This window comes from Triticum urartu, chromosome 3 (genome assembly GCF_003073215.2).
Source record: "Triticum urartu cultivar G1812 chromosome 3, Tu2.1, whole genome shotgun sequence".
NCBI lineage: Eukaryota > Viridiplantae > Streptophyta > Magnoliopsida > Poales > Poaceae > Triticum > Triticum urartu.
This window is the reverse complement of record NC_053024.1, coordinates 650,180,048-650,251,403: the sequence shown is the minus strand read 5'-3', so window position 1 is coordinate 650,251,403 and position 71,356 is coordinate 650,180,048. Positions and strand designations below refer to the sequence as shown.

The following is a 71,356-nucleotide window of genomic DNA, read 5'->3' as shown; positions in this document are numbered from 1 at the left end:
AACTCGGAGGTGCCATACGTTCGGTACTTGATCGGTTGGATCGCGAAGACGTTCGACTACATCAACCGCGTTAACCTAACGCTTCCTCTTTCGATCTACGAGGGTACGTGGACACACTCTCCCCTTCTCGTTGCTATGCATCTCCTAGATAGATCTTTCGTGATCGTAGGAAATTTTTTGAAATTGCATGCTACGTTCCCCAACAGACAAGTACGCTGCGGCCGACTCCTTGATGCGAGTGTCGTTCCGACTCGATGCTGCCGGCAAAGCAATCCAAGATCAGCCGATTGACTGACCGCCGGATGGCTGAAGATGGCGGCTCCGGCTCCTCGAGGCAGCGCTAGAGCGACCATGGCAAGCGGAAACACGAGCAACCAGACATCCGCTACGGCAGCCGGCAAGTCGCAGCCGTGGAGGAGGAGTGACCGGCTGCCGTGGGCGGTACCCGACACCAGCGAGCCAGCGAGAAGATGCCATGGCGGCCCAAGTTCAGTTTCGAGGAGATGCTCGACGCTCGTGCAAGTACCACAATAGTGTGAGGCCGGTCATTCATTCCACACACACACGAGGGAGAGAGCAGAGCCTAGAGCCCACTTCTTCCTCCTTTGATACAACTCCAGGAGCAACCTTGTACACCATGAGTTCATCATTGAGATCCTTGCAGGAGTAGGGGTGTTACCTCCACACGAGGGCCCTGAACCTGGGTACATTGCTGTGTTAGTCAGTGCTTGTGCCTAATCCCGCACCCGTACACTGTCTGCGCTCATCGGTCCCTAACCACATGAGATAAGCCATCCCATGGCATCTGCCATGCAAATACCAGGACAAGTAGATGGAATTGATGCCCAGTTGCTCGATCCTCCAACTAAACGGACCGACGGCTCCACCGGGGATGCTCCCTCCCCGTGTCAAGGAGGAGCGCCACTCATCGCCGCCCCTGCTCAATGTGATCACGGCGAAGGTGTGCGGTCACATTCTCCACTACCTCTACAGCGGCAGGGCGGCGGCACCTGTTCGTCATCCTGGAGCGCCATGCCGGCACAGGAGTATGCCGACAGTGAGAAGCGCTGTTGGGACAGGCGCAACGTGGCGCGTCGGTCCAAGTTCATGGACTCCGACGTCCCGTCGCCACACATCGCGGCGGAGTTGGACCTGGCATATGCCTAGACCCTAGACCGCTCTGAGGAAACGTCGGAGACGACCAAGTGCCACCTCCGCCGCCTCGACGGAGAGATGGCCAAGTATGGCGAGGAGTGGTCTCTCAGCGAGATCGCCGCTGCCAATGATGCCTCCTCCAAGAACTGCCGCCCTATCCCCCAGCCAACGTCCTTGGTGGCCGCGGCCGCACTGCACACGTCGCAGGAGGAAGCGGAGAGGATCATCCGCGGGTGTCGGGCGGCTGCCAGGAAGCCCTGTCGTGACGCGGTCCTCTTATGCCACCCGAAGCCCGACGACGGCGACTCAGACGCCGGATCCGGCGACGATGGCGGAGGAGGAGCCGCCAGCCATCCCGACATGGCCTACGAGGTCACCGTCAAGTATAGGGTAGTTTAGGAGTTTTATTTTAAGGTTTTTAGTTCACTAGAGGATATATCATCTGGTTTTATGTAAAAGTTATCCTAGTTTACATGAACTTCGTTCGGGTTATATCAAAATCCGCCCGGTCTGCACGAATTTCGTCCGGTTAGTCGGAATAGTGTATGCAGGCAGAGTTTGATGGCGGCCTCCGGCATTAGTGTTCACGGACTGGTCCCCCTTATCCGCAGAGGAATGCGGGGGGGGGGGGGGAATTTGCAGGTCACCGTTGGAGATGCCCTTACAACCATATAATGGAGAATGGTGATTAGCACCCTCGATATGGTTTTAGTCGGTAAGTGTAATCCTGTTCCAAAGTTGATTAATGTTATATCCCGGTGCGGGCTGAGGGCGGCTACCCCCTGCCGCGGCGGTCGGCTGGTGGGGTGGCAGTGCAGTGGTGGATCATGTTGGTGGTGGCGTTGGTGGCGGTGTGGGCTTCGGTAGGACCTCGCGTGCGGCGGCCGTTGGCTACGAGGGTGGTGGCGCTACTGTTGTAGGGCGGCTCGGGGCTACCCCTCGGGGTCCCGACGTGGATGTGGACTGCCACAATGTGGCGGTGGCTCACGACGATGGTCTGGGTCGGTTCACGGCGGCGGCTGGACATCTCTGGCGTCGGCCTGTCAGTGAGCGGCATGTGTCGACCTTCGATCCCTCTCATCATCATCCGGGCACTACCTTCATCAAAGGGTTGGCCCTCTCCCAACTGCGTTCCATCGCTCGTCTCGAGCCCGGCAGCGGGACCGGACTCCTCTCGTGGCTGGCAGCAGGACCGACCTCATCTCACGCCCGGCAGCAAGACCAATCTCGTCTCGCGCCCGGTGCAGCAGTACGGGTCGATGGTGGCCAGTTTTGGCCGGCCTATTGGTCTCGGTGTTGGGGGCCGCCGAGGGATGCGAAAGGCGGGACATTTCCACTCGTCTCTTTAGGTGGGGTAGCGGTGGGTGTCAGGTGAGGTGGTATCAAGGTCTTGGATGCCAGGGTGGCGACCCTGGTGGTGGTGGCGCGGTGCTCATGGTCAGAGCCCATGGCTTGGTGCAACCCGGTGACCAGGGCCGTGTGGGCAGCATGGTAGCCGCGGTGTGGCGCTCGGTGGTGGTGAGTGTTGGCCGGGATGAAAACCTGTTCTACCTCCGAACGGATCGGCGGCGGTGAAGCTCGTTCCCTTCCTGAAGGCGTCGTCGCGGCCATCATTGCCCGTCATGTTGCTCCAGGGGAAACTCTGACCCTTGGGTCGGGCGGTGGCGGCACTCCGGTGTCATATCCTGTCTGAAGGCACCGCCTTGGAGCCCACGGTTCGGTGTATGCGGCTTCATCTCTCTGTGGTGACGTCTTCACGCCTGATGACCCCGGTTGCTCTTGTGGTGCTTGGGTTGTGTTGCTGCGCTCAACACCTATATATCCTGTCTTGGATATGTACGTGTAATGTGGTGGCACGCGATTGTACAGGGTTGTAGATGTTCATTGCTTAATATATAAAGCGGGACGAAATCTTTTTTGATAAATGAATTTGAAGCAACGGCGTGCGTCCGTGGCATCAGAACCTATCATCTTTTGTTGGGCTGAGATACTTACTCCGCTGTATTTCATAATTGAGTGGGCTGTTGTAACCTTGTAATATTTGTACTAAGTTTAAGCTTCTATACTATTATTAAAAGAGCAAACATAAACTTTTCTAAAGCCACATAACAAACTGTACACGGGATAATCAGGACCTTCTGATTAAATTAACTTAAACATATCCTACCGTCCATATTATGTCAATGGTCAGCGAAATAAATCAATGTCTCAGATTAAATGTTCTGCCAAGCAGACGCTATCGTCTGCCAATTCTCCGCGCTCCGCATCCCTCGATCCCGCGGCCCACCTGCCTGATTTATGGAACAAAATTAGTGCGTGATCTCCCTCGCTCGCATGATTCCCTTAATTATGAAAACAACCAAAGATTTTTCTTGTTTCTCTCCACTTCTGTCTCCCAAAAATAACTGCTCCCTCCCCTCGCCCGCTCACCTCTCCCCACGGCCGCGTCGTGTCCACCGCCGCCCCCACGCGACGCAGGCGGGGATCTCCTCCCAAGTTCCCCTCTTCTCCCTCTTCACCATCCCACACGATAAGCGGGCAGCAGAGGACGAAAATGGCGACCACCATCTCTCTTCTCTCCCTCTCCCCGCTCCGACTCACCCACCGCTGCCTCCTCTCCCTCACCCCCGGCAAGCCTCACGTTTCCATACGCTTGCCTCGAAGGACGCAGCCGCCTCAACCGTCTTCGGGCCCGGAGTGGGCGTGAGGAGTAGGCTGCTCTTGGTGCTCGACCGGGCGCTCATGGACGAGGAGCAAGACTGCCGCGAGTGCGCCCAGGTGCAGCACAAGGGCATCGAGGCGGACATCCTGCTGCTTTCTCCACCCCCTCGCCGTCGCCTCTCCGGAACTTCCTCTGGCCTGGGGACATCCTACTGCTGTCTCCACCCCGTCCAGTCTTCGTCCGGCCTTCTTATCTCCTCCCTCTCTTTGAGGTATGCATGAGCAGCTAGATGGGTTGTTTCTTCTCATCCACTGCGGCCTCAATTCTCTTTCTTTTTAAACCAAATCGATCAATTCGAGTAGGGTAGGGATGGGGCCTTCACACGATTTCTATGTTAGATCCGCCCCTGGGTGTATTGTCCATGGTAGGATCATGCATGTTGTTGTGTTCCTTGATTCCATCTTCTGGATGATATGTGTATGATTGGTTCGCTGTCTTATCTTGCGTGGTTGCAAATTTCAGGGATCTTTTACAATGGATGATGCATGATAGCTTGGTGCTTTTTATTATGGTAATACTAATAATTACTACTATGCATCTGAATACCCTCATGCGTACAATTGTTGTATGTTTCATGAAAATATCAACTATTGATTTCCTCCTGATTAGCAACTCCATTGATGTGTTATATGTATCATCATCAATTCGTCATTTTGATAGATAGATTATAACACCGCTGCTCTTTGTAGATTTTGAATGAAGGAGAGAAGTTGAACCATTGGGAAGAGAAAAGCGGCCGCTAGGCCACCCCCTAGGAAGTGGATGGACAAACTCGATACGTTCTTTTCCTGCCCATTCTGCAATCATGGGAGCAGCGCTGAATGCCGGATGATAGTACCATCTTCACGTATTTTTACTATTAGTTGGTTGATACTAGACGGTTATCTATCCATTCAAAATTGTGACTGGCCTTCATTTTTCTTCAGTGATACGAAGAACCTGATTAGTGAGGCTAATTGTCAAATCTGCCAGGAAAGCTTCAGCACCACTGCAAAGAAGTTCAACCTACCACATTATTTTTTTGTTAATGTATTTTAATTAAGCTATCTTATCTTAAGTGAATTATTCTGCCGAGGGTCAAGAACTATCCTGGGCAATGTTAAATATATATAGCAATGCATATTTGCCCTATTCCGCATGGAGTAAAATTTAGCATAGCATTACAGTTATATTGGAACCTTCTGAATTTCGTAGAAACACAAGCTGCTAGCATAGTGGTGTGTAGGGGGAGGCCTGGAGCAGACATGTGATTGTTTTGCCGGGGCAGATATTAGGCACATCTGCAGGCAGCAGACTGTAGGCAAGGGCACATGGCAGTGTAGCGACATGGCCGGTGGCTTGCTGCTGTTGCGAGTGGGCTACCTAGAAGATGAACATGAAGAATATGGTGCCAGCAATGGCAAAGGGGAAGGCAGGGAGTGGTAAAGTGAAAGGTTAGTTTGAGGCTCCTTTTGAATTTCTATATTTGTGTACGCTAGCAGAGGAAAATGATAGTGTGCCACTCTGAAACGATAGTGTGATATTAGTGGTCTTTTCATGCTGTAAATTGCAGATTTGACAAGACACTTCGGCTTAATTTTTTTATTGTTATCTTAGTACTATTTTCATGTTGTAAATTTCAGATTTGACAAGGCACTTTGGCTTAATATTTTTTATGGTTGTATTTCAGAGAAATATTGAGGTGTGAAGTTAGTATACGAGATATAGATGCTCCACAACATGTGTATTGTTGCGTAACTCTTGGCTCTCTACATCAGCCTTCAATCACATGAAGGTACACCCCGGTGCTGGGTATGTACATAAACTAAGTGCAAACGTGTAATCTATATGTATTCTTTTCAATGCTAATTTGATATTTGGCTTTACAAACTAACCTTGCAATTTAGTTAGAAACGATAAAGTTATTCAGAAATCCCTTGAAACATTCTCCAGCAAAATCAAATGAAGGGCATTGAAGTTCCTTTTTAATACGAGCCTCAAACTTATTGTATTCTGAAATCTGAATATGTTCCCATTGTTGCATCATTTAGCTATTCTTTATTACCTCATCTAGTAATGTTTCTTTTGTGCTTTCACTGAATTAAGAAAATAGTTTTTATAGCTTATCTATGTACTACTTATTAAAGTTTGATGGATTATGGTTGGAATGTGATGCTTATCTGCTCATTTTATTTTTTACAGTTTGTGATCACATCAGATTTGAGGTGTATTTATAACAATCACATAAATGGAAGGTTGCAGGATGATTTTGGAAATGTCAATGGCGTCAACAAAGACATCGGACAAGAGGTAAACACTTATCTATGTTTACCCTCTACTAGTAGATTATACTGTTGAAATTGATTTTGCGACACAAATATGGTGAGTAGAATCTCACCTTATATTTGTTGATTACATGTGTTGCACACTGGTCTATATGTATCGGCTCCCCTATCCATCTGGGCAGGGTATGCTCTTCTAATTATTATGATGATTTCCACATGTAGTAATGCTACTCTCAATGTTTTTTGCGTAACAATCTGACTATTTTGTATTGAAAACTTCGTAGTGGTTCTTCCAGTTAAGTTGAGCTTAAGACGTGGTGATTCTGGTTTGAAATTTCCTAAATGCATTTTCCAATCCAAAATTTCTTTTTCCAGATATGGACTCTTTTGCTAAGAAATAGGCCAATCTGCATTCAAATTTAAATAAAATATATGGCCTTCTGTTGATAGATGGAATTACACACTGATGGATTGTGGTTTTTATTTTACTTATAGAAATAGCGAAACTGAATATTCTGTTTGCAACACAGCTATCATATATTCTAATTCAGACACAAGTGATGATACAGCAATGCTCTTCGCCAAATTCTAATTCAGGCGAGCATAGCTTAGCTTGGGACCATGCCCGTGCAACAGTTATTGTCATCTTCATGCCCCATATAAGTTGCTTCTGTCATGCATAGAAGATAAAGACGCCATCAACAGCAACGACACACATAGTGAGGTCATTGCCTGACAGGATTTTGCTTTGAGCTGCTTGGAGACATCCAGCGTCGTTGTATTCCTGCTTTATTGCCCTGTTTTTACACTGAAAATCTGAACATATGTAGTTGATTTCCAATATTCGATCGTACTGCAATATTTTTTGACTTGGTTATTTGTACATAGTACAAGCTTGAATATTGAAAAAAAAATGTGCATTACTTTGTATGTGCATTTGCACACATGCATATGATAATTCATGTCAGATTTGTTATGTGCTCTGTTTGCCACCAAAGTTAAGTGCACCTCCTTATTTTCAGATTACGATTTGAAGTCTTGTTTGAATAGCCCTATTTGTATTTGGTGGATTGTATCTATATACCATGTTAACAATAGATGTAACCTCATTTATTTTCACAGTAATATTAAATGCCTCTTCAGTATATCAAAACGATTTTTCTCTATGAGGAGCCTGCAGTTTGTGATGTTGAAATTTTTCTTTGGGCAAATACACTACATAAAAAGCATTCTATGATGAGCACCCTGCAAAGGCAGATATGTACTTGGCATAGTATTTGTTCAGTGTAAAACTCTATGAAGTGCACTTGGCATACACCTAGCATGGTGTTTACTGAATGTATTTATTGGTTTTTGAAAGGAATCTTAAGATTCTTATGTTCAACTATAATTTATCTCCGAAAGCTCATTCTAGAATACTTATATATAGATTCCCATTTATGAACATTTTTTTAAAAATTATACTAGGACATGGATTTTAAATTTTGGGTACTTTGAGCATATTCACATTTATATTTGATGAGGGACATGTGCGTGCACGTGCATGGTTACTAGTACACTACAAGAGGAGTAGATTTTCTGATGATGCTCTGCTTCCTGTAGCCGTAGTGTTACCGCCGAATCCTTGACAAATGGTAAAACATTGACTAAAAAAAAGCAAGATGCATAGTACATTTTTCTAGTGGCTACGCAGGATTTCCTGGGCGATGCATTTGGCGGTCGACCGAGTTTTTGACGTGACTTTGTAACTACGAGAAAATGCTATTTCTTGTCTCCGTTTTAAAATAAGTGTCTAAAACTTAGTATAATAATTTTTTTCAAAAAAAAAGCTTAGTATAATTTTGCACTGAATTTTGTATATAGTCGAGACACTTATTATTTTAGAATGAAAGAGTATATACTGTCTCCGGTCCTTTTTACTCTGCATATTAGGTTTGTCTGAAGTCAAACTTTTCAAAGTTTGACCAAGTTTATACAAAAAATTATTAACATTCATATGTCAACACCAATATCATTAGAACCATCTTGGAATATATTTTCATATTATACTCATTAGGTATTATAGATGTTAATATTTTTTAATATAAATTTGGTCAAACTTAGCAAAGTTTGACTTTAGACAAATTTAATATGCAGAATAAAAAGGACCATAGGGAGTATGTACGCGGTCCACTGTTTGAACCCATAGACAATGCATGTTCGGTTCACGGGTGTCGGCGCGACACGTCAGTCACTTTTTGATATCAACGGGCCGCCTCAGCGGCCGCATAAATGGCACTGCACTCCACTCCACCAGCACAAGTGAAGCTGCTGCATGTGCCAAGATCGATCGATGCAAGGAAATTTCCAAGGCTGCGTGAATGGTACCGCACTCCACTCCACTAGCACAAGCGGCAGTTTCCAAGGAGCGTCTTCTTCAAAGAGACGAAGACCCCCGCGTCGCTCTCAGGTCTCCTCCACTAGCACGGGCAGCTCACGCGTCTCCTCCTTCGGTCGTCTTCCTTCTGCTATCCTTCCTTCTGCAACAATGGTGTCAGCGGTGACCGGGCCTTTCACTCGTGCGCCTCCAACGGATCTACTGGGGAGGTGGCTTCTCCCACACACCGTGAATTTGGAGTAGTCCTGGCCATCTTCAGCCCGGCCATGTCGGCCCACTCAGGCCCGGCCCTAAAATCCAGGGCCTAGACCTGATGGGCTTGCTCGTGGGCTGGGCTTGGGCCTGAGTTTTAAGCCTACCAGCAGGGTCTGGACGGGCTTGGGCTTGACATATTGACATTTTAAAGAAGAGGCCCAGCCCACAGCCCTAAGCCCTAAGGGCTTTTTACCAGATGGGTCGGGCTTGGGCTTGAAAAGTAGCCTGATGGTAGGGCATGGGAAGGCCCAGGCCTTAGTTTTCTGCCGTGAGCTTTTTTAGGCCCAGCTGGCCCGGCCCAAACGGGGAAAGCTCAGCGAGAGATTTACTACTAATTGAGCCACGGCCCATGAGCGTTCGCACAGGCGCTTTCAGCTATATCTCGCCCATACTGAGACGTAATAAGTCTCGCCTACAGCGTGGGGCTATTAGGCGGACCTAACAGTACAGTTTTGCGTGAGTTTTTTTTTGGTTTTTATCGGTTTTTCGCATTTTTGCGTTGGTTTTTCTTGCGTTTTCTTCTCTTTTTCGATAGTTTTTCTTTTTCTTCAGTTTTCTTTTTTCCCGTCAGTTTTTCCTTTTCTAACGCATGCATAATTTTTAATACACATTGTACATTTTCTGTATACATAAAGAAAATATTTTTATACACTTTAAAAAATTTCAAATACATGGTTAATATTTTTTTCAGATATAATTTTGGCGTCTACTTTATTCATACACATTTCTACACATGCAAAACATTTTATATTTATATTTAACATTTTCCAAACCCATGATTAACACTTTCTCAAATACAAGTTTCGAAAAAAATGAATACATGTTAAACATTTTTCAAATACAGGTTGAAACATTTTTTTAATTACGTGAACCTATTTGGACATTGTATAAACATTTTTCTAAAATATTACAAAATTATCTTGTAAACACCTGTACATTTTTTAAAATGCAACATGCATTTTTAATGGTAGAAATAGTTTTTTGGAATTACATGATTTTTTACATTGTATAACATTTTTCAAAAATGCCAAGTACATTTTTTGAATTGAGTGAGCGTTTTTTAAATGTCACATAATGTTTTGGTTTTTTCGGGGAAATACTTTTTTTGATTGACACAAACATTTTTAAAAAGTTGGGCGAACAATTTTTATAAACTGCATGAACAGTTTTTAAATGTGCTATGAACACTTAATAAAGCTAATTAAATTATTTTTCATAATATATGTATTTAGTATTTTCCAAATATGAACAAAATTAAAAAGAAAATCATGTATGTGATGTCAGCATGACGAAACCACATGGCTACCTGGCCGGCCCACTGTCTTTTGTTTCGCCTTAGCCTTGCCCGCAATTCGGCGCGTGAAGCGCCAAACTGGAGCCCTCGTGGATAAGGCCTTTACGGATATTATGAGCTATATATAAATTACTAAAATTTGTTTACATTTCCCGAAGACTCTCCTCCCATGGCCTATGATCTTCTATTTTTGCAGGAATGTGTTTCAGATTATTACTCCATTCGTTCTTAAATATAAGATATTTTAGAGATTTCAATACAGACTACATGTGAAGCAAAATGAGTAAATCGACACTCTAAAGTACGTCAATATACATCCGTATGTTGTCCATATTGAAATCTCTAAAAAGACTTAGTTCTAGAAACAAAGGAAGTATTTATTTAAAAGTTTCACAGAACTTATTGGAATTATTGATAGATGATCCAGAAAAAAATCTACAAACATATAGAGAAGGACTAAAAGTTAACTAACACGGGAAACAAGTTTATTTCTGCGACATGGCTGTAGACACACAGCAACATCACTTACGAAAAGCAGAAGAGGATACAAAGGTACTAGCATGCATGGCCAACACAAAGCATGCATGCACGCACGCAGGAGCGCGTTCGGATCAGCCAGCCGACCAGAACGTACGTGCTCCTACGAACGACTGAAAGTTGACAGCAAAACACCACGTTACGATCTACTGGTGCAACCGGCGACCGGCGGCGGACCGCGGCGGCCGGCGCGTATCGGGCTGCATAGTGCGTGACGGTGACTAGCAGGAGGCCGCCCCGTAGCCGCACTTGGCGGGGATCTGCATGGCGCGGTTGCCGTCGATGTCCGGGGACAGCGCGTTCCTGAACTGGCAGAGGCACTTGAAGTTGCCGCCGCGCACCGCGTTGCAGCACGCGCCGCTGGGGCTGGCCTCCGTGCTGCCCACCGTGCAGTAGGACTTGCAGTTGTTGACGACGCTGTCCCTGTCCACGTTGCAGACCCTGAGCCCGGCCGCGCCCGACGCCGCCGCCACGACCAGCAGCGCCACCAGCGCGGCGGCCACGCCGGCGCTGCTCATCGTCATCTTCCTCCCGGCGGCCATGGCTAGCTAGCTGTCGGATCGATCGACTGGTGGATCAGCTGCTGCTTGATGTGTGCGTGTGTGGGGGGCAGTCGGTTGTCTGGGTGTGTCACGGTGGGCGATGGCTAGCGCTTATATAGCGTGGGGATACCGTGGCCCGTGACGACGCGCATGTGGCCGCGGGCTTGGCCGCATTAGGTCACGGGCAAAGCTAGCCAGATCAGATCGTCGGCAGGAAGCCATGATACATTCAACGGGAACGTATATTTCCACGTACCTGCATGCGGTACGTGCTGGCAGTGCAGACCGAGCCAATGGGCAAGCACGAAGCCAGTAACATGTGAGTCTTATTTCTTGGCTGGAATTGGAGGCATGTTGGGGCGCCGTTTTGTGCCAAGTGGGCGATCTTAATTCATCTGAATCCAGATGGAGTTCAGAGCGTGGCGTCTACAGAGGAATTCGCCCTATAGTGAGTCGTATTACAATTCACTGGCCGTCGTTTTACAACGTCGTGACTGGGAAAACCCTGGCGTTACCCAACTTAATCGCCTTGCAGCACATCCCCCTTTTGGCCTATCGTGATTCAGGAACATGGTTATGGCATATCTGTCATGCATAGCACTGTATTTTGCTGCGGGGAAATGGAGAGGGGTTGTGTGTTGATTTTTGTGTTACGAAAGATTGGGTTGTCGGTTGTTAACACACACTCTTCTCATTTTGTTCTTTGAGAAATCTATGGACAGAAAATTGCTCAAGATCTTAAACATGCGAACGATTTGTCTACCGTTGTGCTTTCTTTCTTATGATTTTTCTGCTGGCCAGACTCAGTCGCAAGCGTCCTCTATGAAGAGGTAGAAGAGGAGGAAGTGTTCACTCGATAAACCTATCAGGAGAACAGTGGCATAATTTTTTTCCTTGTAAAATGCACATATGTTGATGTTTCAGACGTGCATGTCTTTGATCATGTGTCATTACAAATATTTGTATTTTTGGCATTATGGTTTCCAGTGGTGGTGCAACATGTTAGGAGCTTTGATTAGTGGTGGAGCTACATGGACATACTTGGGCGGTCCAGACTGAAGAAGAGGATCAAAATATTTGAGCAAGGCTAGTAGGGTTGTGTTTTGCTCTTGGGATGGATACGCTGAAAGTGCATGTAGCCCCTAATTAAGTGTAGTTTTGGGTTCACTAAAAAAGAGTGGTCTTGGTAATTAATTACAATCCCTATGGACCAATGTTGTCATTGAAATGTATCTTTAGGATTGTTGCATATGCAATATTGAATGGATTCAAGATCTCAAGAGAATGAATTATAGACAAGACTTCAGAACATGACTCCAAGATACGGCCATGGTGAGCTCGTGAGTTGATTCATTGTTGATCAAGTCTTGAAGTAATTCAAGTGGATATTTCATCATGTGCCGCAAGATATTGTGGTAGAGCACGACGAAGACAAATGATGACCAACATGATGCTTATAGTGCAATAAATAATCTTATAGTGCAACTCAATAATGACCATCAGAGAATTGAGTCATTGGTGATCACGTCTTGGAGCAATTAGGTGAAGTGAAGGGTTCATTGTGGCTTTCGAGAAATTAAGATAGAGTCGTCTGTGTAGACTAGGTGATACTCATGGTCTTGCATCAAAAAAATAAAATCAGATACTCCATGTGAGGATGACATCAAATGCAGATCACCATCAAGATGAAAAGGACGAGTTCAAGTTAGGCACACCGAGGGATTATATCCTTAGCTTGCCGCCCATTTTGTGAAAGCGAACATTCAAATATGTGCTTAAGTGAAGACTTCCCTCGTTACAATAATGAAAAGTAAAACAAATATGTAGTTACCTAAGGATATAATCCCTTGGTAACGAGGTGGCTTACCATAGCATTTTGTTATTTTGGGAATAATTAAATTAAGTAAAAGACTGATATGGTTTTATATACATTTCGGGCCGGGCTCGGCGTCATGCTTTTCAAAGCAAAACTTGCACTGGCCCAGGGGCCGTGAAGTCCGATAGTTCTGAATTTGCCTCAAGAGCTCCTCAAACCAGTTCAAAGATGAAGAAAATCTAGCTAACTTAACAAGTTCATGTACGACCCTATTTGCTTCTCTATTGCAATGTTTAAAACCCGCTGTACTCACCGACTGTCCTCCATTATTCATGGTTTGGATGGCCTCCAAGTTATCTGAATTAATAACTCGCCGACTGGCTGCCCCAGTTTGTTCCCCTCACGCCCATGAATGTCGCAACAAAAAAAGAAACTTATCGTGCAGTTTGCCCGTTCCTAGCCTTGATAGCTCCCCCGTCCCCAATCTGTGCCGCCACCCCCTTTCTCTCGCCGGCGGACCCTTGATCCAAGATGATACGACGGGTTCTAAATCGGGTGGTGGTGAACACCTCCACCGGCGTCCACTCGGTGGGCCGGATGGACCCCTACAAGCATCTCTTCTACGGGTCAGCAAACGAAGCAGCGACAGCAGCGACAGCGGACGCGAACAATGGAATGGTGGATCGTGCCGCGGGAATGCAGGCCCTCGTCCTGCCCGAGCCGACCGTGAGCTTCGCTCCGTCCCCCACCGCCCCGCTGCCGCATATGGCCGGCCTGGACCTGTTCGCGCTCCTGGGCACCCGCGGCAACGAGGGCAGGACAAAATTAAGTGTGTACTCTCAACTGGTGCTTTGCTATGGACTCTCGTTCGTCCCTACAGCTACATGCATGCAAGTAGGTGTTATTAGCATCTTTACTAATAATGGGGCGATCATGACTATATTTGTATCAAAAAGTAGTGTTATTAGCATCTTTAGCACATTCTCCATAACTTAATTCCCTGTCATATCTCTTATATTTTAACAGTTTGCCTAATTCACATCTAATGTTTTCTAAGGATGTCACATCTAAGCTCTCACAAATACATTTTAAAAAAGCCGGAACAAAAAAATAGACCACAAACATAGTGGACATCAGGTTAGATATGACATAACTATGTTAGTTATGTCACATCTAGATGTGTCCTAGACAGACCCGTATTTCAATTCCCCATTCTTTTTAGGAAATTACTAGCCCATCATCAAACTAACTTGACCCCGCATGGAAGTCTTTCTTCATCTTCTTTCTCTTTCTTCCATGCGGCCAATAACTTCTTGCCACTAGGCCAGGATAGATGTTCCGCCAAAGTAATTTGGTAGAGGCTTTCGGCTAAGTAGTCCAGAAAGTAGGTGAAATTCATCCTCCATGGACCACGGCGTCCCCAGCGAGAAGTTCCAATGTTGCTGAAGACGATGGGTAAGACAAAAAGGTGAGTAAAACATCGCCAAAATCTCACAAAAGACGGCGGGAGGACTGCTCACAGGGGACGACAACACATGCACTATGGATGCGTTTGGTTGTCTGCATCGGTTTTTTCACAGTTGCATACTTGCCCCGGTTGAGTCTGGTTGAGTATATGCACGCAAAAAACCATTATCTATACTTAGTTTGGTTGCGTGCATTAGAGGAGCATTTTTTGCTTGCCATTTGGTTGCGTGCATTGGTTTGGCAGATGCAAATGCCTGGTGTTTGGTTGCATACTGGCAAGGTGATTAAGAGTTAACACCTACTCATGACACACTGAGTTACAGTAGAGTCCTTGGCAGTGTGCTGGCGATGACAACGTCAATGTAGGCCGAGGACGAGGTGAGCGAGAGGAACGACGCCAGCAGGGGCAGTAAACACAAGCAACTGGTTTGCCGCAACGTCGTTGGACTCGGTGCCGAGGCCACCGTCCACCGCCGTGGGCTCGTCTATGTAGAACGCCGGCCACTTCGGGTCGTTGAGCAAGCCTCCCGCCGTCGTGGGACTGACGTCCACGAGGCTGGCAGCAGAGGTGCACAGGCAACAGCAGGGGACAACCCACAGTTGTGGCTCTCAAGCTCGGCAATGAAGGAAGGGGTGGCCCAGCGGCGAGGCAGGGGATGCTCGGACGTAGGAGTCGGCGGGATCACGAGATCCTCCATGGTGCTGCCATGGCCTTAACCGAGGCGAGCTCATGCAGAAGGCGGGGAGGCGTCGACACGACCTGCACGCGCGACAGAGGAGGCTCAGGGTGCGGTCCTAGCAGCGAACCGTCGGAGGAGCTCGGGCATAGGGGCGGCGCCATGGAAGCAGCCATGGCTGGCCAAGGCAACGGTCGGTGATGGATTAGGGGTGCGGGCGCTCGCGCGCGGAGGATGCGACAGTTGTCTCATCGATGAACGGTTGCTGCTGGCGCAGAAGGGATGGGCGTGCGGTGGGCAGACGGGACATGCGCACATGGCCACCGCGTAGGTAGCAGAATCGTGCCTTCGCCAGCCGCGGCGCGCCACGCATGGCAGCATGAGGACCAATCTGGAGATACGGCGGGACGAACTCCTCCTCGGGCCGCACCGACCAGCGAGCCCCTGGGATGCGTTGTCGTTCCCCGGCTCGTCCCCCTCCTCCTGTTCTCCTCTCTCACCCCCTGCTTCTTCTTCCACTGCTCCTCGCCACACAGGACACCATGGCCGTCCCGGAAGGTCACCTCGCCTGAATGGAATCATAACATCAATGTGCATATTTTTTGTATAGACCTTATCCCAAATCAAAGTAGTGTTGTGTGCATCAACAGGGATGAAAAAAAAGGGAGTTTAATGGAGGTGGCTCGACCCAGCCTGGCTTGCTGGAAACGGCCGAGTCGGCCATTCCTAGCGGGCTCCCACACGTTCCTAGCGGGCTCCCACACGTACATCGTTTATGAGGAGGGATACAATTTGCCTCAAGGGCTCCTCAACCCAGTTCAAAGATGAAGAAAATCTAGCTAACTTAACAAGTTCATGTGCGACCCTATTTGCTTCTCTATTGCAATGTTCAGAACCCGTTGTACTCGTCGACTGTCCTCCATTATTCATGATTTGGATGGCCTCCAAGTTATCTGAATTAATAACTCGCCGACTGGCTGCCCCAGTTTGTTCCCCTCACGCCCATGAATGTCACAACAAAAAAGAAACTTATCGTGCAGTTTGCCCGTTCCTAGCCCTGATAGCTCCCCCGTCCCCAATCTGTGCCGCCACCCCCTTTCTCTCGCCGGCGGACCCTTGATCCAAGATGATACGACGGGTTCTAAATCTGGTGGTGGTGAACACCTCCACCGGTGTCCACTCGGTGCGCCGGATCGACCCCTACAAGCATCTCTTCTACGGGTCAGCAAACGAAGCAGCAACAGCAGCGGCAGCGGACGCGAACAATGGAATGGTGGATCGTGCCGTGGGAATGCAGGCCCTCGTCTTGCCCGAGCCGGCCGTGAGCTTCGCTCCGTCCCCCACCGCTCCGCTGCCGCATATGGCCGGCCTGGACCTGTTCGCGCTCCTGGGCACCCGCGGCAGCGAGGGCAGGACGAAATCAAGTGTGTGCTCTCAACTGGTGCTTTGCTATGGACTCTCGTTCGTCCCTATAGCTACATGCATGCAAATAGGTGTTATTAGAGCAACTCCAATGGGGCAACCTAAACGGACGGCACATTTGTCCATTTTTTGTCCGTTTGAGTCGGCCGCCCGCCCGGCGTCTGTCCAGTTTTGCATTTGGGTCGGCAATGCGCCCAACGCGCCGACCCATTTCATGTTCGCATTCAACTTTTGAATTAAAAAAGGCCCACGGCCGATCATGCCAGCGGCCATGTCTTATGCCGGCACCATGCCAGCACCGGCATACAATGCCGGCTTCAGAAAATACCACAGTTTCTGCTGGCGCACTCGCTCGCCAGCCGGCCGGCACACATGCCAGCACGCAAAAAATGGTGGGACTTGGAGTTCGACCACGCCACCGCGGCTCCCGTGGTCATGCCGGCACACCTGCCGGCATACAAAAAGATGGCCCTCGACGCCATAGATCAGTCGTCCTGGAACTTGAGCATGTCGGCCTGCATCTTCTCAAACCACACCTTTTCCTTGGCGACAAGGCGTTGAGATCCACCTTCATGTTCTCCACCCGGTCATCATGCTTGCAAGAGCCACTTCTTTCGCCTTTGTCTTGGCGTTGGCAGCCTCGATCTCTAGCATCTTCGCTTGCTTCTCGCCCTCGAGCACGAACATCTTGGCTTGCTTCTCGGCGTCAAGCTCAAGCCTCCTCCTTTGGATCTCCATGAAAGCACTCATTTGCTCTTCTCTGAAACGCCGGCGCTCCTCCTCCCTTGAGTCCTTCTTATTCATCATGCCGTCCATGCTTGCGATCAAGGCGTTGGTGGACGCATCTCGCTTGTCCTCCTTCTTGGAGTTGGTCTTCCCCCGCGGCCGTGCTGGCTCGCCCTCCCCAACATCCTCCATGGCGTCCTTCCCCCCACGTGCCTTGAGCGCGGCATATTGTGCCTTGAACTTCTCTTCGTCCTTGATGACACGATAGCAATGGGAGAGGTTGAAGCACTTGCCATTGTGTTGAACCTTGAATGTCTCCAAAGCTTGAAATGCCTACAAAATGTTTCCATGCAAGCATATGGGCAAGTGATAGCAAATGAAGACGTAAAAAATGATCTTGATGGCACAAAAGAGGCCGACTTGCTTGCTATCATACCATGTCTTGCACGCTGATGCCGCTCACGGGGCGGGCCTTGACGCTCTCAAGGGTGGCACAAAACTTGTTGCACTCTTGTTGGATTACCCTCCCCCGCTTGGAAATGGAGACCCACCCGCGCGTGCTCACAAATTGGTAGGGTGGAAACTTCTTGCGCTCATGAAACTCGCGGTGCACACGAGTCCAAAAGGTTGAATGCTTTTGCTCGACACCCGTCTTTGGGTCTTGTCCAATGTCTCGCCAACACTCGCATAGAAGCTTGTCCTCGGCAGCTGTGTACGCCTTCGTGCGTTTGCTCTTGCGCTTCGGCTTCGGCCCGGCGGCTTGGTTGGCGAGCTCGTCCTCGAACAAAGGCTCCACTTCGATGTCGCACTCGTCCTCTTCCTCTAGCCCATAGTCGTCCGGGAACTCGTGGTCGAGGGGGAAGCCGTCCAGGTCGACGCCGACCTGATCACGCATGAAGGCCGCCTAATAGGGATCATAGCCAGCGGCCGGCGTGAACGCCCCGCAGCCGTCCTTGCTTTGCGTCTCCTCAGGATCGTAGCCAGCGCCCGGCGCACCACCCTCGAAGATGAGGTGTTGCATGTAGTCCTCGTCGACGGCAGACGGCATTTCCTTGAACAGGTTGCGGGCGTCCGGGAGACCACGGGCCGGCGTCTGTCGCGCGCGTTTCCTCGCGCCGCCGGACGACGAGCCACCGACCACCGGGGTGGCGTTGAGGTCGATGGGCGCAGGCGCGGGTGTGGAAGGCGCGACCACGCTCACGTCGGGTGAGCACTCCCCGGAGAGGCGGGAGGCCTGCGGGTAGACGTGGAAGCCCGGGACCGGGTCGCAAGCCGATGCGCGGGGTGAGTCGGGCATCACCATCCGAGGAAATGCCGACGAGCCGGTGCTGGCCGCGGCGACGGTGGCTTGGACGAGGTGGTGCTGGCTAGGGTTTACCCCAAGCATGTAAAGCGACTCCCTCATTACAGCGGCGACGCGGGCGTTGGTGAACTCCTGCTGCGCGGCGGCGGCGGCGGCCTGCGCAACGGCCTCATCCCACGCGTCCGCGGCGTGCCTCCGGCCCTTCCTCTTGGCCGACTCCCTTACCCGCTGTTCGAGCGTCAGCGCCTTCTTCGGCTTGGTCGCCGCGGCGGTCTTCCGCGGGGCACGAGGCTTGCCTTTCCCGGAGGGGGCGACGGCGCCGGACGAGGCGAGGGAGGCGAGGCCGGCGCCGGCATCGAGGTCGAGGTCGAGATCGATGGCGTCCTCCATCGCTGGTTGGGGGCGGGGGCGCGCGCTGGCGGGAGCGTTTTTTGGAAAATGGGGGGAAATGGTTGTGGCTGGCACCGACAGGCGGGCCCGGGGAGAGGAGTAGGCCCGATGCAAATCCGGCTTAAAATGGGCCTGGAATGGGCCCGCGGACGAAAAACGGATGTGCGTCCGTTTGGGTCGACGCGGACGAAATGGGTCGCCCCATTGGAATTGCTCTTAGCATCTTTACTAATAATGGGGCGATCATGACTATATTTGTATCAAAAAGTAGTGTTATTAGCATCTTTAGCACATTCTCCATAACTTAATTCCCTGTCATATCTCTTATATTTTAACAGTTTGCCTAATTCACATCTAATGTTTTTTAAGGATGTCACATCTAAGCTCTCATAAATACATTAAAAAAAGCTGGAACAAAAAAATAGACCACAAACATAATGGACATCAGGTTAGATATGACATAACTATGTCAGTTATGTCACATCTAGATGTGTCCTAGACAGACCCGTATTTCAATTCCCCATTCTTTTTAGAAAATTACTAGCCCATCACCAAACTAACTTGACCCCGCATGGAAGTCTTTCTTCATCTTCTTTCTCTTTCTTCCATGCGACCAATAACTTCTTGCCACTAGGCCAGGATAGATGTTCTGCCAAAGTAATTTGGTAGAAGCTTTCAGCTAAGTAGTCCAAAAAGTGGGTGAAATTTATCTTCCATGGACCACGGCGTCCCAGCAAGAAGTTTCAATTGAACATATAAACCCTGCTAGGCTACCCGCCTAGCGAGGGCAACTGAGCGCGTTAGCGATCCAGGGCCGAACGATCTTTTTCCTAGTGTTCGTTTTTGGCCGCTGGCAGCCGGTCAACCGTTGGTATTTTGCTATGTTTGTCGCTGTTTTCCGAGCGGATGGCGGGTGGACCTAGTTACCTGCTGCGTCGAAAGAACGATTTGGGTTGCCTTGTTTCGGTTGGCGAAAAGAGGGAAACAAAGCGATGGAAATATCTTCCTCGTCAGCCCTCTATCTCAGGGGAAAAGATCTCTCTCTTCCCCGTCTCTTCCCACCCCTCTCACGCCTCGTCTTTTCCACCTCCGCCTCCATCACCTCCTCCTCCCCTGCCTCCGCACCCGACCACGCGCTGTGGACGAGGAGGCAACAGCTCGGGAGGCAGGCAAGAGGAAAACGGGAGGGATCCCCTCCCGAGCCCCGCGCCTCTCCTCTTTCCCACTGCGCCGCCAGCCCCTTTCCCTCCCATCTTGAGCTGCTGCAGCTCCTCCCTTAACCCGCGGCGCGCCTTCTTCTCCGACCGTTGTTGCCCGCACTGCTACCGCCATGGCCTGCTACTGCTCCTCCTCCAGCTCCTCGCCCCAGCAACGCTTCCTCCCCTCCTCTCATGCAAGGCGTCTTGGGGTGTGGAGGCGGCGGGGCAGCAGCCAGTCGTTGCCCTGCAGGTCGGCTTTCCTGTTGTGGCGGCGACACGTCTAGAGGAACCGGTCGCCCTTCTCCTGGATGAGCGCCGGAGCCGAAAAGCCGGAACTGACCATTGAGGAGCTGGGGCAGCCGTGCCACATAGGAAGGTTGAGGTGGACCAGGAGAAGCTGCACGAGGCTCCATCGCCTCCTGCTCAAGTAGGTGCACACACTCTTCTCCTCTTTCTGATTTTGCCTCCTTCCAGTGCACTGCTGTTAGAGCTTCTATCATTGTTTGTGCAGATTTGGTTTCTCTATGCCTACATGGTGTTTGATGAAAATCCAAGAAGGACGGGGAGGATTGATCTATGTAAGCCATCTAATTTAATTCTTCAAATAATTAGTTCCGGTCAATCATAACAAGACGAGTAGCTTTGCTTACGTTCTCTTTGATCCTTTCTGAAGGCGGATAAGAGAAGAAAACTGAAACATGTTCACTAGAGTGGCCTGGGGTGGCCTGCGAGCTACGAGGATGGGGCTGCGAGACTGGATTGGCAGCCGACAGCGAGAGAGGAAGGGTGGTTGTTCCTGTGATGAGGTGGTGATGATTGCCATAGTGGAATTTTGTAGGTAAAATCCGAGATGTCTCTTGTTGTGTGATTTGTGTGATGAATTTATGTGGTAGATAGATAGATTTCTTTTTGAAAGTCTGACATGCCTACAACTGTTGGTAAATGAACTTGTTAGCTCTGTTTAATTTAATGGCATATTAAACCTGATGCAGCTTGTAGCTGGTGATGTTTTTTTAGTAACTGTAATTGTTTAGTTCGATGCCATGTCATTCATCTAAATTATTTGAGAGTTGCAAATGATGTTTCCATCTTGCAACACTATTGAAAAGGGAGCGCCTTGTGTGTTTTAGGTACGACGGCGGCGAGCTTTGAGGGCCCCCGGTTTGGTGGCAGCATGAGCCTCGTGGAGTTGTCTCAGACAACATCACATCTATTTGTTTTTGTTTCCCCACTTAGACTACTGCTTTGATTCTGAAGTGTGGAGATGGATGTGACTTACCATGGAGGAAGTGGGTACAATATCCATTTGAAAGATGCAGCAGGCTCAAAATAAGTTTCCGGTAAGCTTTCATATTTCCCTGTTTCATCCCTCTCTCTAACTGTGACTATGCAAGCATTGGTTAATTACACCCCTCTAAATCGGGTGTTTCTGTCGTTTTTCTCATTTGGTATGATCTTGTCCTCTCCTTGACCACCACTCATATTTAGGTGCAAGTGTAGCTGCAAGCCAGATTGGTTCTTACAGCAATGGAGTGATTTGTACCCTGCAAAGTTCCTCTCTTGGTTCACTGACACGATCAACCTATGTGCACGTAGATGATGTTTTGTTTCCCTTCCCAGAATCTCTGTTATGTATTGGTGTTGATGTTTTCTTCACTTGGAGATGCAAAAACAGCCCGAGACAGTTCAGGCCGAGGATTCTCCCTCGCTCGAGGATTCCAGTAACTATGAGTTCTAGGCGAAGATGTATGTTTCCTACAGACATTTTCAGTTTGACGAGAGGTACTTTACAACTTACAAGTATTGCAGCTTATTCAGCTGAAATTTCCAGAAAACAACCGGGAAGGCTACAAATTATCAGCTTGCCCCTGTCTTTGCAGTATAAATAAAAACTACATTCTGTCATCTTCAGTTTGCTGAGCCTGTCTATTTTTTTCTTTCTTTGTTTTTTCTTAGGAGTAGAGTATGACCTGCTTTCGTTTATTATAATGTAAATCGGAGGGCTACCTCTTTTTCAATAAAACATAACTGCTGTTGAAGCGAAGAGGGTAACAGACAGCTGGGGTTTAGTTCTATATGATTCATTACTTCACTGCATGGTCTCGGTCATGAACCCGCAGTGTGTCTACCAGCAAACCATATAGAACTGTGGACGAGCTTGATTCTCATGTTTAGCTTTTAATTTTACACATGACTAAACTGAAGGAATTGTGGGTGAGCAACTAAATATGTATTTGGACATGTCAAGAAATGTGCAAAGTATATGTTTATTACTTTTTTCCCTTTCCCCATTCCCTACTTTTTGATAACATTCAAAATATGTGCTATCGCTCATTGGTAATTTCCTTTTAGGTGGATAGATGATGTTGTTTTGTGTTAGTTATATTTTCCACGAGTAATCCAAGATATTTCTGAATTTATGTTGTCATTTTGCAGCTTTGCCATTCAGCTTGAAAAAGTATGTTCCGTCTAGGACAGAGAACCATGAGTATCACCACTGTTGGAGGAAAAAGCTAGAGCAATTATGTTTCTACTTTCATGCATTATGGTTGTCTATTCTGGGAAGGATAGAGTAAGTTTCCCTTTTATACAAAGGCACTATTCAGGATCTTAATAAGCTCAGGATTCTCAGGCCATGGTCTTTGCTCTTTCAGGTTTACATATTTCGTATGCCTAAATAGTGAAGGTACTTTATTTTCATTTAATTGTTTCTATGCTATTCTCTCATTGTCTGTGTTGGCTAAGAAATACTAATGTAAATATTCTTCGATTTGAAAAGTTGTCATCTCTCATTTTTTTCGTTTTACCGCTTTCTTGTGCTACAGTTTGTTAGGCAAATTTAGCTTTCAATTCAACAATTTGCTTGCTTTCTAAAGCATGTACTACTGTTGAAGTTCAGTATATCAAGTAATAATAGTGTGTTAAAATGAATAATACACATTGAGCTATATATATTTGCTGCAATTCGGGGCTGCTGTTGTAATGTGGTATATCTCCTCCCTTGTAATATGTAAGGTTGAAGTGACAGTTTAATATTCTTCTGCTCAGCAGCACCAAGTAAGTGTTTGCAGCCTTTCTGTGCTACATGTGAGTTCAGTTTACTGCTAACTGCAGTTGTTTATGGATTAGTGTATTTTGTTGTAGGTTAAATGGAGTTAGTAAGACCATATTTGATGCTGATCATAAGATACTAACGGGCTCCATGTAATCCCAAGTGCATTGCACAACAATTGTCATTTTGCAAGATCTTCTAGAGGTACTTCATTTTTGCTGATGAAAATGACTACTGACAAAATTTTAATATGATAATTTTGCTGATTTGATACATTATCTTTCAAGTTAATTCAGAGATTTGATGATACGGTTTAGAGTACCAGCGGTGTTATGTTCCACAGTCCACACTCTTTCCTTGAAGCAATTTTAGAAATATTTGAAACTATGAGCGACCAATTTTGAATTATATGGAATGGATTCCTGAAGAAAATCTAATTATTGATGTTTTTTATGGTGGTACTATGTTGCTGGTTTGATTAATGATAAATGCTTGATGAAATGATCGAAATGTTTTTTTTGTCGGGCGACTTAATTTATTATTGTTCTCTTTATCCCTTGAAAAGTGTTGTGTAACAATACAAATTTGCTTTCGTTCGCAGGGCTATATGTCCTATGCTCCTCTTGATGACATATATGAGGACTCGCAACCCTGAGCCTGGAAGACAACCGTTGAGGCGGTGGTCATGGGGCAACGATAGTCGATAGCTACTATCAGAACATAAACGTATGGCCCTCCTTGTTGCCATGAAGGATTATCGTCTATTGGATTTGCAGAACCAGTTAATGACAAGATGATGGCAGTAGCAATGGAGGGTCGTGGTTTCTGAATGCTGAGACTTCCAGTTTTTAGGATGGTAAACTCCAAATTTGGAAATGATATTGTCCAATGTATTCACGCAATTAGATATCATTTTAGATTATCTTCCCTTGGAACTTCTGCCATGTAAAGCATGGTTGCCTTTGATTTACCGTTGTGCTATGAACATAATGTATTGGCGTCCTCTTCTCACGAACCATGCTGACACTTAGCTTCTGTTTTCTGATGTAGGGTTATTTAGTATGAACAAATATGGCAACATTCATTAGTCGTACTGTTTCTTGAGGTGATGTCACTGCTACAGGTATGACATTATCGTTGGACCTTCAACTATATTTATATTATGTATATGCTTCCAGAGAGTACTTGTTTCTGTACTATATGCTAAATGAAAAAAAAATCCTTTTATGCTAAAACATGACATGGCTAATTAGTAATTGCACTACATTCCTGATAACTTTTAAACTTTTGGAAGGCATGACAGTGTTCAACCTTGATTAGGTACGTACATAAAGTACTACCCTTTAACGATTTGAAAAGGCATGTCCTGTGATACAACTCGCCTTGCTAACTGTGCTACAAAGTGTCTAAACCTTGCATTTTATATCAGGATGGTAAAATTTCAACAATACATCATCGTTCAAACTAAACTGAACTTGATAGAGTTTCACCGGATGCAAAACCACCATTGATAATTTAGCTAATCGCTCATGAAGTTGGTGGTTACTCTACACTGCAGAGTACTGTAAAATAGGAAAACACTAATAAATGTTGTAGTTGTATATTGACTATAAGCGAACCAGTTCTAATTGCTAATTAAAATACAAATGAAGGAGCACTTGCGTGATCATACTGCAATTAATTTAACGTACCTTAGATTTGAAAGACTGCTTGTTTTCCCCCTTCTATTGCCAAGTTCATGGTTTCCTCGTTGTCATATTGTTCACAAAGAATTTTTTCTCCGAGGTTCCTGAACCCAATAGTTGAATGCCCCCCAGTCAAATTTGGGAATGGATGCTTTAATGTAGAAGCCCATCTAATATAAGGAAATGAGGACAGGGCAACCATAGCTTACTTGGCAGAAACCTGCTCCAGGTTCGTATAAGCTGAATACTGGCGCAAGTTACTTTGATGATGGAACAGGTTCAGTTGCTGCAGTGCTTAGAAACTCGTGAGGGGAAGCTATCGCAGGAGCTTCCGAGCTAATTGACCATGTTCTTAATGCCCAAACTTCTGAAACTTTGGCGCTGTTGCAAGGTTTGAAGCTTCTTTCAGAGATTGGGTGCACCAAGGTGACAGTCGAATCAGATTGTCTAGAACTGATTGAAGCACGTAGTGGAAAAATTGAGATTTTGGGTCCCAATGTAGCAATACTTGTGGACTGTTTTCATATTGCTCATGAAATTCCTGGAATTTGTTTCAAGCATTGTCCAAGTGAAGCTAGGTACTCTTATGATGTTAACTCAAGTTTTGTTTGGGCAGATGTTGCTCCCAGTTTTTTACTTTCTCATGTACTCGACGATGTAACACTGCCACAATCTAAATAAAGTGCCATGAGGCTTTCCTTCAAAAAACAAACTTGCCATATTTTTTCTACATTGTAGGCATATGTTTCCGTCTTCAACACCGTGAAAGACAGCTTTATCTTATCATCCACTGTCTCTGAGTAGCAAGTATGGATGATCATCTAGGCAATTTATCTCCACTGCGGTTATATATTGCATGCCACTTCGAATTTCACTATATATTCTGTACCATCCTTTCGACTAGCAAGGCCCAAGTTTATGTAACCTGGACAATTAATATTGTGCCTATGTAATTTCATTTTTGCTGTCAAGTTGTACTATGTAAACTATGGGGTGACAATATACATTTGCATTTAAATATGAGAAGCCTTGATATGTAAATAAATTTTGCATTGCACGTTTGCCGTTTGATATGCAAATAAATTCTTCAGACCACTCTAACTTGCATGGTACCAATACTTAGTTTAATAATTTTGCAGCAAATTCCATTTGGTTTCACAGAGGATAGGCCCATTGGATCTGTTGATGCTACTGTGTTTCGACTTGAGATCAGATACTTCTGTTTCAGCGTAAAGGTCGACAAGTGCCACCGCCACTCCCTATGTTGTTTCTATTCTAACGCGATCTACTTGAGGTGAGGTCACCCCATTATTTACAATGCGCTCAATCATCTACTACTGTTACCATGGTGTTCTTGCTGCATATGCGCTGATAGTCTTCCTACATTTTTTTGGCTTGCAGACCAGGAGACAAACGTCTTTCACTCCTATGGGTCCAACTCCTAATGATTGATGATGTACAATGTGTCTAATTCCAGTTCAAACGTCTTTCACTTGATTTGCTTGACCTCTTATTTTGTCTTGCATATTTTTAGATGATATTAGTAGTCACTCGAGCATCAATTTTTTCTATGTTCACTACAAGTTCTTTTCCTTTCAAAATTAATCTTCCTTTGTGCTAAATGTTCTTTCTTACTGAACTATCACTCCAATTGTAAGTTGCCTGTTTGGCATAAAGGTTGGATATATGGTGATATGGTAAATTAAGAAAACAATTTATAATCTGTGATGTGATCATTGCGTTTTAATTTAGTACTAGTTAAATGCCTGTGCGTTGCCACGGGACAATATAGATATGCTAGAGACGTTAGCAAAATGAAAGTCCTTTTTATGAACACAGATGGATGCCATGCATCTGTTTACTTAGTGTTGAATATCGATGTCAATCTCAGCAACCAAGCACCCACTCTTTGCTCCCAACGGGCACTTCCTTCGCCATCAGTTAGGGGACAGGTTAGGTTTCTTGCTGCTACCATCCCAATCTAAATATGTATTCGCTCCAATCCATAATTATTGTCAGTGATTTAGTACAACTAAATCAACGACAAGTAATACGAATCTGATGTAGTAGTAAAAATTAAGATCTCCATTGTACTCCCTCTATTAACAAATATTAGATTTTTAGATATTTTAATATGGACTACATACAGGCTGAAATGAGTGAACAAACACACTAAAACGTGTTTATATACATTCAGTTCAGAAAAAAAAAGTTGGAACATCTTATATTTGTGAACAGAGGGAGTACTAAATAACATTCAAAATCTGCACGCAAAACCACAAATAAGTGCTGAAAAGAAGCAAACATTAAGATCCATAATTTGATGGTACACTTTACATGATAAATGAAATCCATGTTATAACTAAACTATAACATGCCCTAAGCGAAACAAACAAGTATAAGAGATGGGGGCAACTACATCTAGCTTGTAAGTATCCCGAGCTGCCACACCCCCAAGCCATCAACATGATGGATGCGAGACATCTCTTCCTGTCACACCAAATGCATCCCATTCAAACTCCAATCCTCCTGGTCCAATCTTTCGATGCCGAGACACCAGATTCGGAGCACCTAGGTGGGGAAGATGTTGCTTTGGCCACCATTGCCTACTTTGTCCCAGAGCAACAAGATGTAGCGCCTACTTTGAAACACAACTTAACACCAAATGTAAGGAAGAGAATCATGGACAAATGCTACAAATAGGATTAAAAAAACATTTCAATAAAGAAGTACCTTTTACTTTGTCCGAATGGTAATGTTTATTACATTGTATCAGAACCTCAAAAGCTAGACCACAGTTAAGATTTTTAGATAGGCTGCATAATTCAAAGATCAACTGATTGCCATTTCCAACAACACAAGTAGAGAATAAGAAGATGAAGCTTTCATGGAAATATCATACTTCTATTTAACTTCTCAGCAACGTTACCAAGTTTCAGTATGTTTTTCTTGATTCATAAAACATTTCCTCTCTGCCTCCTTGATCATGCCATTCATGAACAATAAAAAAATAAAACACATCAGTAGCTCTCAACACATTAGGAGTGAATCTTCAATTCAGAAAAGAAAAAAAAAGAAATAGTTAGTATAAGAGTTTATCTTCTTAATCCAATGATAGAAGGAGAAGTCTTGCATCAGAGCCTTGTCTGTTCAGTAAGAATAAGTAACAGAAATGCAGACTTGTTGCATTGAAATAGAACAATATCAGAAAAACATGTCATGTGCCAAGAGCTACTTGTGTGTTTATATGAAAATTTAGCATCGATTGACATCTATTACTTCTGCACATGTGTTTCAAACTTTCAATAAAGTATCATTTTGATTAGACCAAATAAATGAAAGAAAGCATGTTAGAAGCTCCTTTCATTGCATTGCTTTAATCTTGCTGGTACAAAGAATCAATTGACGTTGAGCACACTAAAATAGATATACCTGAACAAAAATTATAGCAAATGCATATGCACTGTATAACAAAAATTAAAGTGCTTAGCCAGGCATACAGATGTGGGAGATGAGCAATGGTCTAGACGCAACAGCGTCAAAGGTGAGAAGCGACTTGGACGACAACCTAGTCCGACTCCTCCCCTCCTGCAAGCATTAATACACAAATGCTAATAATCAAGGAAAATTTATAACTAAATACCATGAGGCAAACAATTGATCAAGCACAAACACATATTGGGAGCTAGAAGCTCGCCAAGTTTTGCAAACACACATGTTCATTTATCTGCTTCCTATTGGTAATAACCGAAAACTGTCCATGGATATATAGCCACATAGTCTAAATCCGTGAAAAGCACAATAACTTCATATCAATATGGAGAAGAGGCCAGAAAAAGTCAAGACGGGTTTTTAAATTGGAGAATCAACTTCCAAAGTAACCATTGGGAGGTACAAAAAACACACCAGTTTTCATTGCTAATGGGTACGAACTGATGATATATTCTAGTTCACCCTTGACATGGCAGGGCAATGGTGACGAGCGTCGGATCAGACGGCGTACAGATAAACCTGAAGTAAGCTTTTCTAGATGGGGCACACATACCTGTTCTTCTCTAAAAAATAGCAGTCATTTGGAATTGTTCGAGCACAGAACTACAGAAGTAATCTTCTTAGTGGGATCTTGTGCCTATTATTATTCATGAAAAAATGTTATTAGGAGGGAACATACAACAGATGAAAATACAGAAAGAAATCTAGTGGCAGATGCTTGCATACATCAGGTCCAATGCTTTTACATAAAACAAATCCCTTGCATCAATTGATCAGTTGTGATCATAATTCACACTAATTAATGGTCAAATTAAGAATCTCACCGCGACCACTAAAAACATGCCAGCGAAATACAATGGTCAAACTAAGAATCTCACCGCGACCACTAAAAACATGCCAGCGAATACTCCTATACACTTGTCACTTGACACTAAGATTATGTAGTTGACAACTTGTTACTCATCCTTCTCTTCCTTTGCTTCCTCTGCTTTGCTCAGCTTAGTATATAGTAATACTACAACCAGCAAGACTACATTGCAGCCAACCTTTCTTCTTCTGCTTCGACCACTTGAGCGCACATTGCATCACTTCAGCGCGGCATCTATCAGGGCCGACGAGCCATCGCAACGACTTGAACTTGAGCATGCCATGCTTCTTGTCTTGCTTCGAGTAGCTTCAAAAGGCAGGTCCGAGGGATCGATACATCATTGAACTGCATGGTGTCAACTATCCGCTCGACCTCTGGACCAAGTCATTATAGTTGTTTCACTACCAACTGCCTAAAAATGACACTATGTTCTAAGTTTATCCACTTCACCAACGGTGACCGAACTACATTATCACATATCCAGCCAAAAGTGTGTTCTAAGTTTATGACATATGTGTGACGAGTCAAATACGGAAGGCAGTCTCCACTACCAATTGCCTAAAAATGGCAGGTACTTCACCAGTCTGAATTCTCAAGGTTCAAGATTGGTATGTTGTTTAATAAAAGTTTGGGGCTCTCGCATAAATTAAGTGCATACCTAAAGAGCAGAATTGTGATATAATAAAAGCATGTAAGTAGAAACAGTAAAAATAGTCATATAATTAAGCTCAATACGTTATAATTCATTGTGGACTTCAACTGGTTCAACAGTCACGGGACGAGGATGATCGATGTTCGCAACAGCACAGTCGTCATCACAATAGAAGCCCATCTACATGCTGCAGATAACCCACACAAAAAAAGCAATTTACCTACAGGGTCACGTTATGGAAATTGAAACTTCAAGGGTAGTACGCGGCAGGGAAGCTTACCAATTGACAGATGGAGGAGTCAACGACCTCGACGGACACAAGCTATGGTGGCTCTCATGCCCCACAATCTTTACCTGAAATTGAACAAACAATTAGGGCCCATGGAACTGAATAGTGGGGTGTCTGTGTACAGAGGCGGCGCGACGGCGACCAACACAAGGGTGACGCGACGAGAATGGCGATGGGCAAGGGAGGGGCATCGTGCAGAGCGGGCGGCTACGGCCACCGCAACCACAAGGCTGACGAGGAGGGGAGCGGCGGCGTCCACGGACAGGACTGCGACCACCGCGACCATGAGGCTGACGAGGAGGGGAGTGGCGGCGGCATATCGAGATCTAGGCCGGTGAGGTGGCGTGTGGGGGCTTGGTGGTGGCGATTTGTTTCAGGGGAGGGAAGAGTGAGGATCGAGGGCGAGGGCAAGGGGGGATGGGGACGTGGGACGTGATGAGTTCGTGGGGGAGTGGTTTTTTCTGCTGTTTTTCGTTGGTTTTGTTTGTTTGAGTGGATTGAGCGGAAACGGGGGAGCGGTGGGCTGGTTCTCAGAATTTTTTTTCATCAATCGCGAGCAACAGGGGAACATGGGAGATGGTGGAACCATCACGACAGATTCCCCTTTAATAGTACAGATATCTGATCACCTCAAGTAGGGAAGTACTGAATGCACCTCTCTGGCAAGTGCATGCATCAGGGTACCATTTTTTACTCAACCGATTTAAACACAGGGCATGAGACTGCCATACACAAATTTATTGCATTGTGTGAGGGGAAGGAGAAATGTGGCAGCTCATATTTTAAAGTGATGGCCGAGCAGATAATGCAGCCATTATTTGGGCAAGTATTTTTAAGACAGGAATTGCGTGCAGTTTAATGACTGTATATGGTTGGTGAATCACTGTATGTATACTAGATCATAGTAATGTAGGTGACTAAGAGTCTGTTTGGTTTCAACAAGTCACCTGACTTATAAGTCAGGTGACTTCAAACTAGTGACTTATAAGTCATGCATGTTTGGTTGTCACCTGACTTATAAGTCTTCTGAGCACAACTTTTCACCTTATTTTTTATGTAAAGGTGGTGGGACCCATGCAAAAAGGGATGACTTATAAGTTTTAAGTTGGGGTGGAGCAACTTATGACTTATAAATTGGGATGACTTATAAGTTAGGTCTGTTTGGCAAAATAAATCACTTTTTACACTTTTCGACTTATAAGTTGGTGACTTATTTAGAACCAAACAGGGTCTAATATTAGTAAAGTTTAAATCCATTACCCCTGGGACGAAGATCTCCATCTCCTTATAGTGGGCGTGGTGGTTCAGTAGTGGCAGCTCTCTTTCACCATGTATGTTGAATGCATTTCATCTGAAGCACATAAGCGCCATCTTCCTCCACGATGCGCCCTCCACAACAAATGATGCACATAAGCGGCATCCTTATAAAACCAGCGCCTAATCCAACGACATCATTGCTCAAGAAACACCGTACCGAACCCAGCCCACGACAACAAACAACAAATCTAATATCGGAGGAAACAATACAAACCAGACCGCACACAGGGAGGAGCAGCAAGCCTAGCAGACGAATGACCAGAACAGCAGCGGTCGCAGGGCAGAGCAGCATGCCTAGCAGACGGATGACCAGAACAGCAGTGGCGCATATCGCGTGGATGGCGAAGCAGTGCCCAAGCAGCAGCCGACACGCGACTTAGACCAGCGGCCAGCTGGAGAATAAAGCTTGCTGAGAGGAGACGCGTGCACCCTGCATGCATCGATGTGTCTTCTGGGTCCTGGCAGGCACAAGGCGACAGGCACACTGCAGCGCTGCGTGCCTACGCATGGTCACGGGCGGACGTGCCTTTTTCTAGACCATGGTTGTAGCGAATTTTTTATGGGATCGTAGTATGGTTAGTAATATTTTTATGTTTTTTGTCTGCATATAAAATTTGGTCAAAATTATTTTTTTTACTTCGACTAAATTTATCAAAAATATATTAAAATTCACACTATAGAATCAATATTATTAGATGCATCATGAAATTAATTTTAATACTATATAGCTTTAGTATTGTAGATATTGATATTTTTTCTGACAAAGTTAGTCAGACTTTATAAAGTTTGACTTTGGTCAAATGTTATATGCAGATGAAAAAAACTGAGAGCGTACATCCAACAATAGATTGTAAGGAGTTGCCATGTTATTTAGAGTCAACCTAATAGCCGACACGTACAATAGTAAATTTTATTAATAGTTGGCCCATCATACAACCTCACAAAGTGTCTTGGGGCTTGTGCTGCAGCTGGCTACTACTATCTTCATCCTGGTTTATAGGTCCCCTTTGTAATTTGTGCCAAATTTTGAACAACTTGCTTCTCTTCTCTCTCCTCCAACTAAGCAAATATATAATATATTAGTCCTTATAGCCTGCTTATGTCACCTTATTGTACATACTCTTAAGCAACATGCGGTTGTGCCTAATCAGGGTAGCTATGTCGGCGTGCCAAATGGGCCGCCGTGCTAGCCCGTTTAGCGAGGGGCCGTGCCTGGGCCAAGGAGGTCAGCACGCGTTCCGGCCTGCACGGCCCAAGTACCATGCCTGACCGAGCCATGCCGTGTCTGGCCTTTTTAACCCAGGCCGGCCGACCCATTTGCCTAGGTTTGCACACACCAAAACCCACACACACCTGCCATGCGAAGCGTTGTGGCCCACAACCCGTCCACCCTTGAATAGCAGCCGCCACCAAGCAAATGGATCTCGGAGCGCTCGAAGCCATCTATTCTCAGGGAGCGTGACCATCCAGTCAAAATTGTACCCCATAATTGAACGAGGGAGTTCCTACTCCTAGGAACTTTTTCTATCAAAAAATCAGATCTATTATTAAAGTTCACCAGAAGTACAAAACATCTCAAATATAATAAAAATTACATCGAGATTCCGACACCATCAAACGACAACCAATGCGCCGTTGTCGCCACTCCTTTACTGGAGCTGGCTTGACATTGTCTATGACAGCCGAAAAGTCTTCATGCATGTGCCTCTAAGGACCAGCACCCTGGAACCGCCACTAACGTATGTTCATTTTGGGTTAATAGATTTTGTAGATGAATCAGTGTGATATGAAAAACCCATCACCCAAAGGTTCCTCCTATTGGTTTCGAGATTAGTAATTTGGTCATTGTAATATTTTTCTGGTTTATCGGTTTTGTCCTTTCATTCCCTCCTGCATGAAAGAAAGGGAACTTCTTGCAGCCAATGGAAATTTCAGAGAATTTTGCTTCTCTATAATCAGTTAGTCGATAAATGGATGAACACGCAAGGCAAGAACGGTTGGCCGGGAGGCAACCCTCTCAAGTGCATGGAAGGTTCTTCCGGCAAGGTACTCCAAGACCTCAACTACGACAAATTACAATTGGTTCGGCAAAAATGTAAGACTCTGGTGCATCAATAGAAAGAAAAAGACGGAATAATGGACTGTTTTAGAAATAGTTGGTGCAGTACCCTCGGTGGAGATCGCATGGCAGCGAGGAAACTTTACCATATAATAGATACCAACTTCACAGTAGGACCAACATCCAAAGACAACAACCTTAATCATACTTTGTCACAAATAAGATACGTTGCTGCTCGTCTTAGTGACACAACTACACAGTCAGAGTATGATCTCCAACAGACAAACAAGTATTACTGGAACCTCGACGATAGACAAACAAGTATTATTGGAGCCTCGGCGATGATATCGACGGAATCTCTGCTTTAGGAAATGACAAACCGCCGATGACACACACTATGAAGAGTTGCTTAGACGACAAAGTCATTTTCGACACTGATGGCGCATGCAACGATGGCTCTACCTGATGATCATCGCTTCATAACTGTAACAATCTATATGATGCATCTTTGGCTATGTACTTTGCTCATTGTAAATAATCTATCATAGACTTCTTAGACTACTATGTATCAGCAGTAGGTTCTCTTAGAACGCTATATGTCAGCACTAAGTTTCTATTTGCTTATGCTCATCGTAAACTTCTTAGAACTCTATGTATAAGCACTGTAAATTTCTATTTGGCTATGCTAATCAGTGTTCAAAATGTTTTTATATCTTTCCTCTTCATTTATCGTGATACCACTATCACATACACATGGTTTGATAACTCGGCTGGCCGATGCTTTTTGCACCATCGGTGCAACGAGTCATCTAGGGTATTTGCTTATTGTCCACTAGGTGTATTTGCTTGATCAATAGACTTGTTGTATTTGCTAAAAACAGGTGTGATTGTTTCTGTCACAACTTACATTTAAAATCAGTTATTTTCCGTACCTACCATTGATCTAGTAAAATCTGGAAAACCTGGGTTTTCCTTTTTCTATTGCCAGTGTTATATACTTATTCAGTGCCTACTATCCTCTGTACATGTTGATCCCCTGTTTTCATAACCTGATATTTATATTAAAAATAATAATGGTTGTACCTTATCTTTAAAAAAAGAATGAGTGTACCCTATATTTGCTTCCCATAACCTGATCTCATAAATACTTCAACATCAAGAGTGAGAAAATGAATACATGTTGATCCCCTGTTTTCATAACCTGATATTTACATTTAAAGAAATGAGTGATTTTACCTTATGTTTAAATAAAAGAATGATTGTACCTTATATTTTCCTCGATAACCCGATCTCATAAATGTTGTAACATCAAGAATGAGAAAATGAATATATTTTCTACTAACAATGTGCATACTTACCCACACATGTTAATCCCCTATTTTCTTGGTGCCTGACAAATAGTAAAACATGTATACTCTACAGTTTAGGCAAGCTCAGGCCCCTGCTATTCTCAAATAAATAGCTAAGCCAGCACATATCATTCAGTTACTATGAACATTGTGTATCTCGCTCGAATTTGATACAGACACATATACAATCATAAACTGCACTAACTCACTATATCTTCTTCACTGTCATCAGTCAGCCGCAATGGAAAAAGTCAGGATCCCAACAAAGGACCTTCTGGACACCATGATACAGTAGGTTGGCTTCCAAACGCAGTGTACTCAACATAGAAGGCAAGCATGGTTGTTCTTGACGCAACCATTCATTATCCATGAAAGCACCAACTGGACAACTGACTTCCAAGGAAATCAATATCCATCTACGTGTTTGGTAAACTCAAAGATGCTGAAGAACGACCGGCAACTGAAGCTCTCAAGTAATCTAAGTGAAGTGAAGAAACTTTACCGCATAATAGATACAAACTTCACAGCAAGATCAACACCCAAAGCCAACAATCTGAAACATATTTTGTCACGGATAAGATATGTTGTTGATCGTCTTAATGATATAAGTTTACAATCATAAGCCGTTATACAGAAAACAAACAAGTATTATTGGAGCCTGAACGATAATATCGAAGGAATTTCTGCTCTGAGCAATGCAGGCCATGAAGAACAACAGCTATGAAGACTTGCCTCAAAGAAATTGTCCTGAACAGGCAGAGATACATCTGTCTAACGTAGCTCTGCCTATCTACATGCCTTGATCATAACATTGTAAATGATCGTTCGTAAGCTTCTTAGAAAACATGTATCATCAGCACCATCTATCTATCATCAATCAGTACTATTTTTCATATGTTTTCTTTCGTGTCTGCATATTTTGATGCACACTCTTTCAATAGTTGGCTTGCTCTCGGCCTTTGCGCCATGGGCGCAACGAGTCATCTAGTGTTGTTGAAGACGATGGGTAAGACAAAAAGGTGAGTAAATGCGACGCCCTCGATGCGGCTATATCTCCCACGTGTCGAAGCACGACTTAGAGGCATAACCGCATTGAAAGCTATGTCGCAAGAGAGGTAATCTTCACACAACCCATGTAATACATAAGGGAAAGAGATACATAGTTGGCTTACAATCGCCACTTCACACAATACATGAATAAAGCATTACAACATCCAAATACAATCAAGGTCCAACTACGGAACCAAAATAAAAGAAGAACCCCAAATGCGACAAAGGTCCCCGATCGACCCCAACTGGGCTCCACTACTGATCAACTAGAACGAAACAACACAAAGGACAAGATCTTCAACGAGCTCCTCCTGATCTGGGTCGCGTCATCTGCACGGACTCAACGGCACCTACAAACTGGTTTTGGAAGTATCTGTGAGCCACGGGGACTCAGCAATCTCGCACCCTCACGATCAAGACTATTTAAGCTTATGGGTAAGGTAAAAGGTATGAGGTGGAGCTGCAGCAAGCGACTAGCATATATGGTGGCTAACATACGCAAATGAGAGCGAGAAGAGAAGGCAAAGCACGTTCGGGAAAGTATGATCAAGAAGTGATCCTAAACGACCTACGTCAAGCATAACTCCAACACCGTGTTCACTTCCCGGACTCCGCCGGAAAGAGACCATCACGGTTACATACGCGGTTGGTGCATTTTAATTAAGGTCAACTTCAGGTTTTCTACAACCGGACGTTAACAAATTCCCATCTGCCCATAACCGCGGGCACGGCTTTTGAAAGTTCAATCCCTGCAGGGGTGTCCCAACTTAGCCCATGACAAGCTCTCACGGTGAACGAAGGAATAGACCTCCTCCCGAGACATTCCGATCAGACTCGGTATCCCGGTTCTTCAAGACATCCTCGACAATGGTAAAACAAGTCCAGCAAAACCGCCCGATGCGCCGACATCCTGATAGGAGCTGCACATATCTCGTTCTCAGGGCAACACCGGATGAACACTATGTACAGCTAAAACCAACCCTCAAGTTTCCCCGAGGTGGCGCCGCAAGTGGCTCTAGTTTGGACCAACACTTAGACAATCACTGGCCCGGGGGGTTAAAATAAAGATGACCCTCGGGATGCGCGACTCCCAAGGGAAAAAGGCTAGGTGGCGAATGGTAAAACCAAGGTTGGGCCTTGCTGGAGGAGTTTTATTCAAAGCGAACTGTCAAGGGGTTCCCATTATAACCCAACCGCGTGAGGAACGCAAAATCCGGGAACATAACACCAATATGACGGAAACTAGTAACATAGCCAAACAACGGTTTGCTAGGACAAGGTGGGTTAGAGGCTTGGTTCAACAATATGGGAGGCATGATAAGCAAGTGGTAGGTATCGCGGCATAGGCATAGCAAAAGAGCGAGCAACTAGCAAGCAAAGATAGAAGTGATTTCGAGGGTATGGTCATCTTGCCTGAGATCCCGCAAGGAAGAAGAACGAGTCCATGAAGAAGACAAACGGACGTAGTCGAACGAATCCTCACAACACGACGTTATCGGAACGAACCCGAAGAAGCAACACCGGAAAGAAAGCAAACAACATGGTAAACAACCACCACATAAGCATGACATGATGCACAACCAAGTATGATGCATGTCCGGTTTAAAGAAGCATGGCATGGCAAAGTGCACAAACAACACTACAAGTTAAGTGGAGCTCAATATGCAACGGGTTGCATATTGACGGAACACCACAATAATTCTTTAGTTCTCTCCCGGTTAGGTACTCAACAAAATTTAAATGTTGGTTAACATGGCAAGAGGTGAAGCATAACAAAACTATACCATTTAAACCATTTAAATGGGGCCGGATATAACAAACAACAAATCCGGTAAATCCCCATATGCAATTATCAATTTGGTGCAACAACAATTTAAACATTTTAATTATTGTTATCATGATGCGGATGACATGAACAAGTTTTATGCAAGTCTTATGAAAATATTGATAATAGCATTATGAGGCATTTGTCACCGTGGTGGAAAGGAAAGGGGGTGCCACGGCAACGATAACGAAAATGATGCCACGGCAACGTTCCGGTTCCAGTAACTCGATTGAGATACCGATGCAAAGGAGAAGTGTGCGGATGCGTGCAAAAGATGGCGGGGCGCTCCCGGATACCGGGTGTCCCATGAGTCGATGGCATGGAAGCGAGAGACACTACGGACATGGAGCAACACACGGGCATCTCATACATCACACAAACATTCGTCCACGGGCGATCGTCTCAGGGTTATACCTTCGAAGTGTGCGTTATCGGAATGGTTCGGGTCAAGCGGTGTAGTCGTTCACGATCGTCGTGGGAAGTAGTGGTACTTGGCGATGGTAGTCGTTCACATTCTTAGTCTCACAAGTTTCCGTAGATGTTCATGGGTACGGCGAGAACTTGATGTCCATGGAGTCTTTGAGGGTCGACGGTAGTGGTACTTGGCAAAATGCACGTCGACGGTAGTTGTTCTCGTATCCTCGTGGTACTTGGCGATTTCGGAGACGGCAGAAGACGAACTTGGGGTCCTCGTTGACCTAGTACTTGGCGTTATTTCCGGTTCGGTGATCGTTTTAGGTGTCGGGCGTCGAGGTCTCCGGCCGTAGTGGTACTTGGTGAATCCCGAAACGGTCTTGGCGTCTTCGCGCGTAGGGGTACTTGTTCGTTTACTCCACGGTCTTGGCGGATCCACGCGATGGTAGTGGTACTTGCGAAGAGGTACTCGGCGGTCGTCGTGTAGATGTTCACGTGTCTTCGGCGACACCAGGATGCATCTTGGCGGTCTCGTCTCGGTCTTCAATCCAAAACGAAGCAAGGCAAAAACTCGGGGCGGTGGTACTTGACTCGGGCAGGGGCAGCGCTGGAGATGACGAGTTGCTGCTGAGCAGGGGAAGTCGACGCAGGGCTGCAGCAGAGGGACTCCGGTGAACTTGCCGGGTCAAGGCGAGGTCGCCGGCAGCAGGGGCTGCGACACGAGCGGCGGCCTCCTGCTGGTCGCAGACGGCGGTGTTGCAGAAGGGGCAGCGGCAGCAGGGCTCGGTTGCGGGCAGGAGGAGAGGAAGACGGCGCGACGCTCTCCGGTGACGAGGAAGCAGGGCGATGGAAGTGGGGGGCGTCGGGAGGAGCGAAGCAGAGGAGACCGAGGCCGACGAGCTCGATGCGGCGCTGGATGAGAAGGCGGCTGGGCGGCAAGATGCCGCGGTGCATGCAAATCATGGGGAGGTTCGGAGGAGGCGCAAGGAATCCATGGCTAGGAGCTCAGGGGCGGCGCTCTCCCGGGCGGTGGCGGCGGGGCCAGCTTCGAGGAGGACGAGGGGTCGAGGGAGAGAAGATGCTGCGAGGAAGCACTAGGTGATCGGCAATAGAACGATCGGGATCGAGGGGATAGATCGGGGGAGAGGGACGAAGGGAGAGGCGGCGGTGCGGGAAGGGGTCGAGGGAGAGATGGGATCGAGAGGGAGATGAGCGCGAGGGATCGGGCTAAGGCAGAGCTAGGGTTAGGGGGAGGTGGCCTTGGGGCCGGCCCAAGTGTTGGAGGAGTTAGCTGGGCCGGCTGAGCCTAGCAGGCCGGCCTAGGCTGGGCTTCTCTTTCCCCCTCCAACTCTCTTTTAACAGCAGAAAAGCAAAGAAAGAAAGGGAGAGAAAATAAATGAGTGGACAACAATTTGGGCATGGGGATAATTTTACTGGACTCGCAAGAATGATCTTGATCCAAGAAAAATATAAATGGGCATGTGTACAAAGTTTGGATTGGAACTCATTTGAATTAAATTCAAATGAGTTCGAAAAAGAAGTGGGCGTTAGAAAGGTCCCAAAATGTTGAGATTTTTGGTAGACCTCCGGAAAAAGATAAAAGAATTTATGGGCGAAGTTTGAGGAGCAAACTCGAAGCAGAAAAGACATGTGATTATTTGCAAGTGTGTTCATGGGTGAGTCCGAAAATGAAATATTCAATATAGCTCCCTAATATCGGGAGGATATGTTATAAAGAGAATCACCATGTGAATTCCCTCGATTTAAATGGACCGAAGATCCATGCAATTTATTTAGTTGAGTTAAGAAAAGAAATGACATGATGGCATGATGACATAATGCAATGCACACGACGCAAAGATGAAAGCAACAGACGAAACAAATCACACAATGAAACCCGGAAACCATGGAAGGCATCTGAAACTCCGGTCTTGGGGCGTTACAGTAAAACATCGCCAAAATCTCACAAAAGACGGCGGGAGGACTGCTCACGGGGGGCGGCAACACATGCACTATGGATGCGTTTGGTTATCTGCATCGGTTTTTTCACAGTTGCATACTTGCCCCGGTTGACTCTGGTTGAGCATATGCATGCAAAAAACCATTATCTGCACTTAGTTTGGTTGTGTGCATTAGAGGAGCATTTTTTGCTTGCCATTTAGTTGTGTGCATTGGTTTGGCAGATGCAAAATGCCCGGTGTTTGGTTGCATACTGGCAAGGTGATTAAGAGTTAACACCTACTCATGACACACTGAGTTACAGTAGAGTTCTTGGCAGTGTGCTGGCGATGACAACGTCAGTGTAGGCCGAGGATGAGGTGAGCGAGAGGAACGACGCCGGCAGGGGCAGTAAACAAAAGCAACTGGTTTGCCGCAACGTCGTTGGACTCGGTGTCGAGGCCACCGTCCACCGCCGTGGGCTCATCTGTGCAGAACACCGGCCACTTCGGGTCGTTGAGCAAGCCTCCCGCCGCCGTGGGACTGACGTCCACGAGGCTAGCAGCAGAGGTGCACAGGCAACAGCAGGGGACAACCCACGGTTGTGGCTCTCAAGCTCGGCAACGAAGGAAGGGGTGGCCCAGCGACGAGGCAGGGGATGCTCGGACGTAGGAGTCGGCGGGATCACGAGATCCTCCACGGTGCTGCCATGGCCTTAACCGAGGCGAGCTCACGCAGAAGGCGGGGAGGCGTCGACACGACCTGCACGCGCGACAGAGGAGGCTCAGGGTGCGGTCCTAGCAGCGAGCCGCCGGAGGAGCTCGGGCACAGGGGCGGCGCCATGGAAGCAGCCATGGCTGGTCAAGGCAGCGGTCGGTGATGGATTAGGGGTGCGGGCGCTCGCGCGCGGAGGATGCGATAGTTGTCTCATCGACGAACGGCTGCTGCTGGCACAGAAGGGATGGGCGCGTGGTGGGCAGACGGGACATGCGCACATGGCCACCGCGTAGGTGGCAGAATCGTGCCTTCGCCAGCCGCGGCGCGCCACGCATGGCAACATGAGGACCAATCTAGAGATCCGGCGGGACGAACTCCTCCTCGGGCCGCGCCGACCGGCGAGCCCCTGGGACGCGTTGCCGTTCCCCGGCTCATCCCCCTCCTCCTGTTCTCCTCTCTCACCCTCTGCTTCTCCTTCCTCTGTTCCTCTCCACACAGGACACCATGGCCGTCCCGGAAGGTCACCTCGCCTGAATGGAATCATGACATCAATGTGCATCTTTTTTGTATAGACCTTGTCCCAAATCAAAGTAGTGTTGTGTACATCAGCAGGGATGAAAAAAAGGGAGTTTAATGGAGGTGGCTCGACCCAGCCTGGCTTGCTGGAAACGGCCGAGTCGGCCGTTCCTAGCGGGCTCCCACGCGGACCTGCGTGGGGCTAATGTAGGCAACCAGGCTACTAGGCGTCCGCCGGTGGATGAATTGGAAACATCCGCCGCCTAGCTGGCCCTTGGATGGACGCGCTGCTGGCCATCCAATATACCACCCACGTTCCCCACCTCCCTTCTGCAACAAGCGCGGTGTTGCAAAAACAAGCCCACCTCCCACGCCGTTAAATCTCCCCACGTGAGCGTCACAAATTGCAACAAGTTGGTTGTTGCTGAAACAGAGACTTTGTGCGGAGACGTGATATAACTTTTGCAACAATGGTATTGTTGCGGAAAACTTTGCAACTGTGGTGATGTTGCCGAAAAAATTGCAGAAATTTTTTCGGCAACAAAGCTAATGTTGCAGAAATTTTTTCTGCAACAAAGCTAATGTTGCAGATTTTTTTCAACGGAAGAGAGATTTGAAACATACCTAATGTTGCATAATTTTTTCTTGCAACAAAGAGGATGTTGCAACTTGCAATACCATGGTCACCAAAAAGTACTAGGCGTAGAATTTAAAAATGAAATGTACCGCGTAGTAGTAGTGGGGACCCGCATCATGCACAGAAGCCTGCATGTGGCGCTCTCATCGCAGAACACGCGCGAGTGGAATCGAACGGCGGAGCGGGCGGCTGATGCCACACAAGAAATCAGTCGGTTAATTATAACCTTTTAGGATGAGTTAAATACACCTACCGTACACCAACTTGCACTGCGGGAACACTTTCATACAAAAACTTGAAAATTGAGACAAATGGGTCACTAAACTTGCTTTGCGGGAACGAAATCATACAAATTAGTCCGAAACGGCCACGTGGCACGCCACGTCGGCAGGGGAGCACGAGCTGGTGTCTGGTTAGTTTGTAGAAACCCCACTACCCCCCTGAATAATGTAAACATTGAACCCGTAGTCCAGATTGAGATTGAGGTGGGGGAAAGATCTATGGATAAACCTGTACTTATGCCAAAAGTCACGTTGGCACCAGTAACCCTCTCCAAACACCTTCGCTCTTCATCTTCGTGGCATGTTCCGCATCACTGTGGCTGGTTTGTCTCCTTCACATTGCCCTCGCCGTGGCGATCTATACTGGATGGAGCCACGTCCTCGAGGCATCGGCGAATTTCCTTCGGACTATGGTACAAAATCGAGTTGTCCCACTCTCTGCTCCGCTCTTTGGTCATGTGATCGGGTGTGATCGTCGGTATTTGTGGCCACGGCTCAGATGAAAGTCTGGGCTTTTTGTGGAGTTTAGGGGGGGGGGGGGGGGGGGGGGGCGTGTGGTTAAGATTCAGTGTTTGATCAGATTCGGCATAGATGTAGTGTGTTTTCATGTATTGTGGTGTCCCCTGTTTTGATCAGAAATATTTGTTGGCTGTGGCGTTAAGCATTCAGATTTGCTATTAATATAGTGCAGTAAAGAAGAATATGGATTCAGAAACCATATAGATTCAAATCAGTTTCAGAAATGTGATATATTGTACTGCAGTTTCAGAATTGATATAGGTTCAGAATTGAGTGGCAGAAATTAGTGTCTGTATTTTTGTATATATGTTCATAATTCAGTGGCCGAATCTACTGAAATGTAGTTCAGAAACAATGCTAGATATATGGGGTTCCCTGCAATGGTAAGCATGTGGTTCAGATTTTTGTCGTTAATATCGTGCAGTAAAGAAGAATATAGGTTCAGAATTGATATAGGTTCAAATCAGTTTCAGAAATGCTATATACTGTACTGCACTTTCAGAATTGATATAGGTTCAAAATTGAGCGGCAGAAATCAGTGTATTGTAGTTTTTGATATATGTTCATAATTCAGTGGCCGAATTTACTTAAATGTAGTTTAAAGGCGTAGTGCTGGTCGTCGGCAACGGTGCTGTGTGCTTGGCTCCGGTTGTTGCCATTGTGTTGTTCTGCCTAGCACCTTGTATCTTCTTTCCGCTTTGCTTTGCATTCATCCCCTTTGTAATGTGGTGCCCTTGTAATCCTGGCCGGTTGATCGCTTTGTTAATTCAAAGTCGGGTTAGGTTCGAGCTCTTCTCGGGATCAGCCGGCGCCTTTTCTCTAAAAATGTAGTTTAGAAACAATGCTTGATATATGGTTAGGGGCATATTTGGAAGTGTTGTTGCAAAACATTTTTCAGTAAATGATATGCATATTCATTAGCAACAGTTAGCATTTTCCGTGACACGTAACAGTTGTGTAATTCTACTTGCAGGAGAACAATTACTACTGCTACAGCCAGAGGAAGGAATAGGGGAAAAGGCAAAGGGAGGCCACTAGGTGATGAAGAAACCATTGGTGCTACGAGCAGAGGAAAAAGCAAGAGACAGAAAGCAAGTACTAGCACATACCCAGGTGATGGAAGCAATCGTGCAAGAGGGCCCTACAATGCAACAAGAGGAGGTTCAGTAGCTGCTACAACCAGTGCTGGTGGAAGAATGGGATCAAATGCTGCAAGAGGTGGCCAAAGTGGTGGTGCAAGAGGGGGTGCAAATGCTACAAGAGGTGGAGGAAATGCAACAATAGGAGGAGCAAATGCTGTTGGAAGAGGGGGAACAAATGCTACAAGAGGTGGACGGAGTGGTGCTAGAAGAGGGGAAGCTAATGTTGCACGAGGTGGAGGAAATGCTGCTGGAAGAGGAGGTGGTGCGTTGGTGGAAGGAGCTGGTACTATCTTTTGTTTGGAGAAGATGGAGAAAGGATAGATGCATCTGTTCCATACCTAAATGTTGCTGCAATCCCTGACCTCAATGCTCGAGAAGAGATCATTGTGACCCAAAATGCGCCTACTGGTCCGGACCTTTCTAAAGTAGGATGTTAGCAAAGTTCATCGATGAACTAGCTAATCATGTAGTAGTTCATGTCTGAACTTTGTAGGCACTTTATTTTGTAAGGTTCTAAAAACTTGAATGTTGTTGCGTTGGTACTGCTATGTTATGGACCTGCTATGTTCAAAATTCATATATGCATGTTCTGAACCTTGCTATGTTCTGAATCAAATTTGCTTTATGTCATCAATGTTTGTCAGCCGACATGTTCTGAAGGTTTCTATCTTAGCCGACATGCTTTGAGTGTTTCTTCTTTCTTTTTGAGGGAGGTAATGTTATAAATTTTTCTAATCCTGAAGTAAAATTTGAAATTCATGGAACATAGTGAATTTTGTCCATCTGAAAACAGAGCATGTACATGAAAAACTGAGCAAACATAGTTGGGACCTGGGAGTCGGAACCCAAGACCTGAGATTTAGAGACAGTTGTTTCGGCAATGAGCTATGTAGAGGAGATCAAGCATCTGGGCACTGCATCGTTTATTATGTTTACGTGCACACTGCGTGAAGGAACATGGCTCATCTTCCGCCCGCCGTTGACAGCCCACGGTGGCGCCAGAGCCAGTTTCGACGGCGGCCCCAGAGCTCGGCCACGACTAGCAGGTCCTAGCTCGCGGCATGTAAAATGTCGCCGACGACACCACGCAGCGGCCGCAGAAACACGACGCCGGGCGGCCAAAGAAGCTAGTGTTTCTGACTTTTGACTGGAGTACGAAGCTAGCTCGAGCACGACGTAGTTACAGCCCTGGAGCACGCACGTAGACATAGGTGACTTCAGTGGCTCATCTTCCATGCTGTAGGAATCCGGGCGCGTCTCCAGTTAAGTGTATGTGTCTACAGGTACTAGTTTCAGACTATCAGTTAGAGTTTCAGTTAACTACTACTGCTAGTTTCAGTTTGTTATTTCAACATACAACGGGATGTTTTTGGAAATATTCCTCCTGGAACGTGCAAGTCCTGCAATCGACGTGTGATTTTGTTCCCGCAAAGCAAGTTTAGTGACCCATTTGTCTCAATTTTCAAGTTTTTGTATGAAAGTGTTCCCGCGGTGCAAGTTGGTGTACTGTAGGTGTATCTTTTAGGTTTGATGATGGACCAGACAAAGTTTAATTTTCCAAATCATAAAGTCCATTAAATTTGACTTTTGGGGATGGGCTAGAGATGCTCTTAATTCATCCAAAGCCTGGATGTGGATGGAGCAGAGAGCTAACTCGGGCACTCTATACGGTGGCAATATTGACATGAGCAGGTCTTATCACTTGAGGCTGTACACAATGCCTTCCAAAAAAAAAGTTGTACACAATGCACTGCTCAAAACACCAACGATTCAGTGATTTACCATCTGATTTATCACTACTCAGGGGAGATCGATAAGATTACGCCTTATCATCACCGTTTATATAACTCTGACAAGCGATTAATTGACAATACATCGACAGATCAGGCATATTCCTAGCACCATATGTGCAAGAACTATGTTTAAATTTATTTTTTTGGACCTTGTTATGTACTGTAATATATATGATTGTCCTACTTTATTTGTCATTGTACAAGGATTCCAAGGCAAGTGTAACAATTCTATCCAATAGTGTTTTTTGTTGAATATAGCATATTTTAGTGCTAGGAACCCAGGATTCGCAAAAAAAGTAAGTCGATTAATAGCCGATGATTAATCAGCCAATTTCCGATTAATCTCTAATCACCAGCCGGCGAAACACTAACGTAAGTAATATCCTCAACATTAACAATGTATATTTCTGTGACACCGAACTGATCAACATGCAATCATTACAAAATAGCAAATGGACAACCAATCCGCAGTTACAGGTATCCTACGAATGCATCACTCAAAAATCAGGTAATATAATAAACAGCTTTGCCAGAACAAAAGATCCACGAAAATGGCAATGTATAGGTGACAGAACACAGAGATCAATAGCTGCGACCCCAGAATGACCACTTTTGGGCAGGCTTTCCGGAAGCAAAGCACACGGTTCCTGAAGTTTTGTGCAGAACATCAATGTCAATGTTAGTGCATCGTGTATGGAAGCATCATTTGCAAGAAGCACAGCAAAAGAGAAATCAGAATGAAATAAAAGCACTGCTGTCTGCATAGCGTACCGGAAGGAAGATCTGGCTGGTCAAATGGAGTACACAATGTTTTCGCAGCCCCAAGTTCACCTTTGGTCCGAGCTTTCACGTCCTTCTCGACCTCCTGCACAGCACAAGGGAAGGAATTGTATGCTAAACATGCCAGAGTTTGCAATTAACAACATCAACATAGAATTTGTGCAAAATGCTAGTCCTCCACTCGAACAAGTCATCCTGCGGTTAATATGATTTGAAATAATTTTTCCGCCTCCCGTTCATGAGGATCATGGTAATTAACAACAGCATTTACTAATATGAACTAGAGAGCACAAACAGCATCCAAGAGCAATAAGTGACCTAACAAAGGAGGGGTGCTCTGAATCTTATGTATGCCTGGATTGTAAATGGAGCTATCAGGTGATGAGCAAACTGAAACTAGAACTTCCTCCTCCATGCATTAGCTTCAGTTTAACCAACTTTTTGGAGTTTTATATAATATCAAGGTTTAGCTATACAAGTATCAAAACAGTTCTGCACAAATGTGCACATCCCATTACTCCTACTACAACCAGCTTTGCAGTATAGTGAAGTGCATAGAACATACGCTAGATACCAACATGTGTGCCATAGTCATTAGTTCCTATTAGTTATTAAGTAACTGACTGAAAAATATCAGGGTGGGAGGGGAATAGCAAAAATGTAGGGCAGGAAATAAAATACCTCTTCATCACACCATGGAGCCAAGATCAACTTTTTGTTGTTGAGAGCCGCTATGAATTCATCCCAGGTGCTGATGATTTCAATGCATGCATCTCTTTTTGCTTTCGCTGTTTCCAACAAGTTTACTTGAATCCCATCCAGCAACACTCTAACCTGCTCAACCAAGTCGGTTGAAGGAATATCAACCTTTGTACCATTGTCTCGCCGGACAATACGCACCTGTAAATACAAAACATTATATTCCATTCCTCTGCCAAATGGAAGTTCATGAAATGATAAGAAATTAAGGGCTTTGAATCTTTGCTACAATTCTGCATAAATCTAATCCTCCAAAGATGAACCAGTTTGTGGGCGAAATCATATGGTTAATCAGGCAAGTCAAAATAACTCTAAATTCCTCTGCCTAAGATATCCCACTGAATCTATTTTTAAAGGAGAAATCAGTCCATGCAGCTTTAGATCTAAAAACAATAGTCAGCAACTAAAGATATTTCGTACAAAGAATTTGTAGAACAAATGGCTTATTCAGTACACATGAATGTTTATTCCTGATTATTCAGAACATGTAGTATCTTTTAGAATATCAAGTATTATTAAATAAGAATGATGTGAAGAAAACAATAGCACAGATGCACAACGAGTCAATGATTCCCTTCTATTTTGACATTCAATTATAAAAGGGTTCTAAAAAAATAGTTTGCTAACCGTCTCAACACTCAAAATTGCCAAAACCCAGTAAGAGAACAAAACAAACAGGATACAGGTGAGAATCAGTAGACAAAAGGTTAATCATAATTCATTGGACTCTTAACAGCTAAAGAGAGAATTTTAATTTCGGGTCGGTTGTTAAAAATACCTAGTACTTAAATTCTAACATGTGTATGTTAACATTAGCCACTTGCTTTCACCACGCAAAGAAGTAGTTACGGCCTAAGTGCAATGTATGACGTTTTCATAAAATTTTGAACACAAGCGCATACACACATCTTAGGCTTCAGGAACAAGTCAAAGAAGCAAAACATCCAGCATCTTCAACAAATAGGAACAAAAGAAAACATGCTATATGAGGGGGGAGAGCAACCTGTCATAAGGTGGCAGAATTGTATGACGGATATGAAAGGCAATAGTGCCAATTGTGAATATTTGTAGAGTGCAAAATGAAAATCAAATACACAAAATAATATACTATGTGACAAATTATGGAGCAAATTATTCACATGATTAAGAGTCAATAACCAGTACCTGCTTGTTCGCCAGATCTTTTGGACCTATCTCGATTCTCAAAGGAACACCTTTCATTTCCCATTGAGAATATTTCCAACCTGGAGAGTAGTTTTCACGAGCATCCAAATCTGCTCGAATCCCAGCTTGGTTCAAGGTGTAAACGGCCGACTCACACGCCCCTTTAATAGCTGTTGTGTCAGCATCTTTAAATGGCACAGGAATAACAATGACCTGGATAGGTGCCACCTTTGGTGGCAGCACTAAGCCCTTGTCATCACCATGTGTCATTATCATGACTCCAATCTGCAATAACAGCATAAAGCCTACATATTACAAATGGAAGCATAACTAAACAGAACATTCAGCGACTGAAAAATCACATACACAAAATAATATACTATGTGATATTTTAACAAACAAAATCATGATATAGCCAAAAAGTTGGAACACATGGCTATTGCCAACACTTTGGGCTAGTATTAAAAGCTACTCCCTCTGTCCCACGATATAAGATAATTTTTCAAGCTAACATAGCTTTTCCAATGCAATGAAACGCAAAGGCTATTTGCGTTTTCTCAAAAAAAAAAGATCTTATATTGTATTAGGGCACACTAAGTTCTCAACAAAACAATGGATAGAACAAAAATGGAAGACTGGTCATCATGATTTTCATCAAAAAAACAATGGATCAGGCCTTGTTTTGAGTTAGGCAACTCTATACATGATATACATAGAATTACATGGAACTGCAAAATTAGATTAATTACATTACATACAATATACCCATTGTTGGGGCAGGGGCCCATTCTACTGGTTATTGCACGACTTTCCCTAGTTAAACTAGGCAAAGTCAATTTCTACTCGTAAATTGTAGAGCTCCTGTCTTTCGAGATTCCTCTAAATGAAACCTATATATTTTGGAAAGAAAAATACATCGAGGTGTATACCGGCATTTCCCACACTAGTAATCCTATTTATCATTCTGTCAATGCCTTCGCAAAATTAACACTACCATGAACCTATTCTCCAACATTTGATCTTTTATGATCAAACTTATAAGCTTATTGGAACATTTACATCACAACAGGATATATAAGCAGTAAGCGCACCAATATGATTCAAAAAGTGATGCCACTTCCAAAACTTTAGCAATAAAAAAAGGATCCCAGCAAAATCCATTTCGAGTAAAAGAAATACAAGAATTACCGAGCGGGTAGTGTATGCCCAAGAGTTCTGCCACACCATGGACCGTTCACCCTTTTCATTCTCAAAAGTGATATCAAACATCTTTGCAAAGTTTTGACCAAGACAATGGGAAGTTGCACCTTGTATACCACGGCCAGTATTTGGAATGAAGGCCTAAAGAAAAACAACCAATAAACTTTAATCTTGCAGTAAATGAAAATAGCACTTGTATTCTTACCAGGATAGATTCGAAAAAGCTGCATGCAGCAAGCAGTTTCTTATCCATACCTCCACACTGGTTGTATAAAGTCCACCAGCAAACTTTTCCATCTCACTTTTCCTCCCTTTGGACACTGGAACTGCTAAAAATTCTTCATATATTCTCCTGTAGAGTTCCAATATTTGGAGGACCTGATAAACATTGCCATAAATGACTGGTTAACCTTTTGATATTTAACATGCAAATTTCATAAAATCATCTTATCAAACAACATAGAACTGATATCACAATACTGCATTTATTCAAGTGTTACTCCGACCCATGAGGATTGACTTAAATAGTTTTGCAAGCAGAATAACAACTTAGAGCTTACAAGTAAAGTTATGGGTGTGTGGTGTTGTGTAATTATTTACACAAGGTCAAAATGCTGATCCAAGTTTCCATAGCTTACATTTTCAACGAGTATATACCCTCCATTTGGTTATTTCCAAATTCTAATGTCATTTATTACTACAAACGAAATTACCTGCCTCCTAATAGTGATAAGTGGCCTAATAAATAGGTAGTGCAGTATTATTTGCTTGTATCTTGGTTAAAGTGTATATGGCCTAATAAATACTCAACATGCCATGCATTCAGGAACGGAGGATGTAATACCTCTTCATCTGCCTCCTCTTTAGTTGCAAAAACTGTATGGCCTTCTTGCCAAAGAAATTCACGGCTCCTGAGGAGAACGGTTACAGATCATGTCAAATCAAATAACTTGAAGCACATGCAGAATGTTTAGTCCAGACATGTCACAAGCATTACATAGGAAAAAAAGGCCTATTAGCCATAATGACAAGCTTTGCAGAAACAAGGTGCATGAATTCGGTTTATACATCAATTGAGAAAATCAATTGTGAAAACATCATCATGATTGTGAGTAAATGAGCAGCAGATTGCTAGAATGTAACAAATGAAGAAAGGTAATTCTCACCCCAAAAAAAGAAATGAACAAAGATGGTGGGTGTTATTGGTACCATACACAAATACTGGAATGATTGAAAATTTTCAGTGCAAATTCTGAAGTCATGAAACCTCATTTATCTTCCTTTGGTTCTTTTGTTTCAAATGGTCTAGCAACCAATCATCTCAATATTAGCATGAAAATTTTCACTATAGTAATTTCATGATTTTGATGGGAATATTAAATGTGATGTCCTTGACCCTTGGAATACTTGAAAAGTTTAGCACTTTAACAGCCATCTTGCTAATATACTGCTTTTTGCAAATGAATGTACTGCTTTTGCAATAATTTAATATATTATCAAGCATGCAATTAGACACTATCGCACCATTAACTACTAACAAGACAGGCACTATAAGAAAGTCAAACTCGGAGAAATGCCTAAACAAATGTGATGATGGGCCACCAAACAGTGAACTACCTTATGAAAGGAGTTGGATTGCTAAACTCCCATCTAACAACATTGCACCACTGGTTACACTTCAAAGGCAAGTCCCGGTGGCTTCTTATCCATTTAGAGAAGTATGGATACATGACCGTCTCACTTGTTGGACGGATTGCAATAGGAGCTTCCAGATCAGATTTTCCTGATTTAGTAACCCATGCTACCTGGAGGACAAATGAAAAGTTTACTATCTTCAGAAGACAATATAAGAAAGAGATAAAGTAAATATGGAACAAGCTAATTAGAACCATAGCACAGAGAAAAAATAATTAACATAATACCCATAGATCTGTATCATGATGAACTGGTGACCAAGCACATTGTTTCCAATACCTTTTGTTTTCTGTCCTATACCATGAATTCATATAAAAACCACTACACAGGTCAAAGCAAATAGTAAAACACAACTTACTAGGTGTGTTAAGGTTAAAGAAAACAATTATTCTTTTGGTCCACAGTGGTACCTTGACAAACTTTGTCACAGGTCTGGGAGCTGTTGTCACTATTGTTTATTTTTCTTTCAAATGTTAACTTTCCAACAGCTACTGTCATAGTTGTACATGCAAATAGCTGACTAAACCAACATATTAACTTGCAAAATACTTCATCCGAAAAGAAGTAGAAGGCACACCTCAGGGGCAAAGCCCTCAATATGGTCTTTCTCCTTCTGCAGAACATTCTCCGTAACAAACAAAGGGAAATAATACGGTTTCAGCTTCAACTTTTTTATTTCCGCATCAAAAAATTCCTGCACCAAATCACATTGTTGTTACTTACAAGTAAAAGATAATAATGTCACTATCGCTTGGTAATTGAAAGATAAAAACTAACAGCAACATCAACAGCAAGGTTACTGATGTTGATTCAGAGTCAAAAAGTACCGGTATGATAAGAAATAAAACATATGCAATAACAGCTTTCAAACAAGACAGCAACACAGCAATGAAGGAAAAATGGAACTTAAACATATAACACTGAAAAGAGGCATCAAGGATTATGTGTTATGAAATGTTGATTGGATATTGGCAAAAGAAAAGGAAGCAACATGGGCATAAGCATAAGAGAAGTTTCAAATGGCACCCAAAATCAGTCTCCGAAAAAGAGGCAACTCCTAAGAAAGGATGCATATATTTCATTGCATAGAAGGGAATATACTACTAAGAAACAGTGAAATACAGCTTGGTCATTTGGATATCAGATTCCAGATGATATTAGAAAACTTACTTTCAGCAACTCCCATATTTCCATCGCCCAAGGCCTCAAGATATAACAACCAGAGATGTCATAGTACTCAATCATTTCGCTGTTAACAACAACCTGGACAAACAAATAAAAAAGCTTAAAAGAAGCCCCTACCAAGAGCAGGATTAATTTGCAGTATGAAGGAAATTTTGCTAATAGAATGTCTGATACACAAAAGCAAAAACTATAACATCATCAAATCCTGGAAGATCAGTAGTTTCTCTTCAAGAACAACATACAAACAGAATATTTGACATAGAACAGTTCAAAAAGAAAAAAGAAAAAGCAGTAGATAACATGTGCGCCAATATTGCAGATTGGTGCAGTAGTATGTGTCAACAAACTTAACGCTATCACAAAACAGAACTTTTCCCACGGCTATCATACGAAATCTTGCCTTGGGCAGATACTATGAGCACCTTACATAACTATTTCCACATTGCACCCACCAATTCACCATGCGCCCAAATCAACTTGTAAATAAACCTCACCAAGCCAACGATAAGCAAGAAGACACACCTCGGAGTACCACTCCCCGAAGTTATCATCCTTCTTGTACCCCATCCCCAGTTTCGTCTCCTTCTTCACCTCCTTCTTCTTCTTCCCTGCAATCCACAAACCAAGAAACAAGCTCAGAGAATGCAAAGATCAAATATCAAAACTCAAATCCAGAGGAGTTAACAGCTCAAGAAGAAGACAAACAGGAACGCACCTCCACCTCCGCCCTTGTTGGTCGACATGGCTAGATCCCGAACCACCGCTGCAGCACAGGTAGACAAAAGACAAATCACAATCAAATAAGCTAGGAAAATTTCATGAGGAGCAAGCATGGAGGGATTCGGCTTGCTTCCTCTACTGATACGTGTATCAGTATCGGGCCGATGCTGAAAGGAGAAACAACCACCTCAAAAGGTAATATTTTAGGTCTGACTGTTAAAATCAACAGCACAGCGTGACAGCCACTATATTCCCAGTAATAAACAAGAGTTGGGAAATCTATCATGCCATTAATACCACTAGTACTAATGTGTTAACCGATTCCTGCTCTCTCAAATTGCATGTTACTGCTAAGCTTTGATTTCAGGTCAACACGATGCACATAAAACAACTTAATATTTTCCTTTTCATATATCGTCATTCATTGCATGTTTCACTGCTAACAAGTTTAAACCAAAAGATTTGCTCATCTGAAAAACTTGAACTACAATTTGTAAATATTTGCCCCTTCAAGCATTATCACAAACACCTACCAAGCAAAATCCTCTCACATGTAAACTTGAACATGCACTGGAAAAATCATGAAGCAAGTACTCATCAAGAAATAATCATCGTTATATTCTCATAATATCAGATCTACAGCAAGTACTTTTTCGGGAACACGCAAAGCTTGCGTATCATTGCATTGATAGAAGAAGTTAGAATGAGTGCAACAGGTGGTACAGCACATGACACGGACGCAAGGGGCGTGAACATGGTGCCCGAAGCGGAGAGACATAAGATACTCGACCCAAGCAAAGAAGAACACAGCTAAACTCGCCGACCAGAGAAGCAATCCAATCAACTAGATGACCAAAAGCTCCGAATCTAGCACCAAGGACGCCGCGAGCAACCAAGACAGCGCCTTCAAGAAGGAGAACGACACCGGGAAATCCGAACCATAAGAAAAACAGCCATGGCAGCGCCTCCAAGAAGGGTACGGCACCCGCGGGTGTCGCCGCTACCAACATAAGATGCAGGGATTTCTCCCTGGCCAATTTCGAGCAATCCCAAGACGTCGGAACACGAATCAGAGAGGAGGTTGTCAGGCGTTGGCCGGAGTTGCGACTGCAGGAAGGCGAGCCACGCACAATGCCGGAGGAGGCACTGGGCGCCGCTGGACGTGCGAACTCCGAAGGAGGGCGAGGTTGCGTGGCTGCACGGAATGAGAGGCGGCGGGTATGAGACGGTGGCCGTAGCCCCGGGCGAGCGACGATCTGGAAGGGAGCGCAGACCTGGGCCACCCGGGACCGGAGCAGCAGGGTGCCGGCGGGCCCAAGAGCTGGAAGGGCACGCAGCTCCTGGAGCAATGTCGGAGACAAAGATGCACCGGGATGGACGGCCAACCAAGGAACCGGCAGGGTGATGGTGGTGCAGAGACGAGGAGCTAGTGAGCCAAAGGAGCCGGAAGAGCGCAGCCCCCGGGGCTCGCCGGGTCTGAGGCCGCGCCGACCATGAACGCAGGAAAGGGACGCAGGTCCATGGCCGCCGGGCAGAAGCCGCCCCTGCGGGGTGGTGGTGGGTGGCTGTGGTGTTGAAGGGGTCACGCGCGCAGCCACACTCCTGATCGGCGACCTGCAAGAAACAGGCACCGTCCTGCAGGACAAACCACCTCCATGGCTGCCTCCCGAAGAGGCCGGCCCGAAGCTCGAGCAGGGAGTAGGGGTGGGTCGGGGTCGGGGGTAGCCGCTAGGGCGCACCCGGGCGGAAAGCACCGTCACCCGCTGGGAGGAGCACCCAAATCGCGTCCGGGAGTGGGCGGGGAGGTGGGAGAGGGCGGGGGATTGGGGCTCGGGGAAGGAGAAACGGACCCGCCGCCGCCATCCAGGGCCCGGCGCGGCCGGCGGCGGCGACGCGGGGTGGGCGGACGGTGGGTGCCCGGCCGGCGGCGGGGTCCAGGTTCGGGGCGTCGCCTGAAGTGTGGGATAACACTTCTACAGCAAGAAAAATTTGAGCAATCAGAGGGTTCAAGAGGAAGGAGTGGTTGCTACCAGGGAGGGAGGCGCTGCTGGTGGGAGCGGCTGCTCGACGGAGGTTGGCGCTGCTGGGCTCCTGTACCGGCGGCGGGCAGCGGAGGCTTCGGCCGGCAGGGGCGGCGGCGGCGGCGGCGGCTAGGAACCCTAGCTGTCGCGCTCTTTTTGGGGGAGGCTCCGCTTGTGCAATCTCTTGTTATAAAGGACGCTCGACGGTGAGAACGGGTGAGTATAGCAAGAGTAGGGCGCAAGTAGCCAATTAAGAACGAGTGGGGCGATTTGGAGCCCGGGCTCAGCTGCTCCGGATATCTCCCTCGTCTGTTCCAGTCTCGTGATCCGAACAAATCCAGCTGTCCTCGTGGTTGTGAAGGCCGATAAAGCGGATATACGGTTGAATACGGTAGCGAACAGTGGCCACGCGCGTGGGGAGGCCTGACGGCCATCGGCCCGAGTCGGTCTGGGCCGTGTACCAGGATCGTGACTTGGCCAGTGGGCCGTGGACCAGAACGTTTGCTTTTTGTCAGGGCCAAGGATCAGATAATGGGTCCGTGATGGGTGTCGCTGTCTGAGCCGCCTGCCGGTCGGCGTGGTCACGCCGAGCATGCACGTGCGGGCGAGAAAAGAAAATGACATCTCCAAGGATTAACCTCGTTCTTTCTAGAGACCTCGGCTGTCGGTCGTCCTCAACCAACTACGTAGGAGAAAAAAAAGGAAGAACAGGCAAGGTCACCGGAAGGGTGTGATTTCGGAGGTGGGTGGGGTGGGGCCGCCCTACATTTGTCGCCGGCCTGCGTGTTGATGGACACGGAGGGCATGGAGTTTCTGCTTGATGCGGTCGACAGGTCAGTCAATCCCCTACTCACCGCCTGTCAAATTTGTGTTGTACATAAACTATGTAGATTTACCCTATGCGATTCGCTGCCGATTTCCTAGGTTCCCTGTCCGGTAGGAGTTTGCTAATAACCTTGAACAACTAGATCCGGTGCCTCTTCTATACTTGTTACAAAATGGGGGCGGCAGAGAGCAAGGGGGTGCTGCGGCGAACAGTGGGTCTGGCGTGGCTCAGTTGGCCGGGGAAGAAGTCTCGCCCGACGAGCAGGGCGATGCCCGGCGAAGGCGAGCTGCGTCTCCAACAAGGTCCGCTCAGTCAACCGACAGGGTTAATCCAGAGGCCCCCGGCTGGACCAAAAGGTTAGAAAACAATTCTGATGCAGTAATTTGCTTGCAAATTACATACTGCGTACAATCACGGGAAGGGTCCCCTCGTGTGCTTAGTCCAGAGCCATTTATAGAAAAAAATGCAGAGAAAATGAAAACTACGGCTTCAGCCCCACCTCCCTCCTACTTAGCAAGAACAACCACCATAACGAGAGCAGTAAGCATGATGTTGACAGCTACCATGAGAATAGAGACAACAACGAGGCCCTGTCCTGCAAGGACGGCTCCGGCTACGGCGGCCGGCCTATCCACTTCAGCAATCAGGTTGCTCACCGCCAGCGGGGGTGTCTGCACTTGGTGTGGAGCTTGCGCCTGTATCTGGGCCTGGGTGGCAACAGGAACCATCTGAGCCACCCCGTTGCCCTGGTAGACACCAGATCCCTGGCCAGCTGGGTTAATCCTGGCTTGCCGCCGAGCAGTGGCGATCTGGTGAGGGGTCATCCTCCTGCAGTATGCTTGCTGGAACTCGAAGAAACGACACTGTCGTGCCTGCACAAGAACAAGGTATGATATCCACAAGCATTAGGCAAGCCTCGTCTTTGGAAAAAGCGATGCGTCGAACGCGAAGCCTTCGAGATTCAGAACAGAAACTTACATCGTACAGCATGCACTTGTAGAACCGATCCCCTGCCTGCCCGTCGGATCTCGCTACATTGGTGACAACATGGTCAACGCAAAATGGGCACGTCATGAGAGGGAGTGGCCAATCCGGTGGGACGGGGAGAGAGGTTGACGAGGAGGCAGACATGGCGGAGAGGACGAGGTTGAAGATGGGGATGGATGAGCGAGTAGCTAAGCGGATGACGAGCGGAGGATGCCTGTATAATTAATAGATGCGGTGGGCGGATGGCGAGCGAGTAGCTTGGGGCATTTATGAACGGGCGACGTCATTCGGTGAGGCCGTGTCACATACGGCTCATGATGGCTCAGGAAATGAGCCGAGCCATCGCTAGCCTTCCTGATCCACTACGGCGACGCAAAGACGCGTCTCAATAAATGAACGACTGCGGCGTGGGGGGATCCATATACGGTCATGCAATACAAAATGACGCACGGATCTCGTCGCGGACCACCGGCATAGATATCGGGAGCATCTAAGCTCGAGCACAAAAACAAATTTTCGATTAAGAACAGCCTAATCCCTGTCCTCTCACACACTTGGCGATTTTAACCGTCAAATGACATGTCTAGAGCGTTTTTGGCCATACGATTTGCCATCTGCTCAAAACCAAATGGGTTGTTATGTAGGCAGCTATTCTGGTGGCCGATTTGCAGGTTTGTGGTTGATTGGACTTTGTCTCCCACAGAAAGCCCATTTATCCGGATCGCGCTCAAAGAAAGCCTTTCTTTAACTGCTTCATCTGATATGTACTCTGCCTGTTCCTCTGCACCCACCCCCGGCGCCAGCAGAAGCCCTAAAGAAGATCATCTTGCCTGGCCACGCCCTTAATCCCGCTGTAGGCACACCCTCGACACCGAGGATGCCGCCTCCGCGCTGTCGCCCATATGAAGCCCACGCCAGCTTTCCAGGTATACCACCTAAGGGGGCAAGGCCGAACTGCGGTGCCTCGGGAACTCACCGGTGATGGCGGGAGAGACGTCCGCTACCAGGGTAGGAAAGCACCTCCGAGACGAGCGAGGTGATCCAGCGCGACGCGCATCGCCAAGGCGCGCGAGGTGAGCCGATCCAGCCGATGAGGGGATCCAGATGACAAGGGCCATTCAATTGTTGAAGGTACCCGCACCACAAATGCCCCTGGCTGGTTCTGATCTGTTGCTTTGGGGGATTCTTGCAGGCTAGATATCCATAATTTTGGTAATACTCTGAAGTTTCCTGAAGCAAGTGTGGACAACGGTGCCCCTGATGTTGCACATGTTGGTAAAAGGTCATCCAATATGATGTATCCAAGTCTCTCATCATCCGCATCAAGTGACCAAACATATCGGCTTGGGATGCCCATTAGTCCATCTATATTTATATCAGTCCTAATATGTCCTATGTTCAGCATTTGAATCTAAAATAGGGAACACAGGGCGTCATCCAATATGTTGTATTCAAGTCTCTCATCATCCGCATCAAGTGACCAAACATATCGGCTTGGGATGCCCATTAGTCCATCTATATTTATATTAGTCCTAATATGTCCTATGCTCAGATTTGAATCTGAAATAGGGAACACAAGGCCTCTCCAATTAAGACTAGATGGTTCATCACTGGACTCCATCGATCCTTACATTGTTCTAGAATTTCAACATTTCTGATCTAACAGTTGATTTGACAAGTCTGGGATGTGATTTTCTGGCTTGGGTAGTTATTTGTAGTATTTATTTTGACAACTTGCACTCCGAAACCATGAAAATATCTTCTCAGTCTAAAAGTATGGACAAACATCCCACTTTAGTAGCTACTTATGTGCCCCTGTTTGATGTCAAGTAATACAATAGTTCTACCATCTTCTTTTTTTCCTTTGATGTCCAATTTGCCTATCATTCTAATCACAGTGTTGGTATTTCATATTCATGTTGAGACTTGCATACTCTTGGGAACCACGGGAGTATCTACTTTGTGCGTTCATCCTCAGATCTCTTACTTGATTCCCCAGACCATGATGTACATTTGAATTGTGTTTGTGATTTCTTCCATGGAAATTAACATGGTGTCCATATTATCTCCAGTCGATTCATGGGTATGACGCCATTAGGCATGTCGCCGCCCTCAAGTGGCGCGCATGCGGCCTCTCCTCCATTGGTGGGAGCACCGAATCCCCATGGAGACAAGTGGCGCGCATGCCACATCTCTACTGGTGGGAGCACCGGATCCCCATGGAGACGCAGCAAGCAGCTAGTGGCCAGGGGGCGCAGGCATAGTGGCGAAGGCCCTCCACCATTGGCGAGAGCACTGAATTTCCATGGAAATTCAGCGAGCAACATGGTTCTGTAGCCACCGGCCTGGGGGCATAGGCGCGGCGGCGGCCGACCCAATGAAGGTTTGCCTATTTCATGAGTCTATCTTTTTTGCAACAATACAGTATTGTTTAGCAATACTTACTGAAAGGAAAAGATCTCCTTGTTGCCTAGATCTCTTAGTTGCTGTCACAAGTGCCGATGCGCAAATGTGGATTGACAATGACGTGCTGGCAGCTCAAAGAATGAAAGGAGCATGTGTACCCATTGAATCAGATCGGCCTTCACTACCTGGTCAGTCAGACCAAATGATATTTTCGTCAATCCTTATCATGTCTTCCTGTGTAAAATCCTACATTAAAAAGGTTCTTCTTTTTTTGGCGGTGTAAAAGTTTCTTCTCTTGTTCAGATTACATGATTTGGCTAGTACCGGCTAATATACTACGGTCTGAAGGGAAACAACTTAGAGCCTCTGACTGCATTGCAAAAGGTTAGTAGGTCAATGGTCCTGAGTCCTGCTCATGTAGTTGTACCAATGCAAACTGATTGATGGGTACACATGAATCTGAACTGCTTTGACAGAAGTAATACAATAGTTTTTCTGTCATTTTTTTCTTTTTGTGTCCAATTTGCCTATCATTCTAATCACACTGTTGGTATTTTATATTCATGTTCAGACTTGCATACTCTTGAGAACTATGCGAGTATTTGTTTTGTGCGTACATACTCAAATCTCTTACTTGATTCCGCATACCATGATGACGTTGGTAATTCTAATTGTGTTTGTGATCTCTTCCATTGAAATTAACATTATGTCCATATTATCTCCAGTTGATTTCACGGGTACCTTCACTACTTGACTCCCAATTTTTAACATTATGGCAGAGTTGATTTGTGGTCTGCCATATTATCTCTAGTTCAGAACTTGCCGATGTAGTTGACGTGCCTCAGTGGAATGAAGAGAAGTCGCATATGACATAGTTAAATAGTCCTGTTCAGATTTAGACTTGTACATGGTGTCATCTCATCAGTATATAATCTTACACTGCATACTGTGGAAAATATGACCGTGGTTTAACCCACATGTGTGTGTTGGTATATAATCTATAACACAAACACAAAAGGTATAGGCCCTGTTTGGTTTGGCTGTGGATTTCTAAAAGCAGCTGTGAAAAATCTGCTGTGGAAAAACAGCTGTGGAAAATCTCATGTGAAAAAGATGTAGGTCATTTGGCAAACCAGCTGATACAGCTTTTTCAGATTTTGGCCCGCAGCGGAATCAGATTTTGGAAAGCACGTCCTGGGCTGCTTCCGCTTTTGGTTCAGATTTTGGCAGCAGATTTCTGGAATTGGATTCTGCTGGGTTCGCCCTTTGGTTCAGATTCTGCTGCACGGTAGCGGAATCCGTCGATAAAAGCTCAACCAAACAGGGCCATAAAAAGGTTGATTGCCAATTCTTGCACTCAGCCTTTCCTCCTTTGTGAACTTAATGTATGTTCTTTGTATACGCCACTTCAAGATAATCTGTATAATAGTTATAGGGCATGGCTTCACCTTATGGAAATAAATCTTTTGGAGAGAAGATATTATAACTGAGGTATCTGCCACAATTTTCTTGGAGAAGAAGTATACTTGGAATATTGTGTTTCTCTTCCTGAAAGTTTTCTCAAACTATTCATAGTCAATGAATCTCAATTATTCAATTTCCATTCCATGTTCTTATCAGTGGAACTATCGTTGTATCTCTGTTTTTCCCATGTGATCCGGGATGATAGAAACTCTATTATATTAGACTAATGTCTTACCTTTCTTTTCTAATATTGGCTGGGCTAAAATTCCTACTAGGCTTTCTTAGGGAAGAATATGATCCGGTGAATTTTTAGCTCTATCAAAAATATTTATGGATGATGAAGTGGGTTTGAGACATAATATCTCATGATCTTTCTACTATTATTTCTTCAAGTGCCTTTATGTTCTAAGCATATGTAGTTTCATTGTTGCATCAATTCCGCTTCAAAGATTGGGAAATGATTAATGCAACCAATGTCTAAGCTCCAATATGGTTTCACTATTGTTTATTTTTTAGCCAACACAAAATACCCTCAATCATATATGTTTATGCAAATATTACTATCATGTTGTCTGTCTCCACATATTTATAGAACTCCTTCCTACCATTTTATTGTAAAAATGGATGGGCGCAGCAACGCGCGCCATCGATGATCTAGTTGGACTTGGACACCACGGCCGACGCTCGCGGTACACGAGTGGCCCCATGAGATCGGCGTGGCCGCATCGGTGGAAGGATGTGTACAGTCTAGTCAGGATATGGTGCAATGCAATGACTTTGTTTCCTTTGATGAACTAACTTTGTTTGTAACGCTGCGTTTGGATGTCTCGATTGAAAAGCTTAAATTGGATATCGTATTCCCTAGCTTTCAATTCAGCGTTTGGCGGGATCGAATCCAGCCTGTCTTGGCTTGCACGCTATTTTTCCCTCTAGCAATACAGGGCCATGAAAGCAGATCTAGGAGATTTCTTTGTACAAATGGACCTGGGTGACGAAGCTGAAAGATCGTGGATGTCGCCTAGAGGGGGGTGAATAGGCACTTTTAAAATAATTATGGTTTAGGCTTGAACAAATGCGGAATAAACCTAGCAGTTAATTTGTCAAGCACAAAACCTACAACAACTAGGCTCACCTATGTGCACCAACAACTTATGCTAAGCAAGATAAACTACTAGGTGATAGCAAGATATATGACAAGAAACAATATGGCTATCACAAAGTAAGTGCATAAGTAAAGAGCTCGGGTAAGAGATAACCGAGGCACGCGGAGACGATGATGTATCCCGAAGTTCACACCCTTGCGGATGCTAATCTCCGTTTGGAGCGGTGTGGAGGCACAATGCTCCGCAAGAAGCTTCTAGGGCCACCGTAATCTCCTCACGCCCTCGCATAATGCAAGATGCCGTGATTCCACTAAGGGACCCTTGAGGGCGGTCACCGAACCCGTACAAATGGCAACCCTTGGGGGCGGTCACCGAACCCGTACACTTTGACAACCCTTGGGGGCGGTCACCGGTACCCGTCAAATTGCTCAGGGCGATCTCCACAACCTAATTGGAGACCCCGACGCTTGCCTGGAGCTTTACACCACAATGATTGAGCTCCGAACAACACCAACCGTCTAGGGCGCCAAGGCACCCAAGAGGAACAAGCTCTAGGGTGCCCAAACACCCAAGAGTAATAAGCTTCTCAAACTTCACTTCCACGTATCACCGTGGAGAACTCAAACCGATGCACCAAATGCAATGGCAAGGGCACACGGAGTGCACAAGTCCTTCTCTCTCAAATCCCACCGGAGCAACTAATGCTAGGGAGGAAAATGAGAGGAAGAACAAGAAGGAGAACACCAAGAACTCCAAGATCTAGATCCAAGGGGTTCCCCTCACATAGAGGAGAAAGTGATTGGTGGAAATGTAGATCTAGATCTCCTCTCTCTTTTCCCTCAAAAACTAGCAAGAATCCATGGAGGGATTAAGAGTTAGCAAGCTCAAAGAAGGTTAACAATGGGGGAAAAAACGAGCTCAAGAGATCGGGTTCATTGGGGAAGAAGACCCCCTTTTATAGGAGGGGGGAAATCCAACCGTTATGTGCTCAGCCCGCACACGAGCGGTACTACCGCTCCTGGTCCCGGTACAACCGGGACTCACAGTATACGTGCAGAACCCTACCAGGCGGTACAACTGGGCGACCAGGCGGTAGCACCGGTTGAGAAGAACAACCGGAGCAACCACCCAGCCACCGCTCAACCACCGCATAGGAACAGAAGGGAGTCACCCCTGAGTGCGGTAGTCGAGCGGTACCGGGCCGGTGCAACCGCATGGCCTTGAGCGCTCGGGCGACTAAGTCCTGAGCGGTAGAACCGCTCCGGACACCGGTGGTACCGGTACGACCGGACCAACCGGGCCACCACCGCCCGAGTACCGCATCAAAACAGAGGCCTGACCGGTACTTGGGCGGTGCCTGGCCGGAACCACCGCCCGGAAGCAGCGGTACAATGGCTGAGAGCTCCAAGCGGTACTACCGCTGGGGCTCGTGGTACTACCGCTGGGACCAGACAAAAACCACTTCCAAGAAAACAAGAACTGCCATAACTTCTGCATATGAGCTCCGAATTGAGCAAACTCAAGCTTGTTGGAAGCAAGACGACGAGTAGCATCAAAACAGCGACTGGTAATAGTAAGAAGAGGCAGGGGAGGTATGCCTAACAAAAAGAGGAGTGAAACCTCCAGCCGAGAAGAATCGGCAAAACCTCCAACATCGAAAACATCATAGAAGATGCATGCGAACTCCGTTTTCGATGAACTCAATCTTGTCATCAAGATGACCATAAGCTCTAAGACTCACAAAGAGAACCAAACAAGAACCAAGAAAGATGATGCAAGGATGCAATGGTTTGAGCTCTCTACGAACGATACGATCAAGCTACTCATCGAGAGCCCCCCTTGATAGTACGGCAATCGATCCTATAACCCGGTCTCCCAACTACCATCATGAGACCGGTAAAATAGAAAACCTATCAAGGGCAAACCTTTGCCTTGCACATGGTCCACTTGAGCTAGATGATGACAATCTTGACTCCCTCAAGTTGGACCACCTTTCTTGATTGTGTTGACTCGATGAAGACTAGTTGATTGCTCCCCCATACTCCACTATGGGTGAGCCACTCTTCCGCACATCTTCACAAGTCCATTATCACTACAAAGGACGGCAAGCTTTAAGCATTTGATCTCTTCGTGATGCTCCACTTGAACTTGCACACCACAACCTAACCCCACAAAGAACTCTCACGAAGACCATGGGTTAGTACACAAAGCGTAATTGACAATTCTTACCATACCATGGGATCACTTGATCCCTCTCGGTACATCTTCTGCACTTTGTGAGTTGATCAACTTGATTCACTCTTGACTTAGTCTTGATCAACCTTGAACCTTTCCAATTCTCTTCATTTGAATGATGTCTTGAAGGTAGACATGAATGATCACACAATCTTCTTCTTCAAGACATGCTTGCAATAAGCTCAACTCTCACATGACCAATCTTTGAATAATTCCTTGAATAACACCTTGGTCGACACAAACTCTCCTTGAAATCAACACATACACTCCAAGAAAAGCCTATGGACAAAACCTTCAAATATAACTCAAGGAAACCATTAGTCCATAGAGATTGTCATCAATTACCAAAACCAAACATGGGGGCACCGCATGTTCTTTCAATCTCCCCCATTTTGGTAATTGATGACAATCACTTTCAAGAGAGTTTAATACAAGGAATTATGCATCACCATGCAATGCAACAACCAATAAAGCATGCGTATGAGATGCAAATGCTTAGGAACAAAACCAAAGCAAGGAGAAAACTCTAAAGACTTCTCCACAAAACTCTCTGAAACCTCCACAAAACTCTCTGAAACTTCTCCCCCATTGGCATCGATTGCCAAAATGGGTGAAAAGCTAAGAAGACCAATATAAAAAGGTGTTCCTCCAAAAGTTGTGTATTTCTCAACAAGAGAGTAGAATGCCATACACATATCCATGCCATACACATATCCAAAGGTAATACTTGGAGGGAGACCAACTATATTGAGGCACCAAGATTGCTAAAGGAATGATATGCCACAAGGACATAACAAAGAGAGACACAAGCAATCAAGCAATCAAAAGGTACCAATTGAAGCAAGCAATCAACGGATATCAATTGAACCAACTAGACCAAAGATCCTACGAGCCACATGAATAAAGGATATTATGAAATGAGCAAAGGAGTGTTCTAAAGAAACTAGAGAAGCTCCCCATGATTTGTGCACACATAAGAATATTTGTATTTGGATACAAAGTGCACAAAATAGGATCATAGCTCCCCCAAAATCAATAGAAACTTACAACAAGTGCAAGTGAGCATATAGGAAACAAAGCCTAGTACTTGCAACACACACATGGTTGAGCAACAAGTAATAAAAGAGGCAACTTAAGAATGGGCTCAACCAAAATGATGTGTGTGAGTCAAGGCAATGCACTTGAGAAGACTAATGTACGGATGAGCATTAGGCATCAATAAAGTCTTGAAAGAACGAGGCACACGGTGCAAGGCCTATCATTCCCACACACAACTAGCAAATGGGTTCACAAGCTTACTAATAAGCATATTAAGAACCTATGCTTGTGACAACCCATGGTGAAGATAGAAGATGAAAGCCTCATCAAGACGAGGGATACCAATTAAGATGGCAAAAGCCTCGTGAAGATAAGCATGAGGAAAATAATCTTCACCACACACAAGAGTGCATCAAGATGCAACGATAGAAGACACGCACTCAAGGCAAAAGCTTTCACGGAGCCACCAAAAAAATAACATAAGAAAGACAAGGTGGTCGTGAAAGAAAGGATATCAACTAGATATGCAACTTCTCTCAAGTGTATAAGATTCTAGGTAGACGAAATCATGATGATATATATCTACAAAGAAGGATGTACACCCGAAATAGTTACAACACGAGGAACAAGATATCCAAAGGGAGGTCATACATATACCAATAAGATATTTGCTTGGAAGCATAGCTCATGGCTAGATATTGGTCTTATTGTATATAAATGAAGTCCACACACGAACAACAAAGACATCACAAGTAGCAACAAGAGATCATTGTTGGGATGCTTTGAGAAAGAAAACAAGTATCACAAGAATGAATGAATAACATGCCCTACACAAGGTTGATACAAGAAATGTGTGCATGAAGTATATGAAGATACTTGTTACCGAGATAACATTGGAAGGATGTAGTAGATACCAATTGAAGGTACAAAGTAGTTGATCATCCTAGCTTGACTCCAATAAGCACATGGTGAAAACACCTTCCATGTGAGTGAGCCGAGCATCCAATGCATCTCCACTTGTTCCTAGAACAACAACACAAACAAAATGGTACCCAAACTCATTGGGACAAAATGGTACATCTTCTGCGCTTTGTGAGTTGATCAACTTGATTCACTCTTGACTTAGTCTTGATCAACCTTGAACCTTTCCAATTCTCTTCATTTGAATGATGTCTTGAAGGTAGACATGAATGATCACACAATCTTCTTCTTCAAGACATGCTTGCAATAAGCTCAACTCTCACATGACCAATCTTTGGATAATTCCTTGAATAACACCTTGGTCGACACAAACTCTCATTGAAATCAACACATGCACTCCAAGAAAATCCTATGGACAAAACCTTCAAATATAACTCAAGGAAACCATTAGTCCATAGAGATTGTCATCAATTACCAAAACCAAACATGGGGGCGCATGTTCTTTCAGAAGAGTTTGATGATTTGGAGATTGTCGAGGATGATCCGGAGATTTGGGAAAGTGTGAGATTCTTAGCCCTAGCTAGGGTTCATATAGACAAGTCACTTAGCCAGGCGACTTTTCTACCGGGACATGCGTGCCGCGTGGAATCCAGCGCAGGCGATTCGCTTCCGTCTTGTCGTACAAGCTTCTTGTTTCGGGGTTGTTTCGAAATTGTGTTGTTTTAATGTGTCAGTATGATGGTTTCCGCAAGGCTCGGGAGGTGCTGACTGTGTTTATGCGCTTTGGTTACAAATACATAAGTCATCGGATCCGTTCTACAAGAAGGGAATCATGGAACAACTCGTGAAGAACGCAAGTGAGATCTTGGACATGAGGTTGAACGGGAACTCCCGTGGGGATTATGTGAGAATACGTGTGTGCCATGATGTGAGGCAAGCACTGATGCAATTTATGAGCATAGTTAGAGCAAATAACCGCCAAGTCTTCTTGGTCCGGTACGAGAAACTCGCAAGGTTCTGCAGCGTGTGTAGGCTGGTAGGGCGTGAATTTAAGGAGTGGGGTACCGGAGCGCATGAGGAGAAGAGCAAGAAGTTTGGGTCATGCTTGTATACAGATGCGCCAAAGCAGACACGTACCGATGACAAGTTTACCAGGTCGGCAGGGAAGCAAGCCGGCTGGTAGTGCAACACCGGCCGGGAGAGGGTCTAGGAAAGCAAAAGAGGACCCAACAGTTGTGGACACAACATCTAGTCCCTTCAAGCCTGAGAGTGCCCCCATGCAAATTGATTCTGCTATAAGGAAAATATTGAATATGGAGGGCGAAGAAGGTAATCACGGGAAGGAGGGTAGTCGTGCATCGGTTGGAACACTAGATATAACAGATGGTAAGGGGGGAGACCTTCAGGGGATTGAATCTCCTAGCAATAGATCAAACAACAAAAGTTGACTACCTTGGTGTCTCTGGAGATACATCGACGACCTCCTTCGAGGAGGACCGTCGGATGCAATGAGTCTATTATTTTGGAACTGTCGGGGGGTGCGAGACAGTTTGTGATGTTTTGGACCTCTCAAAAAACAATTCCCCCAGACTCGGTTTCTTATGTGAAATTAGACAAGCCTCTTCCAAAATGGAGCGGCTAAAGTGGAGACAAGGACTAAAGGGGTTCGCCGGTGTTGGAAGTGATGGACGTAGTGGTGGATTTACTCTTTATTGGGATGAAAATCTACCAAGTTACAATGTTGGATTCTTGTGTGCGGTACATAGACTATGGTTTATGGATGTTGCTAATGATAAAACTTGGCATGCTACGTTTGTCTATGGAGAGCCGCGGGTGGAGAGTCGCGTGGTATCGTATGTGGGGTCACCTCACAAAATTGTGGGTTGTTTCTTCATAATAATGGATGGTGTGTGGAGACTTCAACGAGGCCTTATGGCAACATGAGCACTTCTCTCGGACAAAGAGGGTGGAGAGCCAAATGGCATCGTTTCATGACTGTTTTGGAGCCGTGTGAACTGTTGGATCTCGGTTGGGCACCCCCTATACATACGATAATGAACAAGATGGGGAAGGAATGTGCGGGTGCGGATGTGTAGAGCCTGTGCCGAGGAAGCTTGGAGGGACTTGTCGCGCAAGTGGTGCATCTTGTTTCCCCTTGTCCGAACCACTTCCCCGTTTCTCGTCCAGATGAACCTCGTGGAACCTCAACAATGCAGGTAATCACCGTGGTATGAAATAATGTGTTGTTCTTCCTCTAGTGGTGTTATGTGAACGTTGACTACATGACACTTCACCATCTTTTGGCCTAGGGGAATGTGTTGTGAAAATAGTTTGTAGATGACGAGTTGCGGGAGTGGTAGAAACCCAAACCCCGGTTTATGAGTTGTTTCGTGAGGGGCTGTTTTGGATCAATCTGTTTAATGCTATGGTTAGATGTATCTTAATTATTTATCTTTGTAGTTGCATATGTTTGCATGAGAGTATAATCATAAGTAGGTATTTGTTCAAGTTAAGACAATATCTTAGCTCCTATCCACCCACACAACACCTATTGAATCAATGAACGATAACTTAATGAATCATGATGAAAGTAACTTAGCGAGATTACCGTGTGTGTCCTCAAGAGCATTTTAGCTACTATAAGAAACACCTCCGGTTTGTCCTTAGCGCTCATGAGGATTGGGCCACTTGTTGAACCTATTTACTCTTGTTATAAATTATCTTGTTGTCAAACCATATATCAAAACTATCTTACATCACTTGCAGTGAACCCTTACTGAAAACTACTTGTTAATCCCTTCTGCTCATCGTTGGGTTCGACACTCTTACTTATCGAAAGCAGTACGATTGATCCTATACTTGTGGGTCATCAATGTCCCTTTACGAAGTTTGTTCCTACAGATGAGGGGGGGGGGCATCGATGCCTGGTACGAGTGCTTGCCCACATACCAGTGGTCGCCTTCTCCTCTAGTGGTGATGGTGCATATTTTACCAACTTGGAGGCTGCTTGATTTGGTGTAATCTTGATTGGTTGCCTTCCAAAAGTATATTTTCTTGCCAATCAAAGGAAAACCGAGTTTCCTTCTCGCTCGAAGGATTTGTGTTAGTAATAATCGAGAAATGGCGAAAACCTGATAGAAACCAAGTCAAACCCCTCTACTAAAAGTGATAAAAATTAGAGCCATCAAGTGCGCAGGCGGGGCAAGTGGCGGCATAACTTGGTCACCGCCGCATCGGAGGAAGGAGCATTCAGAGTGCCACGCGGCGAGTTCGACATCGGCAGTGTCGTGGCAGAGATGACCCGACCCTCGGAAAGGACCCCTCGTGCTTGATGAGGAGGTGCAACACCCGCACCGTCTCCTCCCCGGCAGCCGCCGACGCAGTCTCCCTTCCTCCGCCGCTCCAGTCGCTTCGGGTGGTTGGCTCTGTTCGCTCGTGCCCACGGGGCAACAAAGGAGGAGCGACGTGGGGCAACAGTTATCCATGCTTGCGTCCATGGGCAACACAGGTGTAGCGGCAAGGTGTTGTGAGGCCCGAAAAAATTACAGGATAGTAATCCCCACTAATTCAAGACGAAGGGGTGCTGGGTGCGCCGGGTAGTCTGGTCTGACAGAACATTTAATGTAGGGTGTTAGTTTACGTGTGAGGCCCCTGATGTGATATGCACTGTTGGATGTGATTTAGCTAGAATTATAGGACCCTTCGGGTAATCCTGTGTACATTGTTCGGTATGGCTCTAGGGTAATTTATGTTTGCTCTTTCATAAGTAGTAGAGATATGGGCTAGTTATGCAATTGGTTGTGGTTGTTAGGCATGTACATTACAACTACATATTATAGCGCCGAAAACAAGAACTCGCACTCGCACGAATTTGAGCGGGCCGCAGCCCATTAAGATTCGCTCGCTCTCGCTTTGCTTCTTCTCGTTCGCTTGCTCAACTCGGCTTGCACGCTTACGGTTTTTCCTCGGCTGTGTTGTGATGTAGGTTTAGGAAAAAGATTGGCCACTAGTTTTTGGGATTTTGAATATGTTCGTAAATTTTAAAAAATGTGGATTCTGAAAACAAAAATCATAGATTTGCAACAAAAAGTTCACAAATATGTAAAAAGTTTGTTGATTTGGAAAAAATCACAAGTTTGAAAAGGTTCATGGACTTGAATGTGCATTTGAAAAAAAGTTTGCGGATTTGAGAAAAGTTCAATTTTTCAAAAAAAATTCAAGAATTTACAAAGGATTCACAAATATAAAAAATAATTCAATTTTAAAAACCTCATAAATTTAAGGAAAAAATCACAAATTTAAAAAAGTTCATGAATCTGGAAAAGGTTTTCAAGTTTGAAAAAAGTGCACGAATTTTAACAGATTTTTGTAATGGGAATTAGAGAGAGAAAAGGCAGAAAGAAAAATAAAATAAAATATAAACCAACTAAAAACGGACATAAACAAAACAGAAAAAATGGCCGAAAAACGCGCCGATGTCGGTCGGAGGGTGTGCACTTCGTACTTTGCCTAAAAAAAACTAAGTAAGGAGTACTTCCTCCAAAAGTCACTCCGTCCTCCCCGGGTTGCGACAAGTGGTGCACCGCATATGCGCCACTTGTCACAACCTGAGATTTCTTTTTTTTCTTTTTTCTAGATCTTTTATGTAAAACATTTTATCTCTTAAGTTGTGCATCTAAATCTTGAACCGTTTTCACCATTAAATTTCTCGTGTCAAAATCTTCAAAACTAGATCCAATGTTGATAGGTTTTGACGAACTTTATTTTCTCGAAAAAATCATGCCTCTCACGAAAAAAAAAACATTCTTTCGTTTTCGAGAGTCACGGCCATGCCCCTGATAGAAGCAAACCCATGCCTATCCCGGAAGCAAAACCGTGCCTCTTAAGAAAGAAAAAATATATGTTTTTTTTCATTTCCGATGCCTCTCGCGAAAGTAAATCCGTGCCTCTCACGGAAGGAGAAAAAGAAACGCGTTCTTTTTCATTTCACAGAGGCACGACTGTGTATCTCACGAAAGCAAAAACATACGTGTTTTTTCATGCAATTTTTTTTAAAAAAAATGGTTGAAAAGCAAAGAAAGACCGGTGTAAAGCTGAAAAGTAAAAAAACA

The 71,356-nt window shown here is 45.3% G+C and overlaps 3 protein-coding genes and 2 long non-coding RNA genes across 32 annotated transcripts; 1 reads left to right on the top strand and 4 right to left on the bottom strand.

Annotated features, from left to right (window-relative positions):
- Window positions 1–10,530: 10,530 nt before the first annotated feature.
- Window positions 10,531–11,234, bottom strand: LOC125548988 (putative lipid-transfer protein DIR1). The gene has a single exon (XM_048712490.1). The coding sequence runs from the start codon at window positions 11,144–11,146 to the stop codon at window positions 10,826–10,828; it is 321 nt and encodes a 106-aa protein (XP_048568447.1). The 5' UTR covers window positions 11,147–11,234; the 3' UTR covers window positions 10,531–10,825.
- Window positions 11,235–19,972: 8,738 nt separating this feature from the next.
- LOC125545699 lies at window positions 19,973–26,594 on the top strand. Of its 19 annotated transcripts, none has more exons than XR_007300160.1 (11): window positions 19,973–20,573; window positions 20,658–20,724; window positions 20,820–20,984; window positions 21,277–21,486; window positions 21,635–21,928; window positions 22,583–22,718; window positions 22,801–23,402; window positions 23,800–24,054; window positions 24,249–25,461; window positions 26,023–26,177; window positions 26,285–26,594. It is a non-coding gene; the product is annotated as an uncharacterized LOC125545699 (long non-coding RNA). The 19 variants fall into 19 exon arrangements; XR_007300162.1 differs by having other exon boundaries at window positions 26,023–26,182; XR_007300161.1 differs by having other exon boundaries at window positions 19,974–20,573; window positions 26,045–26,177.
- Window positions 26,595–27,166: 572 nt separating this feature from the next.
- Window positions 27,167–30,747, bottom strand: LOC125545700. 9 transcript variants are annotated; one of them, XR_007300180.1, is made up of 4 exons: window positions 30,176–30,667; window positions 29,979–30,082; window positions 28,929–29,012; window positions 27,167–28,471 (listed from the first exon to the last, which is right to left on the bottom strand). It is a non-coding gene; the product is annotated as an uncharacterized LOC125545700 (long non-coding RNA). The 9 variants fall into 9 exon arrangements; XR_007300183.1 differs by having other exon boundaries at window positions 27,167–27,537; window positions 27,617–30,082; window positions 30,176–30,668; XR_007300185.1 differs by having other exon boundaries at window positions 27,167–27,524; window positions 27,617–30,082; window positions 30,176–30,668.
- A 15,367-nt stretch (window positions 30,748–46,114) lies between these two features.
- Window positions 46,115–55,488, bottom strand: LOC125545698 (proline--tRNA ligase, cytoplasmic-like). 2 transcript variants are annotated; one of them, XM_048709725.1, is made up of 13 exons: window positions 55,275–55,488; window positions 53,240–53,287; window positions 53,047–53,132; window positions 52,510–52,602; window positions 51,917–52,033; window positions 51,262–51,449; window positions 50,489–50,555; window positions 49,900–50,022; window positions 49,633–49,785; window positions 48,445–48,729; window positions 47,203–47,421; window positions 46,513–46,606; window positions 46,115–46,388 (listed from the first exon to the last, which is right to left on the bottom strand). In XM_048709725.1, exons 2-13 carry the CDS (start codon window positions 53,265–53,267, stop codon window positions 46,324–46,326), a joined length of 1,518 nt encoding a protein of 505 aa, XP_048565682.1. In that variant the 5' UTR covers window positions 53,268–53,287; window positions 55,275–55,488; the 3' UTR covers window positions 46,115–46,323. The 2 variants fall into 2 exon arrangements, with proteins under 2 accessions (XP_048565682.1, XP_048565683.1); XM_048709726.1 differs by having other exon boundaries at window positions 53,047–53,127; window positions 53,238–53,287; window positions 55,275–55,465.
- Window positions 53,294–57,165, bottom strand: LOC125547108 (translation initiation factor IF-2-like). The gene is made up of 4 exons (XM_048711117.1): window positions 57,070–57,165; window positions 56,655–56,963; window positions 54,519–55,217; window positions 53,294–54,439 (listed from the first exon to the last, which is right to left on the bottom strand). The coding sequence occupies exons 1-4, from the start codon at window positions 57,163–57,165 to the stop codon at window positions 54,329–54,331; spliced, it is 1,215 nt and encodes a 404-aa protein (XP_048567074.1). The 3' UTR covers window positions 53,294–54,328.
- Window positions 57,166–71,356: the final 14,191 nt, after the last annotated feature.

Bases quoted from the DNA above. Each gene is read 5' to 3' on its own strand.
- LOC125547108 (XM_048711117.1), bottom strand. From the start codon at position 57,165: ATGACGTGCCCATTTTGCGTTGACCATGTTGTCACCAATGTAGCGAGA. The intron at 56,964-57,069 runs GTAAGTTTCTGT...GTTCTTGTGCAG, and splicing joins ACAAGTGCATGCTGTACGAT to GCACGACAGTGTCGTTTCTT. The intron at 55,218-56,654 runs GTAGCTGTCAAC...TTCTTGCTGTAG, and splicing joins TTGTTGTCTCTATTCTCATG to AAGTGTTATCCCACACTTCA.
- LOC125545698 (XM_048709725.1), bottom strand. From the start codon at position 53,267: ATGTCGACCAACAAGGGCGGAGGTGGAG. The intron at 52,603-53,046 runs GTGTGTCTTCTT...TTGTTTGTCCAG, and splicing joins TCGGGGAGTGGTACTCCGAG to GTTGTTGTTAACAGCGAAAT. The intron at 46,607-47,202 runs GTATTTTATTTC...TGTGCTGTGCAG, and splicing joins CTCCATGGTGTGATGAAGAG to GAGGTCGAGAAGGACGTGAA.
- LOC125548988 (XM_048712490.1), bottom strand. From the start codon at position 11,146: ATGGCCGCCGGGAGGAAGATGACGATGAGCAGCGCCGGCGTGGCCGCC.